We start from the raw sequence: 57,658 nt of genomic DNA on the forward strand, positions 1-57,658 counted from the left end.
TTTGATTGAGGACAGGTATCTTGTGTGATCGTGTCACGAATCTTTATCTATAAGACAATCTCACGAATCTTTATCTATGAGACGGGTTAACTTTACGATATTCTCAATAAAAATAATACTCTTTGCATAAAAAGTAATATTTTTCCATGAATGACCCAAATAAGAATATTTTTCATGAATGACCTAATAAGAGATTTGTTTCGCAAAATACGATTCGTGAGACCGTCTCACTAAAGTTTTTGCCATTGATTTTTGAACATGTGATTCTTATCAATATGATATTATTTCAATGGTTAAAACTCGAATAACAGAAAACTTTTCACTGAAAAAATTCCAAACCATTACTATAACTATATTCATCATCTCCAAGATCAAATACAAAAATTATCACAATAATAATACGAACAAAAAAACATGCATCATCAGAAAAAAGTTGACTGTTCATGCAGTACACCCAACTGAACCAGTATTCTGGCAGCCAAAGATTTTGCGATACCACTCCCCCTCTGAGTGATTTCCACTAGAAACATCTCTGCAGATTTCCCATACTTAGTTCTGAATTCGACGAGTTTAAATATCCGCTGTAATGCACCGAGTGCTTTTTCTTGCATACCCGAGCTAGACGAATCCAAAGTCTTGATTATTTTAGGTACAACGCCAGCTTCATCAAGAATCTTGGATCCTTTCTGCAGGTTTTCACCATCGACAACCAATGTTTAAAATCGCATCTAGGCAGATTCACGAGCGCGGTGTGCTGATTCATCCATTACGAGCAGAAGGGGTCCACAGCACGAGCCTCCAAAAGGCAGAATGATGATTCGATGGTACAAATCCCACCGTGTAAAGGACAGGTAGTTTCTGGAGACTTCAAACAACAACTGAAGAAAGGACTTTTTTTGTCCATGAAGGTCAACTTGCTTGTGTTTTTCCGACAACTGTTTCAGCGTGATAGCTACATTTTGTTTGGTACAAGAAGTTCCGGATTCAAGTAGTGACACCAGATCAGGGATGATTCCTGATTCTGCTACTTTTTTTTGGCATTCAAGATTCGAGGGAACCGTGAAACGACATAGGGATTCGGTAGCGTTTTTCTATGATCCCTTTCTTATCTGAAGCGGAGTGCTTCTGCAAGCGAGGCAATCAATGACGGCTTTTAGAGCTCAAGTTCAGAAAGATTCTGATATGTCTGAGGATCGTGTGGGAGACGAGAGATTATGCCACTGCAGCAGATAATTCTTCTCATTAGTGGGGACTCCTGAGTATAGTACCAAAGTACTAATGCATTCATTGTTTGTTATGCTCCGAGAACGTGAATGGCCACCATCTTGAATTAGATATAGAACAATTTTACAGAGTTTTCCTCAAAGAAGGTCTTCAAATTCCATAATTGGATCAGTACTTTGACGCACGATCTAGCAAATGGAAAAGCAAGAAAAAACGTATCATTAGGTGACTCTTTGAATCAAATATAACAAGATAACTTATATTTCAGGTATAAATGAAAGAAAACGAAGATTGGAAAGAGCTGATGTCACCTGTCCTCTCAGGTTAGTCCTTACAGCAAAACCGGAAGACGACTTACACAAAGCTTGGAACGTGAGAAGGAGTGTTTGTTGCATATCAGGTTCAGTTAATGAAATAAGAGAGAACAATTTAAAAACATCCTCCTCGCTTTCCAAAAGTGAAATCTGATCCTCAAACGCTTTTGTGTAGTCGTCGAAATGGCTAAGTGCATGATCGTTTTCGCGACATTTTCACGGAAGTCAGGGAACGACAAGTTGTGATTAAAGAGAAGCTCAAATAATGGATCTTTAGCACCTTCTTTAATTAGTTGCAGCCCATTCTGTGCCACTCCTGAGAGGTTCTGTAGAGCTTTAACGGCTGCTTTATTTACGTCTATATCACTATATGAAGCATATTAAGAAGTGGCTTTAACACCCCCTCTCTAGAAAGACAAAGCTTGTTATGATCAGTCAGTTCAATCTCGCCCAACGTCTCGGCCATAATCACTTGCATACTTGTAGGTCCTGAACAGACCTGTCAACTAGATTAAATTCAGCTTTTGAAGCCACCAACCACATATAAAGATTCAGTGATGAGAAAGTTAAATCGACTCTGAACATTGAGGGGACATCAAATTCATCACAATGATTTCGGTTTATGCGATAGTTGCTAGAGAAGCTTTGAAATAATTATTGACCCCCTAAATCAATCGGTCAAAACTAACCAAATATTACCATTATTCAATCACACAGTTTTGTATTGTGGGTATCAGATTATCATATGTAGGTAATTCGTAAAGTTCAAATGATACCAAGATGATGTTGAACATATACCTTCACAGAGACGCTGCAATAAAGGTTCAAAATATTTCGCCCGTGCCATCTGTATAACATTCTGATCAAGGTGTGCTAGGTTGTCCAAAATCTTCTTAGCGTGTTCCAAAGCTCGAGTATCATCACTGCTTGCTAAAGTGACAAGGAGAAGTATGCAACCACGCTCACTCCCAATTAGGTTAACAATCTACTTTTCGACAGTTCCAAAAGCAGTTGCAATGCTAGTATACTTTCATCAACCTTAGTGCAAGAGAGCGAACTATGTATTTGATGCAGTGGTTTACGTTACCAATCCTCTCCTGATAAATGATATCAACTAGGCATTATAATTTTAATTATATCAAATTTGATTCCAAAATATGTCCTTTGGTTTTTCAGGATCAAATACTGAAATAAATGAAAATAATTCAAAATTATAGATAAAGACATCTACCTTGTTATCATCTCCATCCTTTGCAAGGGAGTAAAGAATGGCCAAAGAATGCACTCTAAATTCACTACTTTTTAGAGAAAGAAGGCTGGCGAGAATTGGTATATAGTCCTCCATTACAATCCATTCCCTGTGCAGCTCACTCATTATGCAAATATCCGTGCAGTTTCTTGAGAGCATTTAGCTGTTCCATCTCATCACTTGACTGGATTTCAGATTTCATAGAAGCTATGCGGATCATGATATTTCGCTTTCTCCACTCTTCGATAGATTCTCGAAGTCTTCTGTTTGGTCGTAGGGATGATTTACTCAACGAAGTTTTTGTCAACGGGCAGAAGTGATTCCCTTCCTCCAACCATTTCTCGATTGCTTCTCTCTCGAACGTCTGCCAGAAAAAGTCTCCACAGGATCCACCATGACATCACCGGTTATCGGACAGTAAAATGACTGGAGAGGTTCCAATTGCTGCCTCCCTAACGAGTCGCGTTTTTGTAAAATACTTTATCTTCTTTTCTTTAGGGGTCGTGACTATATCAGCATTTCCTAGCAGTACAATGATCTGTTCCATCCATAAAGCCTCTGCCCTCGATTCGAGGCTGTCTATCTCATCCTTGAAATTTTTGAATACTATCTTTAGTTCCTCATTTTCGTTGAGATTCCTATATACCCACAGATACCATTCAGCAAATCACTCGCATAGGAACTATCAACATTCCGCTCTTCTATACCGGTTTCTATTTTCTGCAAGATTTCTTCCTCTATTGCTGGTACTTGATACTGGGTGTTCTCCATATCTTTGCACAGATTCAAAATCTGATCCTTTGTTTCAGATGAGACCTCCAAAGTTCCTAAACAGAATATGCTCATAACTCGACCAATATTGTTAGTACTTTTCTCTATTTCCTTTGCAATCCTCCTACAACTTAGGAGGAGATAGATTTTATTCCGCTTGCTGCATTCCGCAGAAAGATGCTTTGCAAATTTTATTTCTTGTTTAAGATTCGCAATAGCACTATCAAAGGAATCAAGATTTTGCACTTTGAACTCGGACAACTTTCGTAGAAAATTGCTGTTTTCTCCAAGAAAATTGAGTATTTCTTGAAATTCTCCTTCTGAATATGGACTTTTCCTGCAGCAACTACTGCTCCATATGTTGATTGAGCAATATCAAGAAGAATATCAGCTGGCACCGTCATTTCTTTCCATTTTAAGATACAATCTATCAAATCTCTAATCCATATATTTCCTCAATCATCCATTAACCTCTCAGTCTCATAATGATATCAATTGCCATAATGAACTACACTAGCTAGAGGACCTGTGCCATATTGATATCGATTTTCCCTGTATTTTTTCAAGCCCACATCAGATACATTACAGCAAGAGTGAATACTACGTATATAAATACAACAGAGGAGAAGAATAATTTTCTTCAAAGAATAGAAAGCTCAAAGCTCAAGGTCGGTCGAGATAGGTGGGCTTAGAATTATTATATGCATGTCTCCCACACGCATGTTAACTAGAGAAACAAATATACAGAATCATAAGCACCCGTTTACATGTATTGTGTCTTAATTTATTTACTTAAAAAATATTTTTACATAAAGTATTTGTGTGATAAATTATTTATTCCGATGTGTGTTGTGTTAAGTGTTACATCACCGCAAACAACATATATATCCGAAACATACAATTCTCTGTTATTTGGTACTTACATATTCAAACAATTTTTTCAAAGTGCTACGCATAGAGTGAAAACAACAGATGATCAATTCAAGAATCTAATGGAGAGAGGGAGTTTGGGAGGTCGCCGTCTCCGAAACGTGATTTCGGCACCATTTTCAGCTTTGCAGTTTAATTAGTTTATCCTTCACTCCAACTTCGCCCACTTAAATTCTGCCATGAACGTACATGAATATTTTGATTTTTGAAGCTATACAAATAAAGATGAACATATATAAACGATCAGTTATTACCTGTAATATATATGATTTCGATTCTTGTCTCTGAACTATGCTTGTAGCTCGGATTCCCAGCCTTCCTGAGAAAATTGAGGCATTGAATTCTCTTTGAGCGGCTTCCCCACGTATCCTTTTGGAAATTTAATGAAAACGTGGGTCGTTGATAAGTTTATGGAGTCAACGCCTGAGTAAACAGCGGGTTTCAAAGAAAAGCGATGTCTTTGTCGACAAACGACTTTCGCCAGGGGGGTGGTCTCATTTTCATTTTTTTTTTTCACCAAATATATATATATATATATTATTTGTATCGAATTTTTCACGACTTCCCAAAATACACAATAATCATAAAAGTCCACGAAGATTAATAAAAGAGTAGGTCTCATGTGAGACCGTCTCACGGATCTTAATCTGTGAGACGGGTCAACCCTATCCATATTCACAATAAGAAGTAATACTCTTAGCATAAAAAATTATACTTTTTCATGGATGACCCAAATAAGAGATCCGTCTCACAACTACGACCCGTGAGACCGTCTCACACAAAGTTTTTGCCTTAATAAAAAGCAGAAAAAATATAAAAAAATAAGCAAAACAAAATTCATTATATTAGTAGGAAAAAGACAAAAAATATCCAAACAAACTAAACATAAATTTTAAAAAATCAATAAAAAATCAATTAAACATATATTTGTTTTATATGAGTGAAGCATTTTATTACAGAAAACATGTATCCTGAATATAAAGCAACAATATTCTTCATCCCGTGTGTGGATTACAGGGAATATTTTGTTTAACGTAAAATGTAGAAGGTTTAAACGATCATGTGTATCAGATTTAAATGTTGTCTCAAAATGTTATAACATCTAATGACAACACGCAGCAAATATTGTGACACACAAATAAATAACTTAAAACAAATAACGTAGGATTAATTGAGCACAAGTATAAATATTTGCGCGGGTATCTCAGGACAAAATAATCAATAGAAAACAACATTCAGTTTACAAAAACCAATCACCGGTTGTTTTAAAAAAAAAATCAATTTTCTCAACTCTTTGAGAAAAATAAACTGCTTTTTAAAACAACTACCAACACTAAAATATATTCAAGAAAGCAAAAAGATGATTCCAAAACTGCAGGTAACATAACGTGATCTTCAGCCAACATTTCCATGCGTGTTGTCTGCATATGTCTTTAACAATCACGACAACACGTGAAACAACACTCTTCAAAACAGCAACGTCCTTGTGAATTATTTTCTCTGAGTTTCACAAACGTACAAAAGTGCAACTGCAAGCGGCCATGAAAACTTTCAGGCAAAGAGTCGAAAGCAGAAAAATCGAAGAAACTCTTTCCTTAGCGTACTTATCTTATTTATAGTTTCTTCATCTTCTAGGGTTTATCTTCAAAAAGAAGTCTGCAAGACATGGAAATCAAAAGTTCTATTAGAAACAATCTCCTTTTTAAACAATAATATCATATCATAAAAATCTTATCATAAATATCATCTCTAGAAAGGCAAAATATTTAATTCAATATTTCATAAAATCTTACAATAGAGAAATTATATTTAGGGAAAAATTATTTCAAGGAATAATTATATCTCGGAATCCAAGCTTATTTTTCTTTCAATCTCCCTCTTTTTGTTTTCTGGACAAAATCAACACAAACTTCATTTTTCATATTAATTTCATTTGGTCTCCCTCTGTATATAAGAATCCTTCTCCCCCTGAATGTGATGACATGTCTCTTCCTAAATTTGATCAAGTTAGCATACGTGTTGTCATAATTATTAACAACACATGAGACAACACAGGAGAGAAACAAACATTCACTGCACAACTTTCAGGTAGAGCATGAATACATAAAATCAAAACAAAATATCAAAAATAGAGAAAATTGGTCACAGAGCATTATGAATAATCACTGATCACTACCAGTGTCAGGAAGAGGACCAGTCTCATTAGTTTGTGCTCCAGTGTGATCTCTCTCTTTTTTTGTCCAGAATGGACAGCAACTACAACGCCAACATATAATATGCAACGAGATCTCATAGTAGGCCAGATCATCCTGGCTCGAACTATCTTTGCAAGAGCATGATCGATTTGGGCTTGGATGGCAGCAGTGGAAATCATCACATATCCCGTATGTGCAGTAGTATCCAGAGTGGCTTGAGGGATGTCAGAGACTGTAGATGCATCACGAGACTCGGACCAAGGTAGGTCTGTCTTTCGATTGCCTTTGAGAAGGGCAGGAGAAATCTTCAGTAGCTCACCTGCATTAGATATGTGTTCTTCAATGTCTTTAAAGAAACCTTGAGACTCAAGGATCTCGTAAATCAGTGAAGGGAATGGTAGCTTAGATATTTTGAGTCCTTCTTCGGCAAATTGACTGTCTTGAAGACAAGTTTGCCAAAATTGAAGGTACCAGGTGTACCAATGGCAAAAGGATTCAGTGCTTGCTGTCTGGTGACGATGGTGGAATTCGTGGAAGGGGTCCAGTTCCGAACAATAATCTTATGGATAACCGAGTAAAGAGATGTCAGATTTGAGGCAGACACCAATTTGGATGTGCCGGAAATTGATTGACGAGGCCTCCTGTAATTATTGAAGCTTCATGGATGTCCAGTTGGAGGCCTTCTTCTACATCTACAGGAGTGTGATAGAAGTTGTTGATCACACTTGGATTGAATTCATACATCTTGTTACAGACAAACACCTTCCCGTTTCCTAGACCTTTCATCAGCAACACTTTGTGACATATTTTTTTAAAATTCAAGCACTGGTTGCGGCAGTATGGCACCATAGCAGACACTGTTAAAAACAGCTAACGAATTTTGAGAAAGGTTACCAGTTTCTATCTAAAAAATGCATCTGTATCCACGTTCTTTTCGTCAAGAATCTCTCTGTTGGCATAGTGAGTCCATTGTGACAGAGCCTGCTCGGTATAGAACTTTGTACTGAAGGCTCTGTCCAAATCATAGTCACTGAATTCGGTGTTGTCCGGGATGTCTTCAACAGCTGGCACAACACTTGTACTATCAGAGGAAGCTTCTATGCCTTTCTTAATCATTTCATCAGTGCTTTTTGAGGAGGAATCGGTGGAACCTGTGGGGCAATTATCTTCAAATTATTGCATCATCTCAGGATCAGGCTCTTCATCAGAAATTTGAGGAGCTGATGCAAGGGCAGAGTGCTTGGCATCTTCAAATTATCTAGCACTTGAGCCAAAGAGACTTCGTCCTCATCAGATGAAATGGACGTCTTTGGATGAACTTGTGGTTCTTCATCAGTAGAACTTGAGGATTTCTCATCGGAGGAGGAGGATGAGAATGGGTTTTTCGCAGTTTTTGTTGTGGTCTTTTTACAGGCCACCAGTTCATGGTCTGAATCGTCTCCAGAAGTATCGTAAGGATCAGCAAGTGAGGGTCGAGCTGAGGGCTCACCCTTGTGGCAAAACCTTTTGTTGGGTGTGAGGTCTGGGTTGTTTCCATCCTGCCTCTTTGATCGTCTAGCAATGGGGGCCGATGGAAACACTTGGTTTATAGCAGCATAATCTGGGGGATTTTCCGCATCAAATTCATTCCCGCCTGGGGCTATTGTTTCAGTAGTTTTGCGGGAACATGAGCAACATCCTCCATATGTCTCATCTCGCTTCGGATGTCTAGTGGATTGTAATTGTGTCATGCCATTGTAGAATTCAGAGGTGATTGAACGAAAGAAAAATGTATTTAGAAAGAATTCAGAGGGAATAGCAGGCAATTTTGTCGGAAAATTTTTCAGAGAACGTAAGTAAGAATTTAGACGTTATGGGTTAAAATAATTCCACACACTCAGTACAATGGTAACAAAAATAAACACCCATCAAATCCTAACAAATTGCTCGATTAGTTTCCAACGGTAAAATTCTAACGTGTGAAAATCTTTCCGAAAATCTTGCTACGTGATTTCATCCAACATCGTTGTTTTCAAAATTAATTCCAGATTTAAACTCCTCATTAGTCAACCCACTAAATCATCAGAAAGCATATAAATTAGATTTCTAGCAAAATTGTGTTCTTTACCGAATTTTCTTTGTAAAAATACTTACACCCTCTTGACTCAACTGAATTTTCACTGATGTTGGCAACCTCTTCCGACAACACGTCCAATTCCTAAAACAATTTTGATTTTTCTACACACTCAGAGGCTTGTGAAGTTTCTGAATATAGAATTGATAGCTCCCACATTAGAGGAACGGGGTCTTCTTAGGACTCATCTAGGTAGCTTTTTTTATTTTCTTCTATTTGATTTTTGTATTTAATTTAGTGGTAGCTCTCACACTAAAATAACAATCTTCGTTGGACTCTTTTATGTATCTTTTTACATTCTTTTTCTTTTAATACAGAACATATTATACTATCTTTTATTTTTATAAACTTTTCAATTCACTTTTCACATGAGACAAGGGCATGAAGTACACGAACATCTCTCAATTTGTTGGGTGTAATAATTGTCCCTGCTTGGTAGAGCGATTGACCCGCGATGCTTGAGCTTCTGTGCAGTTTAAAAGATTTGAGTTGCACCATTACCATCAGATATAGCTTTTGGTAAAGCGGTAAGCCCCCGGTCCTATAATTGATATCAGAGCCAAGGTCACGGGTTTGATTTCTATTGATTGCAAGGAGTGCAATTATTGGGAGAGAGATTGTTGGGTGCAATAATTATCCCAGCATGGTAGAGTGATCGAACCGTGGTGCTTGAGCTACTGTGCGGTTTAAAATATTTGAGTTGCACCATTACCACCAGCTATAGCTTTTGGTTAAGCGGTAAGCACTCGGTCCTACACAATTACTTTGTGACCTAATCAGAATATATAATAACCAAATGTGTTGATGAAACTAAAGGTAAGGAATTGTCATCACATCAGAATATTATGTAACATAGTGAAAAAAACAACATATAACAGTATGCATGAAAATGTAGAATGTTTAAGTCCTAAGAATGCACATAAATATTAGGTGTTATCCGAGATGTTGTAACATCTAAGACAATATCCATGAATGGTGAGATTGCACACATGCTGGGAGATTTCTTAAGTTAGAGAATCTCTCAAAGTCTAATACTTTAGTGAATATGTCAGTCAGTTGATTATTTGTACCAACAAATTCCATGCGGATTAAACTTTTTTCTACTAGATCTCAAATAAAATGATGTCGTATGTCAACGTGTTTTGTTCGAGAGTGTTGTACTAGATTTTTTGAAATGTCAATTGCATTGGGATTGTCACGGTACACAAGTAAGGTTTCACTCTTAAATTCATAGTCATCTACCATTTGATTCATCCAACAGAGTTTGGAGCAACAACTTCCAGCGGCCACATATTCGGATTCATCATTTGAAAGATATGCACAATTTGGCTTCTGACTATGTTATTGCCAAGGTAGAAACATCCTACAGTTGTGCTCTTCCTAGCATCTAAATCTCCAACCCAATCGTCATCTGAAAAGCCTACCAGGTTGGTGATAGTTTCTTGGGTATACCATAGTTCTAAGTCTATAGTTCCACCTATGTAGCGTAGGATACGCTCCACAATTTTTAGATTTGAAATTTTAGGGTTTAATTGGTAACAAGCACACAAACAAAAGCTAAACATTATGTCAGGTTGACTAGCAGTCAAATACAATAGGCTTCCTATGATGCTGCGGTATAAGGTGTTGTCAACATTTTCGGCAACATCATCCTTGCACAATTTTTCAAAAGATCCTATAGGTGTACTGATTTTTTTAGTATTTTCATTTGCAAATTTCTTAATCAGATTCTTGGCACATTTACTTTAGCATAAAAAAATACCATCATGCATTTGTTTAATTTTCAAACCAAGAAAAAAAATTAATCACCAACCATGTTCATTTCGAAGATAGAGGACATACACTCAACGAAATTATCAGCATGTTTTTGAGAAGATTCACCAAAATGATGTAATCTACATAAACTTGACCGATAAGAATTTCACTTTTAAACTTTTGGGGAAAAAAATTATCTACTTCACCTCGTTTGAAGAAAATTTCGAGTAATTACTCAGTCAGTCTATCGTACCATGCACGAGGTGCTTGCGTCAATCTATAGAGAACCTTTTTTTACTTGTAAACGTGATCCAAGTGATGTGGATCTTCAAATTCTTTAGGTTGTCTAACATATACGGACTACATGAGCGAATCTCTCATGAAAGTCAACCTCCTCTACCTTTGTGTACCCTTGAGCAACTAGCCTTGTTTTGTTTCGAATGATGTTTTCTGACTCATCAGTTTTATTCTTAAAAATCTATTTTGTACTAATTTTGTTATCATTGTCAGGAGGTGGAACTAAATAACACACATCATTTTGAACAAACTTCTCAAGCTCATCATGCATCGCATTTGTTCAAAACTCATCTTTTAATGATTCATCGACATTTTTGGGTTCAAATTAAGATACAAAACATGAATTTCTAACCTTAGAGTACATGAGACTCATGCATAGTAACCTGACCATCTTGCGGTAATCAACCTTTTATTTCTTCTGGGTTCGTATATCTCCATACACATTTCCAATAATTTGAGATGATGAATGACTTTTCTTGATTTTTTTTTTTTGGAATATTTATTCCATCTTCGATTGCAACATAAGGGGCAACACCTGAATTTTCTAGTGAGATGGAAATTTCCAGAAGGTCATCTACGTCATCCTCGACAGTTTTCTTTTTCAGGTCTGCATGATCATAAAAAAACAATATTAATAGACTTCATAATAGTTCTAGTTCTAAGATTAAACATCTGATAAGCACGACTATTAATAACATATCTAAGGAATAAACATTTATCGCTTTTCAGGTCAAATTTTTTTAAGGTGATCTCTATCATTCAAAACATAGCACACACAACCGAAAACATGAAAATATTTAAGATTTGTTTTCTTTCCCATTATTATCTCATATGATGTCATTGTTGATATGCTTCTTAAATACACACGGTTTGTTATGTGACATGCAGTGTTTAGGGCCTCAGCCCAAAAACATTTTGAAATGTTCTTCGAGCTCAGCATTACCCTAACCATTTCTTGAAGTGTTATATTCTTGCGTTCAGCTATCTCGTTTTGTTGTGGAGTTTTTGAAGCAGATAATTCATGTGATATTCCTTTCCTATCACAAAAAGATAAGAATAAGAAGTTTTCAAATTTCTTACCATGATCAGTTCTGATTATCCCAACTTCAAATTATGGAGATTACTAATTCTTATGACTAAATGTTTAAATGCATCAAATGTGTTTGACTTTTCTCTGATTAAACATGCCCATGAAAATCGTGAAAAGTCATCTACATACACAAAAGAATATTTATTACCTCCAAAAATTTCAACTTCTATAGAACCAATGTGGGGACCCGGGCTCTAATTCTTTTTCTTGGGATTAAATGGATCGTTGTTATAAAACGTGGGTCAAATTTTCGCTTTTTACATTAAATCAAATGTAACTAAACAAACATAAGTTCTTAGTTTAATTTACAATATAAAACATAAAGTACATGTCTTGATCTATATACAACTAGTGTTCACTATCATCTAAACTCAAATGATAGTACAAGCCTAACAAAAGAACCACTAGTCCTCTGCTGCGCCCGAGATCACCACGCTATCATGATCATCGCTGTCTCGACCCAGATCATGCCCCACCTGTTGTTATGCACACATACAGACATAACAACAGCCGGAAAACCGGTGAGAACAAATCCCAGTATAAACATGTATACTTGCATTAAAACAATCTAAATACATGAAACATGCTAATATGAATATCATTCATATATAATCATGCAATGCGAATCTAATCATGTCTAGACTCGACTCGACTAGAACTCTAGGGATCCCGTTGTGAATAAGACGGCACTGTCTGTCACCTACCCTCCCAATCGAGGTGTTGTCTGTCTTATTCCTAGACTTCGGCCTGATCTGTATCCGCGTCTACAATAGGGGCGGTGATCTTCCCCTAAGCTGTGATATCGCCGAACGTCTAGTACTCTGCCTGATCTCCAGACTGTCCTATCTTAATGCATGAATACACAATCTGTAAACAAGCATAATCATTCTAATGCAATGCCACATGATCTGTAAACAAAGCATAGAAAGATTCGTATACAAGTTCTATAAACAAATCTATAAACAATCATAATCATATCTAGATATAAACAATAAAACAAGTATGTGATTTTGTTGGGAAACTCAAATGTGATCTCATTTGAGTCGTAATTCCCCAAACAAAACATGTACTATAGCTTTCGTCGCACAATCGCTGTCACGGTCGCCAAACTGAATCTGAAATGGAAATGTTGATATACAATCTATCAATCTCTAATCTAAATCAACACATATCCAAGTCACTACGTGATCTCGATACAATTTGACGGCATAACGACGTAATTCTCGATACCGGTCAATCCAATTCTTAACATATATCAACACTAACTCATTCTCAATCATTCTCATTCATAATCCAATACAATATCCATCTAAAACACAATAATTCTGCCCCAATAATTCATAAACCATACTGAAATTCATAGGAAATGCATATGATATCATTTCTTTGATCCGTTTACAAATATATCATGCTCAATACGTCAAGAACACAATATTACTATCATATTCTAATTTCCCAAACATCTGAATTTCGAAACCTGTTGAAATTACATAAAACTTACATCACTTTGTAGCCTTTGATGAGAGGAGTCCAAATCTATACTTAGATTTTAGTTTGGATAAGAAAATCTTGCACTAATTAACTTTGAATTGAAAGAACCTTTCTTCTCCCTTGAATCTCTCTCTCTCTCGGTTTGGCTTCTGAAATGGCAAGGAATAGAGACAACTCTATATATATCTTGCATGAAAACAAACACATGGCTTTTTCTTTGAATTACACGTCTCGCGCATATGCGCGGTCACTACTCGCGCATATGCGCGAGACCTACTGTCTCGGCACTTGGCAGAAAATAACACTCGCGCATATGCGCCACTTTATCTCGCGCATATGCGCCACAGCTACTGGAGGTGTCGCGCATATGCGCCGCTTCTTTCCGCGCATATGCGCCAATGCTACTGTAAATGTCGCGCATATGCGCCACTCTTTCCGCGCATATGCGCCAACTGTTCTGTCCAAATTTTAAGATTTTCTCCTCTTGTCCATGTATTTCTTATTCTCATCTCACTTAACACTCCTCATTATATATATACATACTCATATATTCCGAGTATTATGTCGATGAGAACTATTAATCTCGAGCCTTACAACCAATAAGGTCCATGTGTAACAAATCAAGACAATGTGTTGTCTCGAAATGTGGCAACACGGGATGTGACACGCGAATTTACTTACCCTTTTGGCAATCTCCACACACATATCATATACCAGATGACAAGTTAGGCATACCTATCATGGCATCATACTTACTCACATTCTTCAAGGTTTTGAAATTTGCATGCCCCTATTTTTTATACCAGAGGTCTGGTTCACTTACTTTTGCATGTTTGCAGACAAGTTTCCTCCTAATTGATAGCAGTTGTCAAGAGATCTCGTACCTATCATTACGCAAATATTAGCATCATCAAAAACTTCACATGTATGTTTATTAAACTTAACATGTAAATTGTAATCAGACAATTGTCTAATGCTTATTAAGTTCAAAGTTAATCTCTCGACATGTAGCATATTGTGGAGTTTCGACAGTCCTTCAACATTTAATGTTCCTTTTCCAACAATCTTTCCTTTTGCTCCCCTTCCACGGGTTACTCTACCGTCCTTTTGTTCAATGTAGTCCGTGAGATGTTCACATGAACCTATAATGTGGCGTGAGCTTCCACCATCATAGTACCAGTGACCTGCAGTGTTAGTTTTTAATGATGTATGCACAATATTACAGTGAATTTTTACCTTTGGTACCCAAACTTTCCTTACTGTAGGTCGATAGTTGGAGGTGTTGCAATAGATGTTGGGCAACACGTTGGACAATATCCGATTTGCTTTGTTGTTGATGCAGTCATCTCTAAGCTTAAAATAGTTTGGTCAAATATGACCAGACTTAAAGCAGTAGTGACAAGTATACTTGTGTTTCCTTGTCTTCAGCTTATGAGTAGCAGTTTGTCCCTTCGATGGAGATTTCGTCACAAGAGTTGTGACTTGAGGCCGTTTAGTTGTGTCAACTTTTTCTTTTACAAAAACAGTAGATTTAGACGATTCTCCAATTTCAAAGATACTGTTTTTGAAACCTAATCCATCTTTATCATCTTTTCCAATCATCAATATAGAATCCAGCTTAGATGTACTCGAGTTGAACTTGGTAAGAGTTTCAGTTGCCTTCTTAAGCTCTTCTTTGGTTTTGCACAATTCTAAATCCTTCTTGCTCAAAATCACCTCGAGTTTGGCAACTACAGACTCCAGCTATGAGTTCTCCTCTGTGAGAGTTGTGTTTAACTTATTTGTTTTAATCCAATCAGCATACAACACTTTATAAAGTTTTTGCACACTCTCCAGAGTTATTTCATCATAATCAACTTCGACATATTCATCTGTTATTACGGTTTCAGAAGTTATTGAGTTGAGGCAGAATGATTTTGGGCATATGTTGCGGCCAAGTATGGCAACACCCAAGGCAACACCTAATAGATTCACTTGTAACTAACGTTTTTCTTCCAGGAATGCAGTCAGGGATGTGTGATTATCTTCTTCATTGGATTCTTCCTCATCATTAGATTTCTCGTCACTCGGCGAAACATTAAGTCATTTGTTCTTACGGGATCTAATTGTACATTCGTTGGCATAGTATCCAAAGCAATGACACTCTCTGCATTGCACAGAGTCATATCTCTTTGGATTAAGCTGGCTCTTTTCTTCATTCTTTTGTCGAAATGTCCTTGGACTGCAAACTTCTGAGGTTTTTCTGGAGCAATGATGCTAGGGAATTTGGATGGCTATCCAGTCTTCTTTTTGTCTCTGATCCTCTTCAAATAGTATCCAAACCTCTTTGTAATTTATGAAAAGATCAAACTTATTTACTTCTTGTGACAATTGAAGAAGATCATTATAGGAGTCATTTGATACCTGGAAAGCAATAGTCTTACCCTTGTCATTCTTCTGCATATCCATGTTCATTTCGAAGGTACGAAGAGAGCTTATCAAATCTTCCAATGTAAGTTTAGTTGTGTCTTTTGCTTCATCAATTGCACAAATTTTAATATTGAATCGTTCGGGCAGTGATCTGAGAACTTTTCTGACCAACCTTTCACTTGAGATTAGATCATCTAGGCTGAAAGCTTCATTGGAAATCACTCTAAGACGTCAGTCATACTCGATGATAGTTTAAGTTTCTTCCATCCTCAGATTCTCGAATTTTGATGTCAGCATTTTTATTTTTGTTCTCCTCACACTTTCAGAACCTTCACAGTGCTTCTGAAGGATTTCCCAAGCATCCTTAGCTGATACATAGTTTGTAATCAGGCTGAACATATTAAGATCGACTGAGGTGAAAATATCATTTAAGGCCCAGAGTTCCACTCATTTTTAGGCTTTATCAAGGTATCACCATCTTCATCTATTCTTTTCGGTGCACTCCAGCCGCCTGACTACACGTTGCTACGCTCATTCATTTATGGATTTAATGTATATTCTGATCTTAACCTTCCATAGACTGTAGTTGGATTCATCCAGGACAGGTAGTAGAAGTGATGCGTTTGCAAGTGACGAGTCCATTAAAAAGCAAGTCTGTTAAACAAAATATTCAGGATCAACTCTTAGTATATCAAGAGACCGCTCTGATACCACTTGTGGGTTACAAGGAATATTTTAAGGTTTAAACGATAGTGTGTATCATATTTAAATTTTGTCTTAAATGTTATAACATTTTGACAAGACATAGATGAATATTGTAACACGCAAATAAATAACTTAAAACCAAATAACTCAGGATTTATTGTGCACAAGTATAAATACTTGCATGGTACCTCGGGACAAAATAATCACTAGAAAACAACTTTCAGTTTACGAAACCAATTACTTGTGATTTTAAAGAAAATCAATTTTCTCAATCCTTTGAGAAAAAAAAATTGCTTTCTAAAATAACTACCAACACTAAAACGTCAAGAAAACAAAAACACGATACAAAAAACTGCAGTAACGAAATGTGATCTTCAGTCAACACTTCCATGTGTGTTGTCTGCATATGTCTCCAACAATCACGGCAACACGTGAAACATCACTCTTCAAAATAACAACGTCCTTGTGAATTATTTTCTCTGAGTTTCACAACATGCAAAAGTGCAATAGTAAGCGGCGACGAAAACTTTCAAGCGAAGAGTCAAAAGCAAAATATTCGAAGAAGCCCTTTCCTTATCTTGTTTCTCTTATTTATGGTTTCCTCATCTTCTAGGGTTTATCTTCAAAAAGAAGTCTACAAGATATAGAAATCAAAGTTTTATTAGAAACAATCTCCTTTTTAAACAATAATACCATATCATAAAAAACTTATTATAATTATCATCCTAGAAAGGCAAAACCTTTAATTCCATATTTCATAAAATCTTATCAATAAGAAATTGTATTTAGAGAAAAATTATTTCAAAGAATAAATTATATCTTAGAATTCAGGATTTTTTTTTCGCCGTGGAAAGCTAGAAAGAGCAATTATTCCCTCAAATGATGAAAATTATACTTTTATATGAAATTTAATATCAAGTTTAAATATATATTTTGTTTCAGATATCATACTACCCAGTTTTCATATTGAAGTTGAAGCTTTAAACTGAAAAAAAAATATATATATATATATATATAATTTTGCATGATAAATTTCAGCATCATATGGCTAAGATATTGGTCAAAAATAAGGGGGGTGTATTCAACTTGAGAAATTTATTGACTTTTAATGACTTTTGTAGATTTTAAAAATCTGGAGGTATTCAATCAAGACTTTTGCATACTCTATAGAAGTCTAGTGGTATTCAAAATAGACTTTCATGGAGTTTTAAAAAGTCAAGTGGTATTCAACATTGACTTTTATAAACTCTATAAAAGTCTATAGGTATTCAATTTTTCCATGTACTTTTAATAACTCCATGGAATTCATTGACATACAAACATTAAAGCCTAAGGTACAACTACAAATTGTAAAAAATTGTATTTGGTTCACCCCAAAGATTTGAATGGATTTTTAAAATTTCTAACTCATACACAAGCTATTTATTTTTCTCCGTCGAATCACATCACATCTCTTCCTATCTTCTCTCCTCTCTATTTCTATCATTCTCTCAAATTTTCGAAGTTTATCTCTATATATATTTTCATCTTTCCTTTTCAAAATTTTCATTTTTGGCTGATTGTTCTCGGGAAATTTTGAATTATAGAATTGATTTTGTGATTTTTAATTTATGATTTATACAAATTAATGTAATATTCAATAATAATAAAAGATGATCAAAAAAATGTTGCTTAATTCTTAATAATTAAATACTCTGGTAACAACCATGATTTTTTAAATTCATTTTAGTATTTTCAATTAATATGTAAGCTATAATATTTTTATACAAAATTATATTCACACAATAATAAATAATATTATTTTCACATGTATTTTATCAATTTAAAGGTTACATGTTAATCAATTGATGTATTTTAAAAAATCTACAAACATGCATATAAACCCACATATATACACATGTAAGGATTAAACGATTTAACTTTTAAAAAAGTAAATTTATTTATTAATATAAATATTGAAAATAATTTCAAACTGAATATGTTATATATGTCAATTAATGATTGGTTCAAAGAAATCACATGTTATAGTTAAGTACAAAATTTATAAAATTTTATAAAAAAAAAAATCCACAAAAGTCTATAAAAATCTTGCAAAAAAGTCTACATAAATCTGTTTATAAATCTGTGAGATTCTATAAAAGTCAATAAAAATTTATCAAATCCATAAAAGTCTATCATTTAAAAAAGTCATTAAAAGTCATCAAAACTCTGAATTGAATACACCCCACTAAATTAACCAAAACTTTAAAACTTCAACATATAAAATTCGAAAATTTCATCTTTGCTAACATGGAAATATAAGCAGTCTTTCACTAGTACAAATAATATTATTTTTAAACTAATACTCATTTAAAGATAAAGAAGTTACTCATTTAAAAATATAAAGTATTCAATAACGTTAAACAAAGGTGCATCAAACATCCTCATCACAATCAATAACATTCATCAAATTAGCATACTATTTATCCCTATACACTTGAATTGAATCTTTAATTTTCGTTGGCAAACAAATAAAAACGTCAAATATAATTTGTAAATTTAATACTTAAATGTGGAAATATTAGAACGTCTCGGATAAGTACTCCCCACCACATACCGCACATTTTTGTCAGCTTATTACACATCAGTCTTTCTCAACTGCATCGATGAAAATTAGTGAGTTTAGAGGCTCATCAAGTAATTTTAGATATTAATAAAATACGACATGCACTAAATGTTTTCCTTAAAAATTTTGCATACAAAGTATATTTTTCCTCTCATCTTCATATAATAAAATAAGACATATATTATACATTTTCCTCAAAATTTCAACATATAAAAAGATATTTTCTTCACTTTTATTTATTTTTGAAATTAACTCAACACATTTTCTAAAGTATATATCATCAAACAGTCAACTTTTCTTCAAATATTTTTGCAAAATGTTGCTCATAACATGGTCATAAATCTTATAGCCTAACTCCTCATAATCATGAATCTTCATATTTTCTGGCTTAATCGCTAGAATAGATCTTAAATTTCTACCTTAACTTCACAGAATATATCGCAATTTTCTGGCTTAACTCCGTTGAACGGATCTTATTTTCTGGTTTAACTCCGTGAAACGGATCTTATTTTCTGGTTTAACTTCTCATAATAGATCTTAAAGTTTGGCTGGACACCCAACCCAGAGGAAGACATCTACACAATCGTAAAATTTATCATAGCTTCGCCACAAGTCATTAAAAATCCTTTCAGTTTTCTTGCTAAAAGTGTAGGTACATGGTGCTCAATTTTAAAATTTACTCATGCAGTCTCCTTTTAAAATAATTTATGCATGCTACTCAAAAACATTAAAATTTACACACGATACCTCAAATATCTAATTCACCTATATTTTTGAAAATAATATTTTCCTTTAAAATTCTACAAACGATTTCTTCTTTCACAAAAATTCAACTTAGTATCTCGAAAGTAATGCCCTCTTTTAGAAATGTTTTATTTATGAAAATTTATGCACTCAATAGTTTTCATTAGAAATAAAACTTTCCAGCGCGCCACGTTGGAGGGACGGAACCGTGACTTGACAGGAAGACGAGCTTGGCGCCTAGGGATGGCAATGGACCGGTGCAGGGGTGGGTTTGCCATTGGCCCATTACCATCCCCGTCCCCGAATTACATCCCCACCCCCATATCCGCCCCCAGGGGCGGAGCCAGAAATATCGCTCCGCTCGGGCTAAAATTTTATATTCTAGAATTTTTTAATATTTTATATTGATATACCCGGGCTAATATCATATTATTCTAAATTTTTACAAAATTTACCTATAATTTTTTTCAAAAAAAATTGGGCCACCCGGGCTAAAGCCCGGATACGAGCATACATAGCTCCGCCCCTGCCCGCCCCGATCCCCGCTTTTTCGGGTTCGGGGAATCCCCAAACCCGAAACTTCGGGGATCAACTTTCCATCCCCGTCCCCATCCCCGTTTCAAAAATATTAATATGGCAAGACGACGACGAATTCGGAGATTTTCTCAAACCAAAAGTTATTATTATCTATTATTATTAGAGACAATATTAATATTATATTTTAAAAAATAATATGATTATTATATTATTAATATTAATAATACTATTATTTTATTATTGATATTATTTTCGGGACGGGTTCGGGGATTTCGGGGATGGGGATAATAATCCCATACCCGTTCCGAATTACATAGGGGATTTTTATAAATCCCCGAACCCGAACCCAAACTCGAAAAAATCGGAGATCCCCATCTCCATTTGGGATTTTCCCCGCGGGGTCCCAAACTCGTGGGAAAAGTTGACATCCCTATTGGCGCCACGGGGGAACCACTTTCGCACGAGATGCACGCAGCAACTGCACACTTCGGTCGTGCCCACAACACCTCTGTCCGACCCTCCCCAACTCACGAGGTTGCCTCTTCCCTCCTGCGCACTGCCCCCTTGCGCGAGCCAGTACCTGTGCATCACTTCATCGTACATCAGTCATCAAAGAACCACGCAAACACACCCGAAAACTTTATGCACACACCCATACATATATACTCACATACAAAGAAATATGTATGCACCGGAGATGCTTCAAAACATAGATATAAACCCTTAATGATTCTCAAAGATCGTATATATCTTTTAAACAAAACACGATCCATCGAAACGTAATATGTTTCCATCGATGCGTCAAACAAACAGGGAAAACTTGTTTTTAGAACTTTAGTAGATGCCGAGGGATGATCCCGATGAGGAGACGATACCATGAACATGATCAAATGGTTCAAAATTGCTAAAAAGTTTACATGAAGGGGATTTTGGGGAGGTTTTCTATAATTTATTTTGTAGAATTAAAGAGCTAGTAATAATAATAAACTTTTAAACGTGTTGTTAAAATATTAAAAGCGTTAGCTCAAAAATATCTTAAAAATATCAATTTAATGGTCAACTTAATTAATTAATTAATATATGGCGGTCAAATAATTTTCATTTGAGACCGAGCTTTAGCTCTAATGGTCTCACCTTATTTCCTCCTCGTAAAGACTCAGGTTCGAGCTTTGCCACCCCATAGAAGTAGATTTAAAAAAAAAAAAATCATTCGATCTAGATGGACTTTTGAATTTTGGGACGTTACAATTAATGGAACGCCGTCAAGTAGCTGGGCTACGGAAAGATGGGATTAACTTGTAGTTCGATCAATATATAAAAACTCAAACCAAAAACACAAAACAAACCGGAGATGAAGAGTTTCTTCACCAAGATTAGTCAGACAAAACTTGGATACCTGAGTTATCAAAAACCCCGAAAAAACGCGAGTCTGAGTAAAAAAATTGCATGAAAATGAAACTCAAATGCAGATGAAATTAAATTGATTTTATGTTGTGCAGAGAAGCATACAAGAGTGATATTGATTCGGCTCATGGGATATCTCAAATGAAAGGGAATGGGATGAGCATATATGTGAGCCAGAAACAATATCACACCATGTTTACTTCTCTGAATGGATTGAATTAATTAAGACTGCTGCATTGTATCCTTATTTATAGGGAAAAAAGGGATAAGTACTTCTTCCATGCCAAATAAACGTAAAGGATATATTTTATTTTTTACATGTTAATTAATGATCTTTAATTAATTATCCTTTAATTTATTTATTATTTATACCAATTTTACACGCGCACATATGAATCACGATACATTTTTTAGTTACAAAGAAATTAAGGTCCTTCATTGGATATAAGTTTATTTTTTAGAATAGGTTATAGTAGTCTCATAGTTTAAACTCAAGTTAGTTTATATAAAATAATTTTACAAAGATCTAATATAGTAACAATTACAATTACAATTACAATTACATATATTGTTAATCAAATTTAATAAATGGTATTTTGGCTAAAGACGTTTTATGTGTAATAATTATCTCAAGAGCAACTGAAACATGACATTTAAAATATTGTACAATAAAAAATTTTGAGTTATATCATTAATACTATCCGTTATAACTTTAATAAAACAACAAGTATTTAATCCTAAAATAAATATTATTTTTTACTTTTCTAGTAGGAAAAAATAAGAAGTTTTGTGATAAAATAAATATTTTCAGGATATATAGTTAAAATTAAATTTTCTAAATGCCGACAGCTTGATTGGCTTAAAACTTTCCCTCACATAGGAAAGGCGTGGACCTATGTCAAACAAATTAGACATCCCGCCCCACCACAAGTTGTAATACAAAAAAATAAAAAATAAAAAAATCTAAATATTCCGTACGAAAATTTTCACATTTTTCTTCTCCACTGGTTGACATTGACAGAATTTGGTGGGTCGCACTTTGGAAGTTTTTCTATTTTAAATGGCATAAAAAAATTTTGTGAGATGGTCTCACGAGTCATTTTATGAAACATATATTTTATATGAGTCATCCACGAAATAGTATTACTTTTTATATCAAATGTATTACTTTTTATTGTAAATATGGATATGATTGATATGTCTCACGATCCGTCTTCTGAAAGACCTACTCTTTGTTAAGATTGGACTTGGACCTAACTCAACCTCAAAAGCTAGCTCAAGGGGGGAGGATTGTCGAAGCCAATATATACAACTCCCAAGTTATTTATTCAACCGATGTGAGACAATTAACACACCCCTCTGATGCCCAGGAATGAACATCTGGAGCGTGGACTTTACAAATGACCCAATTATGGGCAGAACGGGTGGCCTAATTATAGGCAGTACAACACATAACGGTGGAACCCGGGCTCTGATACCATGTTCAGATTGGACTTGGACCTAACTCAACCCCAGCGCCAAAGAGAGAGGATTGTCCAAGCCAATATATACAACTCCCAAGTTATTTATTCAACCGATGTGAGACAATTAACAGTCTTTAAGCCGATAATAATTTGGTGGTAAGCAAACTAGCATCGATTAATTATCTAATCCAGACATCGAGGAGCTGACCACTTCTGATTCATCTAGTGCCGAGAACCATAATCGGGGACGAAATATCAAACTCGAGACTCAAAATATAAGCTACACTTCTCAAACAAAAAAAAAAGAAAAAATCAAATCAAATTATTGAAGAAATATATAATCATGAACATAGTATGAAATATCAGATAAATCATCTTCTGACACATTTTATCCGAGTGATTAATTTTTTTAAAAAAATAAAAAAGCTTAAAAACTATTAACCTAAATTAACCTAAATAAAGAAGAATGAAAAAGAATGGACGTACAATTGGCACTTTAGCCTATAAATTGAAAAACAAGCATAGGTAAGAATATTTGCAAATTTGAGTATCATTAATCAGTGGTTATTGCATGCAGTCCCCCATGTGCCACTATTTTTACCCCATTACAGATTTATCGAATCCAATCAACGCACTATAATATATTAAAATAACACATAGGGTAAATCTTGTCACGTTATTTAAAGATGATCGCAATCTTCTTCCTCAAAAACATAAATTCCATTTCTTGTTTAAATATTTTTACTTTATCCCAACAGTACTGTAAATGGGACATATCTTTTGCAACAGTAAATAAAAGCTGTAATGGTCATATATTTTTAATGATTTTATGGAGTTTCAGTATAGACTTTTGTGTACTCTGTAAAAATTTACCGATATTCAATGTAAATTTTCGTAGAATTTTAAAAACACTAAAAAAAATTCATTGTAAAGTAACATAATAAAATGTCAAAAAATATATTTGATTTCACATAAAGATTTGGATTTGTATTTAATTGAGAAATCTCCCAAACTCACGTACTCGATACAAACATTAAAAAATAAATTTCATTCTTTTATCATTTATATAATTTTCTTTTTATTTGTATTTAAAAAAAAACATATTTTCTTATTGCTACCAATAGTTTAAAATCAAAATTATTAGCATAGTTCGTTTTATTTTTGAGTGACACATTTTAATTTTTTTATTAATTATTATATATCATTTGATGTTTAATTATTTTATATAATTTTAGTTAATTTATATCCTAATTTTGATTATAACTCAAAATTCTTGCACATGAAATTTTTTTATTAACTTGAATATCTATGTGTGAGTGTGATACGTTGTTCTAGAAGTTTTCAACACATATATATATATAAATAACTATAATAAATTAAATATATTAACATTTTATAAAATTACACTAATTACAAATATTTTAACATACTTCTTTTTATTTTCAGATACAAATAATTTTCTTGTTTATTTTTTATTAATATTGAAATTTTTTTGTGTATTTTTAAAAATATCAATTATTTAAATAAACATGCATGTTGAATTGACTTGAATAATTGAAGTTTAATTACAATAAATTTATTATTCTTATTTATTTTCCTTCGTAAAATCAATAAGTAAAAAATATTATATTGAGAGAGAAAAATATTTGAAATAAATAAAAATTATTCACGTTCAATTGTTAGTTCAAAAAAGTTTAAAAAATCATAATAATAAGTTACAAAATTCAAAGGGTTCTATGAAAAAGTACAAATATCAATAAGAGTTATGCAAAATAAATTTACAAGATTATGTGAAAATATTTAAAAATATGTGAAATTTTGCAGAAGTTGGTAGAAATCTATCAACTCTATAAAAGTTTGTTATTTAAAAAAATCAACAAATCTATGCAATGAATATGCCCCCTAAGTTTATTAGCTAAAGCTGATTTGTTTACTTAAATTTGATTCGAAACTTTGAACTAAAATTATAATTTTAAAAATGGTAAAATTGTAATTTTAGTCTTATATAGCTTTCGTTATCTGTTCTGACAATTTTTTTATTTTTGGCATTTTTAATCATTTTTTCATATGAGTGTTAATGTGATATTATATATATCAGTGTTACATCACCCTCATGTGGTAACTAAAATAGTAATAAGACAACATACTAAATTGAAACTTGATAATATAGAGAATCACAAATGAAAAAAAATAATAAATAAATAAAGACATTATCAAGATTGTAGATAAAAAAAATAGAATTCTAGCTATCACAAAATAATGTATTTTTGTTCTTGTCAAAAAGTGTTTTTGAGTGTTCGTGAATGTCAACTTCAGCTTCAACTTCTATAACTTTTATCCATAAGCTAGAAATAAAAATGTGAGTTTTTCTTGCTTCGGTCCATCTATATTATTAAAATATTTATCATATTACATTTATTTTTAAAATAATTTTTTGCATTTCCATGAATTTTTCTATACATATTTTGTGGATTTATACAAATTTTGTCATTTTTTTTATTAATCTTATTTTTTTTTTCAAACATTCATGTTATAAAAATTAAAGTAATTTGATACAATATTCATAATGTAATAATAATTATATAAAAATTTTCTCAAAAAACTCAAAACTTTTAGCCGACATTAGCTTTAAACTTCTATTTCCAAATATTCTCTATTTTAACTTCTCACCAAAGTCAAAATAATCTCTATAATTAATAACTTTTAAATAAATAAAAGCTCTCCAAAACACTACATTAATCCCACAATAACTAAATCATCTAGCTCACCGTGGGTTATTTTAGGTGGATAAAATTCAATCCAATATATTTTAATTAAACATATAATTAATTTAATTTTATAGGAGAAAAACAGCCACCATCCCTGCTTTTATTCCCCATCGGTCCGTTCTGAACTTAAATCCGTTCTTTCGAAGAGAAAGGAAAGCACAAACGTGTGGGAGATATATACGAGAAATTGCAAAAACTCACAGAGTCTGTTTCACAGTTGAGTTTTTTAGATGAATTTCATACCCGACCTAACTAATGAAAAAATATTATTTCTATATCAAAATATTATTTTTCGCTCTAAATATGGTTCAGACGGTCACTTATATAGATTCGTGAGATCATCTCAGAAGAGTCATATTCATAATAAATATTTGCCTTAGATAGAGAGAATATATATATGTCATGTTTATTGGTAATTCTTATGTCTCAATCAATTCACACATGAAACACAATTATTTTTTTATTTATGATTTTATGAGATGATTGGTTGCTTCGTGAATGGATCACGAATAATGTCTCATATCGGCTAATTGCAAACTGCATACTTCAGTCGATAATGTTTGTAATATAATAAATAGATTTTTTTATACAAAAATTACCAAATGCTAAAATATTTTAATGTATGTGAACGCATTGCGTGCCAAGTGATATATGTATAAATAAAACCAACATGAAAATTGCATACAATTTCTTTGTGAAATATAGCAATTTTTGCAACATTATTTTATGAAAAATGATCTAAGAAATAAATTAAAATACGACTTGGCTAAAAAAATTAAACAGAAAAGTAATATGATTTATACTAATTATATTTGTATTATATTAGAAAATATGATGAAAAAATATTTTGTATACAAAAAGAGGTTATAATTGTATTAATATTTTTATAGGGAGATTATAAGCATTTTTTTTTAAAAAAATATAGGAAATTAATCGCCTTTTTTATTTCACAGGGTTATTATTATTATTTTTTAATATTAAATTTCACAAGAAAGTAAATAAGTAGCACTTCACAATCAACTATCCAAAATGGGGTGCGAGAGGTGATGTTTTGTTAGTGTTTGAAATTCAATTAATTATACACCGTCGTTAGCTAATACAAAGAAAAATAAAACACGCGAAAGAAAGAAATATAAGGATCCTAGTATTTATTTGGTCGAGTAAACAAATCTGTGAACCCGTCTCACAGAAGACTTAATCAGTTATTGCAAACTTCACTTCAAATTTATAGTTGCGTTTGAGTTGATAGATTTTATTTGGAGTGTGAGATCTGATTTAATAGTAAATTTAAAACGATACTATCTTATATGAATTTGAAATCCACCATGTTTATTATTGAAATCGCATAAGTTAATATCAAAATGGATTTGAAATTCACTCCAATTTTTTACATCCAAGCAAGTCAAAAAAATTTAAATTGATTTGAAATTTATATTATCAAATACATAAATTCAAATATAACCTTAGGCATAGTTTGGTACATGTGATAAGAGAGTGATTGATAAATAATCCTTCTTATCCCATGTTTGGTACCTTTTTAAAAAGCTCATGATAATATCACGGGCCTTTGATAAATAATTTTTTAGAAGGATAAAATATCCCTAATAGAAGGTGTGATAATTTAATCAAATGATAAAATACACTACAAATGACTTAATTACCCTCAATTTATAAATGATTTTTTATAAATATATGCTAGTAGGTAGAAATTAAAATCAAATAAATATTTTATTTATTTTTTATATATTATATAATATGATAATTATATAAATGATTTCGAGATAATTATATAAATAATTTTTATAAATCTCAATAAAATTATTATTATCATTCGATTATCCTTAAAAATTGATATTTGACTTGACTCACAAAACCAAGGGTTCAATTATCATATTATATAATATATAAAATTATGTAAAAATAAATAAATCATGCAAGTACTATCGACACATAAACAAATAAAAAATATGAACTTTAGCAACAACTTTGAAATTATAAAATTTATTATGATAAGGTTAATTTTGTCATTACAATCTAATATATAAATTTAATCACTCTTATTAAAATCATACCAAACATTAAATATAATATCCTACACTTTATTTATCCTTAACTTATCCTTATATTATATATCACATATTTATCCTATCATGTGTACCAAACTATACCTTAGTGAAGTAACAAAATCAAATTCAAATTTAATTCAGACTTCATCAACCAGCCTTGGATTTGCATTTTGCTGGTAAAAGCCCAAACTACGAAACTTCTGGGCCAATATAATATGATTTATACGGGATGAAGTCGTGATTAAAGTCAATGCGCTTCTATGTTCTAATCTTCACACGACTATTGATCTACCCTACAGTGTTCTGCAGTTCCGTGCGATTTTCCGGCATGAGAATTTAGATCGAGGCGAAACGACTGAAATTTAGCTGTAGCTTTGTTTCACATATACGAGTAGGTTCTGCGTTGCATTCGTGTAAATAGCATGGAGGATACGGTACAGGAAGTTCTCTTCGAGACGCGCCGCCACGCTTCGAGACCGTTCTGTTCCAATTATCCTCCGCAGCAACAGGTACTATCTTTATACTGAATTATCCTGATTTCGATAAGATTATCTTCCAATTTAATCGGTTGAATTTTGATGGCTCAAGCTAAATGAAGATGGTAGCAGAGGGAGTTTACTTTCGTTCCTCCCATTTCGAGGTGAACTCCATTTTCTTCGGGTTCAAGAATATTTTGATTTGATCTATTATGATTTAGTTATGAAAAAATTCTGTGCCTGAATTGAATTTTGCAAGATTGACATGTTTTTTTATCTACACTATCAGACGTCATTGCATTTTAATATATCATAACGCTCAATTAAATACAGGCAGTTTGCAATCAGTTAAAAAGGGTCATTCAAATGTCAATTTAAACAATCCCAGCAGGAATAATAAAATCTAACAACTCGTCAGTGCTCGTCATGCAGAAAAAATGATGGCTTAGTTAAAATGTATGTCTGTGGAGTTTGACGACTGGCCTATGATTTTATTTCTTCTCCCGTTTCGATAATCTATTAAAGGTATTATTGTGGGGATGTGTTAAGTCCTAAGAAGTTGCTTTAAGTTATGGAGTTGTTTGAAGTCTGCCTCTGAATGTTAATCCTGATGGAAGACTTGTGGTTCAGCGTGAAAAGATGTTGGAAAATACATAAGTGAGTTGCTATTGCTGAGACAAGGATGAATATAGTATAAGTGAGTTATTCAAATGGGGGAGGGATGAATATGGTATAAATTTTTTCTGCCTTGTACAGATCTCAGCATCAAAATGTGTAGTTGTTCCAATGGACTTATTGTCATAGTCCTTGTCAACAGAACAAAGAGTTCTTAATGGTGCCTTTTCTTTGGACTGAATAAACTATTTGAGTATGACCGGGTGTGCTGAAGATGAATGAAAATCTGAAATAATAAAATCATGTAATCTTTTCCCATTTGGTTCATGTTCCCTTAACTGGTACACCCTTCAAGTGACGAAGATCCTTTACACATTGATTAGTTTCAATGTGTTTATCTGATCAGCTGTTGGACCACCTCTATTCTTCATTGTGCGATAGAAGTTGCATTATTTGTGTCTTTCCGGTGCGTTTTTTAGTCCTTATTCTGTTGCATTTATTTTCTTATATTTTCCTAAGGCATTACTCAACTTAAAGAGAAATGGAGTGACTATAAGCAACCGAGAAGACCAAGAAGATTAGCGTCCTTGTTTGTGTCTGAAGAAGGTGATTATGTTGCTGTAGCTTCCAGAAATCAAATTACAATTTTGCAGAAGGATGATGATTACCAGGAACCGGTGGGAATTTTCCATTGTAAGATATACTGGTCTCTTGAATAAATGTTGAATGGTTGTAATTTCACAATAAAAGTTCTAGATGTATGCCAGTTTTACACTTTTACTTCAATTTCTCTGTAAAAATAGAAAAAGTGTATTTTAGCTATTAGATGTATGCCAGTTTTACACTTTTACTTCAATTTCTCTTTAAAAATAGAAAAAGTGTATTTTAGCTATTATACCAAAACAGTATAGTACTTTTGTTCCATCTGAAAAGAACTTTAAAAATCCTTAATTTAGTATTTTTTTCAAACTAAATACCTTTATTTTGAACTAATCTTTTCAAACTAAATACCTTTTTATCCAAACTCACCCATAATATACAGTAGCGACTAGCAAGAGTGAGTGAAATCATGGAATTTAATGAGGTGTACTTGAAAAATCTTCAAATGGATTTACATCCATTGGAATGATTTCACCTCTTTTGTATATTTTGCATGCATCGTACTTTTGATGTTGAAAAGTAAAGTCCATAGAAGTTTAATCATTAGGATAGACTGGCTCCATCATTGTCTCCATGAAACAAAAAATTAAAATTTGAAAGGTGGGCATTTGCACACCACACGATAGACTGGCTCTATTATTGTCTCCATGAAATCATCGTAGGATGATCTTCGCAGACCTCCAATGGTTTTTTTTTTGTCTGGAAAATATTTCCTATGTGTGCTGGTTTTCCATATGCAGGTGGGAGTGCTGGCACATTTACGTGCGGAACTTGGTCTGAATCTCATGAATTACTAGGTGTCGTGGATGATATGAATACAATCTACATTATCAAACCAAATGGAGAGGAAATAACTAGAATTTCCAAGAGGCATTTGCATATCACCTTGCCTATTGTTGGTTTGATAGTGAAGGATGATACTTATGAGAAATCGTCCCCCTTGTGAGCTTATTTCACTGAATATCTTCTCATATTATTCATTACATTCAAATCTGCAACTTGCAACTGATAAACCTTTCCACGAGTTCTAGCATTTGAACAACATAATATTTTTCAGGTGCTCCTTTACTATTTTTCTTTTGGATGGTTCATTTCATGATATTGAGATCTCTAAGGATCCAAGTGCATCCATTTTCTCAGCACAGGCCTTGACCAACACATCCATGCTAAGGCGTCTTCAGGATGTCTACTGCTGCGATTGTTGCCCAAAACTGTCTTTGCTTGCGGTAGTCAGCAGCACTGGAGATATCCAATCTACATCTAACAAGAGCTCTGGTATATTTTTCACTCCTTTTCTCCACTCCATGTCCATATGACATCTCACAATTTTTATTTTCGTTTGTTTATTTCAATAAGATACTGGACTTTTGGCAAGCAATTGTTCAAGGTAGAACTGGAGAATTCTACACAATATCTCAAGGTTTCAGAAATTATTATGGCATTATTTTTATGATTGTTTCTAATAATAGACACTTAGCTGTTAGAGGAACTTTGAACCATCAGAAAGAGTTGCTCATAGTTTGTGTACCGTCAATGGCTTTGACATGGTAAAAAGCAAGGTTCTAAAATGCGTGAAGCGTGACGATCAAGCTTCAAGCTTTACAAGTTCAAGCGGATTTAGTACGAGGTCTAGTCAATTAATAGATTAAATAACATATAAACACAAATTTTAAGAATAAATGCATAAATTTTCATGTTAATCAAAATCATAAGTTTCAAAATCACGAAGTGTGGGAAGTAAAACATTTTCCGATCGTTTTTAGGTCAAGTATTGTCTCTTCATGGAAGGATTCAACACAAATTTTATTTCGATGTATATAGGGTTTTATTTAAAAAAATCAATATTACTAAATATTTATTATTTAAAAGAAGTTTAAAAGTTAAAATTGTGTTTTTTCACGCTTTATACGCTTAATTAATATGGTCAACAAAGGGGTTACTGTTTTTTTCACGCTTTTGTCCAAAGTGAAGCTTTTCCCAACTTTGCGCTGAATCACGCTTATTAGAACACCGGTAAAAAGTGACAGTCACTAGTTTTGTTTGTCTGGAAATAGGTTTAATACAATTTTTGAACCCTCAGAAATTCTTGGTTAAAGTGCTTGTGGAACTTAGGTACCATTCCCCTCCCATATCATGTGCTATTTCTTTGGAGAAAAAGCAATGTCGTTAATATTTTATATATATATATATATATATATATATATATAGATGTATTTAACTTTATCTCACCTTTTCTTTTAGGATTTTGCACTCTTTCTCTATGGCGAAGGAAAAAAATAAACAAATGGAGCCATTAGTGTTTTCGAATTTTGAAGGATCATATTCCATACCTGAAATATACCATGCTCAACTAACTTATCCAAAGATACTATTTTCACTGCACAGAAAATATGGTCAAACAAAGGGGTTACTGTTTTTTTCACGCTTTTGTCCAAAGTGAAGCTTTTCCCCCAACTTTGCGCTGAATCGCGCTTATTAGAACACCGGTAAAAAGTGACAGTCACTAGTTTTGTTTGTCTGGAAATAGGTTTAATACAATTTTTGAACCCTCAGAAATTCTTGGTTAAAGTGCTTGTGGAACTTAGGTATCATTCCCCTCCCATATCATGTGCTATTTCTTTGGAGAAAAAGCAATGTCGTTAATATTATATATATATATATATGTATTTAACTTTATCTCACCTTTTCTTTTAGGATCTTGCACTCTTTCTCTATGGCGAAGGGAAAAAAATAAACAAATGGAGCCATTAGTGTTTTCGAATTTTGAAGGATCATATTCCATACCTGAAATATACCATGCTCAACTAACTTATCCAAAGATACTATTTTCACCGCACAGAAAATTTGTTGCTACCCTGGACACGGAAGGATGCTTGTTTACTTTTAAATTTGATGAAAAAAGTTGTTCTCTATCAAAAATTTTTGTTGGTGAGAGCCACAACTTAAAGGTGATGACTGAAACATCAAGCAGCGGGGCAGAATTTTTTCCTGATGTTGCGGATTTTACCTGGTGGACTGATGATATAGTTATGGTTGCAAAAAGAAACGGCACCATTGCCATGGTTGGCATTCTCAGTTGTGTAACTGCATCAGAAGAGGATGCTGTATATTCAATGCCCATTTTAGAAAGAACAAAGCACTACCCTGGACTTGTTTTTCTTTTAGATATTACCTCGCGAGAAGATAGCTTTAGATCATCTGATGCAAAGGGTGCTAGCCTTTTTGAGAATGTCACACTTTTGAGGCCTAATCAATTTGATGTTTCCAAGCTAGAATGGAGCTTAGTGTCACTGGTAAAAAGATCTGTTTTCGAAATCTATGATAAGATGATTAATGACCACAAGTATCAATCTGCTATTGATTTTGCTGATAGTCATGGACTGGACAAAGATAAAGTGCTGAAGTCACAATGGTTATCTTCCATCCAAGGAGTACATGAGATAAATACCATATTGTCCACGATTAAGGACCAAGTTTTCATACTTTCTCAATGTATGGACAAAGTGGGACCAACAGAAGATGCAGTGAGGACTCTACTTTCCTTTGGACTCCGGATAACAGACTTCTACAGATTTTCTGAGTCAGAAGATAATGAGTGTAGGCAAACTTGGGAGTTTCGTCTTGTAAGGCTCAAGTTATTACAGTTCAGAGACAGGCTAGAGACATTTCTTGGGATAAACATGGGCAGGTGATAATATGTGGTCACAGATTACCTTTATCTTATGTTTTGTAATTCATTTGTATAATTTTTCATCTGTGGTGCGAGAAACTTCATTCCCTGTGTTAAGGTTTAGTTTTCTCAAGCAGGAGTTTGTTTTGCTTGTAATATGGCTTACATAATCTGTTTTCATGTATGCAAATGTAATTCAAAATCATTTTGTTAGGATTTTGTCATATCATTAGTGAATGGGGTCTAAATTTTCACATTGTCAGCTGAAACATATGGATAAATCCTGAGAATTTGGGGGAGTCTGACACAATCTCCTTATGACCCGTCAGATAATTCCCTTAATGTGAAAATGTGATTGTCATGGAGTAGCATTTAATTCTTGGGCTACTTGTCCTTTTCATCCTTTTTACTTGTCAATTGGCTTGGTTATGAAATGAACGAACCAGGTCTTGCATCATTGAAGTTTTCTTTTCAATTATTACATCGAGAATAAAGATGAACACGTTGCTGTTTTTCATCCACCGTTCATTCTATACGGTTTACAGCATTCTTGTGTTTTCACTGACTTGCAGCTTAATGACTTAGCTTTGCAGGTTCTCTATGCAGGAGTATGACAGATTCCGTGATTTGCCTATTAGTAAGGTTGCTTTAGTACTTGCAGAAAGTGGGAAGATTGGCGCCTTGAATCTTTTATTTAAGCGACATCTTTATTCTTTGATTCCCTCCATATTAGAAGTTTTAGCTGCTATACCTGAAACAATTCCAATTCAATCATATGCACAACTGCTTCCAGGAATTTCTGCTCCTTCAACTATTGTCCTCCGTGATGAGGATTGGGTTGAATGTGAGAAGATGGTATCATTTATCAACATTTCTCATAGTAAGCATGAGACTATCCAGATCATGACTGAACCCATTCTTATGAAATACGCAACATTTCAATGGCCGTCCATTTCTGAACTTTCTTCTTGGTACAAGAAAAGAGCTAGAGAAATTGACGAGTTCAGTGGTCAGATAGACAGTTGTATGCATTTGGTTGATTTTGCGATTGATAAGGGGATCCCTGAATTGCAGCAATTTCGTTGGGATATCTTTTACTTGCAGCAACTTATATACTCTGATGAAATTGAAGATGAAAGAAACTTTTCTATGAGCCTTGCTGCTTGGGAACAATTACCAGATTATGAAAAATTCAAGTTGATGCTAATGGGTGTCAGAGAAGATAATGTAATTTCTAGATTAGACAAAATGGCACTTCCATTTTTGCACAAGGTTCTCTCATTGAACACATTTTCTGAAGATGAAGGTCCATCTGGTTGTCTGGTGCTAGATAGGGATGTAGATTCATTTTTGGACAGATGGCTGAAGGAAATTGCTGCACAAAATAAATTAGAATTGTGCTTAATAATAGTCGAAGAAGCATGCAGGGGCTTTGTAAACAATCGGCTTTTCAAAAATGAGACACAATTGGTGGACTGTTCTCTCGAATGCATATATTTATGCACTGATGTAAATCGGTGGAGTACCATGTCTGCCATTCTGTCTAAACTTCCACAGATGCGAGGTAAATTTCTAAGGACAACACTCTTTAATGGTTAATCGCGTATAACATTTTACTTATAGTCTTGACCGGGTGTATGCATGTCAATCTCAAATATATGTGCCTTCCATGTGTGCATTTGAGTACTTCAGTGGGAATTACCAAGTACTTAAGATGACCCTAGGCTGGTATTGTGGTCAATTACTCCAACCCTTTTCTAGAATAAGTTATTTTGGACAATATCTTGAGACTTTATCTAAATGAAAAATAATGATATAACTTCTGGCAGGATGAGCTGTGACTTTCCTGGTTTTTCTTATTTCTTTAACACAATTAATCCCAAAGTTTACATAGAAAATCAAGTAAAGGTAAAAATGGTTAAAATTTAAGTTCACCAAATGAAGAAAGTAGAAGGTTTAGTTTAATCCTCTAGTTGATAGCAATGAGAAATTAAGGGGTGATGGAAGTAGAAAATCTTAGTTTGATCTGTGAAAATATATGGGAAATATAGTAACTCATTTGTTTGCAAAAAATTCTGAATCGGTAGTTTTGGATTGTCTTAATATAGTGCTATAATATCTAAGTTTTAATTGAAGTTGAAGTGCTGAATATCACTGAATGTGTTGACAAATCTTGCAGGTGAAGATATCAAGCAAAGACTCAAACTTGCGGAAGGCCATGTTGAAGCAGGGAGACTTTTGGCGTACTATCAAGTAGTTCTGTTGCTTGATGTCGATTAATTTTTTCTTGGTGTTTTTGTCTGTCGGTGTTAGTAATTTTTCCTCACTTTTTGATATTCTTTTTTTTTTGTGGATACTGAAAAAGGCCAATGTCATTTACATGTCTTATCTTGTCTGCACTCTTATATAGTGATGCCTTAAATGGATTCTCTCTTTCCAACCTGTAAAATAAATTGTTCTGCTTCATGAAGATATCAATCACCAAAGAAAAATATTGACATTTAATGGTATTGAAGGGAGCGATGGAACATGGAATGCCTTAGACGGCTTTTCTGTTACAACGAGGAAAATTTGAAGTGAAAAGAGGAATATACAGCTTGTCTTGAATCTGGTGCATATTTATTAGTTATCTTAATATCTTAATACAGGAAAACTGGACTACGAAGTGAGTTTTATGCTTCACTTGGTATTTTGAGATCTGCTCTTTCAGAAAATTTTTGCAATGTTCACCTTTATAAAGAGAATACCTTTGTAGATGTTCATGCCTGGGGACAATCAGTTTATTCATTTTTACATGTCATTATACCAAGTGCATGTTTTTAAAGATTTTTTTTATTCGTGATCAGGTTCCAAAGCCCATAAGTTTTTTCCTGGATGGATGCATAGATGAAAAGAGTGCAAAACAAATTATTCGGCTCGCACTTTCCAAATTTACTCGTTCACAGCCAGGTCGAACGGACCATGATTGGGCAAACATGTGGCGTGATTTACAATCCCTGCAAGAAAAGGCATTTCCTTTTCTAGACTTGGAGTACATGTTGGTCGAGTTCTGCAGGGCTTTGCTTAAAGCTGGAAAATTTTCACTAGCAAGGAATTATTTGAAAGGCACCAGTTCTGTTGCGTTGGGAACAGAGAAGGGAGAAAATCTAGTTATCCAAGCAGCGAGAGAGTATTTTTATTCAGCACCGAGCCTTTCTTGTCCTGAGGTAAGTCTTAATACTTCTTCCTATTAACTGGAAAGTACCACGGGATGGATTTAGTTGTAGATTATTTGCTAAACAATTTAACATTTTTGTGTAAATTAATTTCATTAGTCTTATCTGGAGTGAAATTCTTGTACGAGGCATAAAAGCAGCACACTTTATAGTGTCGGCTGGTGGCATCTTGTTGAGCACCTTCAACTGTTTATCATAAAACTTTACGAAATTATTGCAATAATCATGCTGTTCTGGGTTTCTCATACAGCTAATTAGCACGAAAATTCAACTTAAACCAATGTGTTCTTGCTAGTGCTGCTATTTGCTACTCTTCTGGCTGCTCCAGTCATGCATTATTTAGTTACTCTGAATTTTAAATTTACCATTTATTCCATGATACAACATTTCCTTTAAGACTCTTCTTTGCAACCTTCGAGAGTTAAAATTGCCTATATTGTCTATTCTGATCCCTGCTTTTAAAATAATTGACCGAATCTTCTGGAATTTATATCCAGATCTGGAAGGCCAAGGAGTGTCTTAATATTTTTCCTGGCAGCAGAATTGTCAGGGTAGAGGCTGATGTCATTGATGCTGTTACTGTAAGACTTCCAAATCTCGGAGTCAACCTTCTCCCAATGGCATTCAGGCAAATCAAAGACCCTATGGAAATCATTAAGTTGGCAGTCACAGGTAAAACTGGAGCTTATCTAAATGTTGATGACCTTATTGAAATTGCGAAACTTCTTGGACTGAGCGCACAGGAAGATATCTCAAATGTTCAAGAATTTATTGCAAGAGAAGCGGCATTTGCTGGAGATGTACAGCTGGCTTTTGATCTATGCCTTGTGCTGGCCAAAAAGGGTCATGGCTCCGTTTGGGATTTGTGTGCTGCAATTGCCAGAAGTCAAGTCCTTGAGAGTATGGATTCAAAATCCCAAAAACTGTTGTTAGGTTTTGCTTTGAGCCATTGTGATGAAGAATCGATAGGGGAGCTACTCCATGAGTGGAAAGATCTCGACATGCAGGATCGCTGTGAAACTTTGATTACATTAACTGGAAGAGAACCTTCGGAATTTTCGGAACAGGTTTCCTCCTATAGTGGTAGTTACTCGGGAACAGTTGATGTCAGTTTTGAGGATCAGGAAGCACAGTTTGCTAAGGTTAAGAATTTTATTTCAATGATGGCTGAAAATATTTTCTCAGAAAATGGAATGGATTGGGAGTCTTTTTTCAGAGAGAAAGGGAAACTTGTATCTTTTGCTGCATCATGGCTCCCATTTTTGCATGACTTGAGTGAGGAGGCAGAATTCGGGAAAAAAATTTCTTCAGATTCAGTTTCTTCGTACCAAAATGTTAGCACAAGGACAAGAGCAGTGGCGACTATTTTATCGTGGTTGACAAGGAATGATTTTACCCCGAGAGATGATTTGATTGCCTCACTGGCTAAATCAATCATGGAACCACCTGTTTCTGATGTGGATGATGTTATAGGGTGTTCTATTCTCTTAAATCTTATAGATGCCGTCCGTGGAGTTGAAATAATTGAGGAACAACTGAGTTTTAGGGGAAGCTATTATGAATTTTCCAGCCTAATGAACATGGGGATGATATATAGTTTGTTGCACAATTATGGCATGGAATGTGAGAATCCTTCTCAAAGGAGAGAGCTGCTGATTAGCAAGTTCAAAGAGAGACACAAATCACTCAATTCAGGTGATCTTAATGCCTATAAAACCGTGAAAGACTTTATTGTACAAGAATTTTATTGGTGATAAGTTTTCGTTTATCTTCTAAATACTTTCCTTTTGAAATTTATTATCATTAACCTCTCTTTATATCAAATACAGATGAATGGAATAATGTGCATGAAGCACAATCAACATTTTGGAATGAGTGGAGGGTCAAATTAGAACAACAGAAGCATCTAGCAGATGAATCGAGAGTCCTGGAGAAAAGTAATTCCTGGTGTGGAAACCTCTAGATTTTTTTCTGGAGACATGGATTATATACAGGGTTCTGTGTTCTCACTTATTGACTCGGTTAAACTGGAGAAGAAGCATATATTGAAGGATGCTTTAATTCTAGCTCATACCTATGGCTTGGATCACAACAAGGTTTGCTTATGTGCTGTGTAGTAAGTATAAGCAGTTAAAAACTTTAATATTTTGACATCTTGAATTTTTTTTTTTGTCATTGTTGATTTCAGATGCTTCTGTATTACCTGGGTAGTATACTTGTTTCTGAGGTTTGGAGTGTTGATGACATCATGGAGGAAGTTTCACATTTTAGGGAAGAAATACTTGCTTCTGCTGGAGAGGCCATTAAAGTTATTACATTGTCTGTCTACCCTGCATTGGATGGGCGCGACAAGCAGAGGCTTGCATTTATTTACGGTCTCCTCTCTGACTGCTATTTGCGGCTTCAAGAGTCGCTAGAATTACCTTCTGCAATCGAGCGAAATCAACCAAGTGCCTTTGGGCTTGCTCAGTTTTGTAAAATTGTTGAGAAGGAATGCACTAAGGTCTCTTTTATCAAGGACTTAAATTTTAAAAACATTGCTGGATTGCAAGATCTGAACTTGGGTTGCTTAAATAGTGAAGTTTGTTCTCAAATTGATGAAAATAACTTGGATGTATTAGCTACAATGGTTCAGAACCTTACTCATATATACGGTGATACAGCACCTGAGGGTCTTTTATCATGGAAATATGTCTACGTGCATTATATATCGAGCTCTTTGGCAACTCTAGAAGCTATAGCAGAGAGGGAAACTCATTTTCAGTCGTCTGAAGAATTGCTCATCTTCATAAATAAAATTGAGCTGACATATGATGCTTGTGGAAAGCATATTAGATTTGTGGAACATCCAGGTATCTTGGACATAGTGAAGCGCTTTTTTACTGCCATCTTCCCTGCCCATAAAAAAATCTGGAACTTTCCTTTCGACTCAACTGGGAAAGTGTGTCTTATTAAACTTATAAATTTCTGGCTCAGATTGATGAATGATATGGAGAAGTTGGCACCATCGGATATTTTAGGCCAAAGGTTTTGTTCTAAATGTTTGGCAATGTGTCTTGAAGTTTTCTTGAGTTTGCTGGACGAGGAGATGGTATCTCCTAATATCGGTTGGGCCACTGTGCTTAACTATGTGGGTTATGGTGTTATATGTAATGTTGCTGTTGAAATCTTTAACTTCTGCCGAGCAATGATTTTTGGAGGCTGCGAATTTGAATCCATCGATCGCTTGTTTACTGAAGTTGTATCACAACTCCCACCTGGATCAGAGTTGACAGAAACGGCTCCCAAAAGTTTTCTTAATGTTCGAGATCTTCCAAACCTGTATCTGAGTATATTGGAAACTATTTTGCAAGAACTAACCATTGGGTCCAGCGAAAATCGGAGTCTACATTACTTGCTATCGTCTCTTAGTAAACTCAAAGGAGACTTGGGCAACCTAAGGAACGTTAGGCTTGCAGTTTGGGATAGATTGTCGATTTTCTCCAACAACTTGCAGCTACCTAGTCATCTTCGAGTGCATGCCTTGGTGCTCATGCAATTTATCTCCGGTAGAAAAAAAAATCTGGAATTGCGGTCTTTCGAATGGCCAGCATATCTTTTGCCTTGGGAAGGATGGGATGATATGCAGGATCGAACTGCAAATCCTGAGAATTCTGCTGACGAACCAAACGCTAAAGACGTTTCGATTACCCTGGTGGCCCTTAAATCTTCACAGTTAGTTGCAACGATCTCGCCTAACCTGGATATAGTTCCAGAAGATATCCTTTCCGTGGATTCTGCTGTTTCCTGCTTCGTAAGAGTGTCAGAATCAGCCACTACTGCATTGCATGTAAACACATTGTTAGATGTGTTGGCCGAGTTGGATGGGCTCTTCACGACTCAAATAGATGAAGGTGCTTCTGCTGAGGTGGCTGATGCTGCAGATAACTGGAGCAACGATGACTGGGACGAAGGCTGGGAAAGCTTTCGAGATGAATCGACAGATAAAGAGACAGAGAGAAGCAACACTTTATCGATCCATCCCCTGCATATTTGTTGGTTGACGATTACAAGGAAAATGATTACATTGTCCAGTCATAACGACTTGTTGAGATTGCTCGATCAAAATTCAACAAAAAGTCATGTCATGTTACTGGATGAAGATGATACTCGTAATCTGACCGAAACTGCAAGAGAGGTGGATTGCATTCTGGCTCTTAAATTGGCGTTAATGCTTCCATACAGAGCAATACAACTGCAGTGCTTGGATGTCGTCGAGAACAAGCTCAAAGGAGGCATACCAGATAATTTTACTCGGGACCGTTTCTTCTTTGTTCTCGTATTATCTTCTGGAATTTTATCCACTATAATCACCAAAACCTCGTACGGTACCACCTTCTCTTTCCTTTGCTATTTGGTCGGCAACTTTTGTCATCGGTATCAGGAGACTCGATCATCAAGTAGCAGACATGATGGGATCATCTTAGGTGAGAAAAACAAAGAAAATTTCGATTCTCTGTTCGTGAAAATTCTCTTCCCATGGTTTTTATCCGAGCTTGTGAAGGCAGATCAGTCGTTTCTAGCAGGAATGATCATCACACGATTCATGAACACAAATGCTTCCCTTAGTTTAATCAACATTTCGGATGCCTGTCTTAGAACATATTTGGGAAGAGAACTCCAAGAACTCCAAGCATGGGAATCGACCTGGGAGCAAACGAGCTCCCAAGCATGGGAATCGACCTGGGAGCAAACGAGCTCATGTGATGCGTTGTCGAATACTATTGCCGGTTTGGGAAGCAAGTTGGGGAATTTGATCCAATCTGCACTTTCTTTACTTCCAACTTAGACTAGAACTAGATAAGCTTTGTGCATGTCACATTTTTTGACAAGTTCTGCCGAGAAAACGTCGCTATTTATTTACTTATGGTGTAGACCACGGGTCTTGTACAAAGATGAGTTTGTATTTTCATCGAACTTGAGGGGTATCAAATTCGGTGGTTAATTCAGACATTTAAGATTTTGTTTTTAAAATAACATAAAATTGGTTTTCCGTTCAATCTGGTTAACCGAGCTTTAAAAAACCGAACCTTGGTTAAAAAATTTAAAACCAAAAATCATCGGTTCATACTGAATTTTTTGTTTCGGGACGGTTAACCGATTAACACCCCATTATTAATCATTGCTTCATTATATAGTAAAATTCTTTTCTTAAAACGGACAACCAAATAAGATTTTATAAATACCTTGAAAAATTAATAATTCTTTGATCTTAAAACATCATCTAGCTAAAGAAAATAGGTTAATGTTCGCTAATATATGAGATTTTATCTTGTTTTATTTGAGAAGAAAATGATTTTATTTATTTTTAGATAAATTTTTTAAAAAAAGATTTTGTCCAACGATCCAGATATTTGTAATAAAGGGCTAAGATGGCGAGTAATGTACACTCATAATTTATATTTTCATGTTCAAAAATTAACCACCGCAATACCGCAAATAGATTGCTTCATTCCTCTGCCACTTCCAATTCTTTTAGAAACCAACGTAAAATAATCAAGAAATGGAGAGATTGCCAGCAGATCTTTGTATCAAGATTTTAAGTTTGCTGGATCATCAAAATCTCGCAACTGCTCAATTGGGTTAGTGTTATAATTCTCTCGTTTTTCTTGAACTGTTAACTTTTCCTTGTTCTTCTGGATTAATTTGGGGAAATTTTTTTACTTGAATTCTTGTTAAGATCTGATCTGGGTTTCTTGTCCCGTGCTTATTTTGTAACAGTTGATCATTTTGATTCTTGCGTTTGTTTTCGTGAATTGGAGTAACAGAATCTTTTGATCCAACTCACAGAGAGCTTAGATTCTTTGATAAAAATCAAAGTGGATAAAATCCTATTGATTTATGTGGAAAAACAGGTCCAATGGATTAATAGTTCCTGTACTTTTTTATATTAAATTTGTATGCTGAGCACACAATTCATGGCTTTTAAGGATAGAAAAAGTTTTGTTTCCCAGTTTTGTGGATTTGCTCCACTCATCAACCTGACTAAGAACTCCTCGAAAAGATAGTGAAATCCAACCAGTTAAATAATGTGTGTTATATACATGCATAAGTTTGTCAAAATCACTTGATTCTTGATACCTATAAAATAATTTTCTATCAATACAATGATTCAAGGAAGAAGTTTGGTTTGTGGTCTAAGTGTGCAGGAAATGGAGATACTTGTCTGTGGACGACAAGCTATGGTCTAACCTCTTTAAGGAAAGATGGGGGATTGATCGTGCCACATTTTATGAGCCCGTAGATTCAAAGTCTTGGAAAGATGTCTACATTGTCCAAGATCGTTGCGACCGAATAGGATTGTAAGCAAAGATTATAAGTCTGATTAGCTCATTTAGTTTGCGCACTAAACCGCACTTGCATCAGGGGATTAAAAATGTCTTGTTTTTTTCAGGGGATTGAAAATTACAAGGGAAGGAAACAATTATTTTTTAGTTCATCAAGGTGAAATTCAACGACATTTGGGTTCTAGACGGACAGGGTCACGGGAACTTGAATGGTTCGATCTGGAGGATGGCTATGGAGGACGAGAGGAGGAACCATGTTCAAGTATCTTGGACAGGATCCTTTTTTTCATTGGGGACTTGGAAGCTGCTTCAGTTGATTTAAAAAGAAGGCGGTTGATATAGAAATTGCTGATTTTGGTATGCTTCTTTTGTTCAAATTTGTATTGGTTATCTCTAAAATATGTAATGTTTTTAAAAATCCATCCCTAAATTACCACTTAATTACTCCTTTTACTACTGTAATTATCAATTATTCTATATGTTGAGTTTTGTTACAAATTGTTGATACCAGAGTCTGTATTTTAAGCTAGTGTGGTTGTTTTGGTATAATATTATGGTGCATTTGAATAGAGGGATTTGACACAGTACTTGAATTTTGCTTTAGTTGTGAGACTTAATTGCCCCAGCGACCATATCTCTTGGATTGAGTTAGGTTTTTTTTTTTTAATCCACAATGGTACTTTCGATGAATTTGCAGAGATTTAGAGAACTCCAACCTGTGTATATAAATCTGAAACACAATATTCAAAGAGGTATAGCTTTGATTTTTTTTTAAAAAAATATGGACGAAAAGTTACAAGAATCACCAAGAAAAGACCGTCCACCAACTTACAACCAAACCCGCAAGACAAACACAATCAGATATTATGTCAAATCAGCTACCGTGCGTAAGAAGATAAGATTGATCTTTTAAGACAAAAACACAAACATTAGAAATGTAATCAGCTAGAGGACATGATGGATAAATGGAAGGGGACGAAAAGAACCAAAAAACAGCCACCTAGCCCCCTCCTGTGGGTCTTCAAAGAGACTACAAAAGCAAGGAGACTTAAAATGCATATTTCTAATTACGTAATTTTGCCAAGATGAAAGTAATCTACAAGTTATCTAATGATACGATGAATCCAAAGCAACACTATGATCACATATCTGCTAATATGACAGCCATTAACCAACTTGTATATGTTGTCCCTTGCATAATCTACAATCAGACATCACTTGGCTAGTTTTAAATGGAACCAACGAATGCACCTAAAATTACAACTACGAAGATTCGTAATACAATTTGTGTTCTTGCACATTACAATCAATGAATAAATCTCATCCCAAGCTGAAAAATATATATGCAATTATGAATCCAAAAACCCGACTACATCTACGTTGTATTCAAATCGGAGTTCTCCCTCTCATTCATATACATGTCCAATTTCTCCATAGAAGCCTTCCTGCTACTCCTTGCCCTCAATAGTCCATACAGGTTCTTGATCTCCTTCATTGGATGTATACCATTTTGACCATCTTTTGCCACCACGCCGGAATCCAACAACTCCTCCGAATCCCTACCCGAGGCCGACCCGCTCAGTCGTCTCCCGACCCGACTCGCCAAGTTTCCCTGCAAAGCCGTGATAACTGTTTTCAAAGCACGGGTCGGTGAGCCTCGGTTCGAGACCATGATCTCTCCTATCTCAGCTGGGCTCAATGTCGCCCCAATCTGAAAATTTTCCTCCACTTGTGAGAACAATTTGTGATCTTTGAGCCCTAAATGGCTACTAGCCAAGGATTTAAATGCAGCGAAATCGCAGAGGGGGAAATGAATGTGAACGTCGATTCTGCCAGGCCGGAGAACGCTGGCGTCGATGTTTTCTTTGCTGTTCATCGTGAAAATCATGACCCTTTCTTCTCCACAGGAAGAAATGATCCCATCCATGAAGTTAAGGATCCCAGATAAGCTCAAGGCCGCCGATTTCTCGCCCAAATAACGGTCCAGATCCTCTACCACGAGCAGAGACTTGTTCGTTGTTTGCAGCAAGAGGTATTTTAGATCCGAATCGCTTGTGATTCTATGCAGATCGATTTCGTAGATATCGTAGCCCAAGAATTTGGCCATGGCGGCTACGAACGTGGATTTGCCCGTGCCCGCTGACCCGTAGAGTAGGTAGCTTCGCTTCCATACCTTGCCCGCACGATGATAATGCTGCTTGGATTTCAGGAAATTATCCAAATCAGACTTTATTCTTGTTTTCAGATCCGAATCCATCACGATCGTCTCCATGGTGGCGGGATGCGTGAAAGATATTGATCTCCACCGTCCGTTTCTGTGAACTTCGGTATCCACGTTGACGAACAATCTCACCTCTTTCCTCTTCTGCTCGATCTCATCGAACACTTGATGAATATGCTGGAAGTAAGGGACCAAAATCCTGCGCTTATCGTTCCTCCGCATCTTCAAATCGAGAGATTTCGAGCCACCTTTCTCGGAGTACCCCACTTTCCAGTAAACTCTGGCACCGAGGAAGTTGTCGGTGATTGTTTGATTATCGTCGAGAATCACACTGATTTCGGTGGATTTGGAACTCGAAAAAAGGTTGGCGTAATCGGAATCTTCAACAGCTGGGAGAGAATTCAGGTACGTGTACACCTTCCTGTACAACTGATTTTCCTGCATGTTCTCGTTGAATTTGGGCACCCTGTAGAACTGGTAAACATAGCACCTATCCTCCAAAATTCGCCACAGTTTCTTCAGGGCATAGATTAAGCTTGTTTTGAACAAGAATCTGAGACCCACGCCCAGTAAAATGATCGAAATCAACAAAATTCCAAGATTTGCGAGTAACATGGTTGCAAATTTGAATGAATAGATGGGGGAAAAACCCAGATTTTGGGTTAAATCAAGAAATTGGAGAGAATAATCCGAATCAAAATTTAATATGACGAGAATTGGTGGAAGATAATAAAATATATACTTGAAAGATTTGGAGGAAATTAGGTTGGAAAAATCTGGAGAATCAATATAGCCGGCCGGCAGGCAGTTGCTGTGGTCAATATATGTGAAAACGCGACCGCAGCTGCTTTTATACGACTAGGATCAGGATTTATTGGGGATACTACCAAGTCCTTTCTTTTTGCCAATTTATTCCGGCGGCCTACCCTACTCAGGCAAATATCTAAATAATGTATTCAATGATTCTAAATAAATAAAATATGTTTTCCGTGAGACAGTCTACCATATATTTATTAATGAGATGGATCAAATATACTCATATTTATAATGTAAAATAATTTTTTTAACATAAAAAATATTATTTTTTTATGTTGTTCTATATATTGCATCACATTAAAAAATAACGTACATTCACTTGTAATCATTTGATCAAATGTTAGGGCACTATTCTTTCAATAGCGCAGCATAAGCCATTTTCGGCCGAGTTAGGGGAAAAAAAAAAAAAAAAAAAAAGCTCGATCAAATATAAGACTCACTTTTTTTTTTGAAATTGTATGTGTGACAAGATCTTACCCGTTGAAATGAAGTGAAGGTAGTGCCAACACAGATAGGATCTCATCTACCCAAATACAGAAAAGATTCTCACGAATAAATTTTAAGATTTTTTCACGTAAATTACTCATAATCGTTTAATAAATAATTTTAATAGAAAACTAGGCACGGACATGAAACTACGCGTAAATGTAAGGGAAATGAGAGTTTACGTATTACATTTGAAAACAATTAGATGTCTCTTATTTCTTTATTTTATATTAATCTTGCAAAAAAAGTCGTTTTCTGAGTTAATTTATACGTATATTTAACTTAACTCTAAATATAACATAACGATGAAAACGGTCAAATCACCCCATAGACTGCATTTTTGCAACTATTGAGGTCTCCAAAGGTTAATTGGATAAAATTGATAGATAATATCATAATTTGTTGTCTTGCATTTTCTCCGTCGTTATATACATAATTGATTTTTCGGACGTCTATTTTGGACACTTATGTGAACATCGTTGAAAGTGACGTCTACATATTAGATGTGATGTGAGCACCACTAAGCTGACCTCTACATATTGAATGCAGTGAAATTGTACATCCAATACGGGAATGTCACTTCATTGATGCTCATATAGATACTCACAATGAACGTCAAGAAGATTAGTTGATGAATCGCTTAATATCTATAAAATTATTAATAATATATTTTTCAGTGTACAAAATATTTATTAATTTGTTGTTTATTATTTATTGCATAATAATATAGACAAGAAGAATTGACCTTTGAGGTTTCAAGTGGTCATAAATAATTAAATGGTATGTTGGTTGAATATCTTGAGCCATTATGGACCAACTTGTTCTATCTCAATAAATATTTTTCAAAGACAATTGGTCTATATTTTTTTGCATTTGTATATTTATTATAAGATAATATTTATGATGCGTATTTGTACGATTACAAGTCACCAGTTAGATATTTTCTCTGTATAATTTGTACGATATTATAATAATAATTTATTTTTTTTAAGTAGACAAAGTTTGCATAACTATGGGCTTAAGGTGAATTATTCAACTAGATTTTAAAATTATGCTATTAAATTTAAGCTATTATTATATGATCGTCCGAAAGTTCAAGAGCTCAACTATTTAATATTTTATTTCGATATATTAAATATACTAATAAATTAATTGTGCGAAGTACGTATTGTTGTTTTATATTATTAATTATTAAAATTAGTAAAATATGATCGTTTTAGTAATCATTTAAATTTATTTATATTTTTATTATGTGAAAATATATTTAAAATTTAAATATTATTATAAATAATTATTTTGTCAATAAAATTTATATCATTTGAGATAACAAAACTCGAAACTGAATATTTTAGAAAAAAATAGTGAGAATTTAGTATATAAAAGTAATAAAACTCAAACACGTAATCGAAATTAAATGAAATGATATAATGAATGTATATATTTAAATTTAGTTTATATTTCAAGAGAAATCAAATTCTAAATTTAAATTTTAAATAAGAAATCGAAAAGACTTCACATTTTATAACATATTTAGAACTTTTATTGCATATTTTCATTTTTTGTAAATTCTTACTAGTTTGTAAATACATAATCATGTCAGGAGTTCATATCTTCGATTTGTAGTATAAATTTTTTTATTTTAGCATACATTTTATTAGTAGATTAAAACCAACATTAATCAAAATTGAATATATTTTCGTTTGATTAGAAATTAAATTTTTATTATTTTTCAATCAAGTCAATACATATGCCAAACAAAATAATAATTTTATAATTATGTATTGTCAATATCGGTATATATGAAAACACTCTATGAAAAAGACTATATTCGAATACATTCATCTAAATACAACACAAGAGACTTAGAACTTGTTCGATGGTCTTTTTCAGAAAGTGTTCATATGTGTTGATATTAAAGTTTTGAGTAGGTCTCTTGTGAAATGATTTTACGAATTTTTATCTGTGAGACAGGTCAATCCTACTGATATTCACACTAAAAAAAAATAATCTTAACATAAAAAGTAACATTCTTAACATAAAAAGTAATATTTTTTCATGGATGACTTAAATAACCGATATTCACAATAAAAAGTAATACTCTTAGTATAAAAAATAAATTTTTTTTCACGGATGACTCAAATAAGAGATCTGTCTCACAAAATACGAACCGTGAGACCGTCTCACACAAGTTTTTGCATATAGTTTTAAATGCTTAAGGAATAAACAAAACACCTTTTTACTAATAAACAAAGGCTTGAGAGCTCGCATTATTGGACTGCCAAACCTAGCCTTTAAGTCAATCTTTCAAGTCCGTAAAAGCAATTAAAACTTATAAAATCCTTTTTGTTTTCTGCTTATTGGGATTGCGTTGGCTTTCGTCTTTCAGCTATTTCAACGGCCAATATTAGCCCCAATAGGACACATTATTGAAGTACCTTTTTACGGAAAAAGGAGTGTAATTTCATTGTACTAGTTTATATTCTACTCTCTTAGGTTTAAAATATCTAGAATATAATCTATAGATTTTTTCAAATGTCAAATTATATATTTGGTTATGTATATTTGTTTTATGGTAATTTTGGTATTTTATGTCAATGTTTTTATAAACAAAGTAGTAATTGGACTGATGTATTTTTAAAAGAGAAAAACTTGTGTGAGACGGTCTCACAGGTCGTATTTATGAGACAGATCTCTTATTTGGGTCATCATGAAAAAGTATTACTTTTTATGCTAAAAGTATTAATTTTTATTGTGAATATGGGTAGGGTTGACCCGTATCATATGTTATGATCCGTGAGACGGTCTCACATGAGACCCACTCTTTTTAAAAATGGTTCAACCGGTCGAACTGATTGTAGGGTTTAGAAACTTTAACAATCTTGATTTTGATGATAAAAATTTTTTTATTGTGGTCCTAACATATTTACTCGAGATGGAAACTAAAACTCGAATTTAGCCAAAATGAAAATTTGACGAGTTGCAGTTTTTTGCTGATATCTCACAGCTCGGTGATACAAATTACCAGCTGCCAGTATGACTAAACAAAAAGTTCAATTTGGGACAAGTCGTATTTCATGTTAGTTGAACTAAATCGGTGTTATCTAGACAAACTGATGAGCTAAGATTAGGATCTAAAAATAATCTTTACCCGAGCCTAGCTGATTCACCATATCACGATTAATTGGACTGATTTTAATTGATTCTGACTTGTTTGACTTTAATGCATTTAAAAACTTGGTTTGGACCGGATCTGTGATCTGTTCTCGATCTAATCGATCGACCTGGACTGATCGTAAAACAATGCTCCATGTTATCATGTTTTATTATTAATTTTGTATCTATCAATTTTTGACAATTTTAGTATTTTTTTTCATTAGAAGTGCTGATGTGAGATTACACATTTATGTCACATCAGCTTCGTATTGGTTCTTATCAACACAATGTCTGAAAAAATGCCTAAATTGTCAACAACAAAAAACAAAAACTAAAGATAGCGGACTAAGACTGAAATTTTGCGACGTAAAAAAACCAAAACCTTATTGATGCCCTATAAAGGCCCTGGTCATCCTCGGACTCTGGCAGGAAGGGATAACCAAAAGCAGGACCAGATTCCAAGTTGCTCTCGGAAAACTGAGTAGAGCCCGTGTAGAAGTTAGCCAGAGTTTAGATCACTAGACCACAGTTCATCTCGCCCGATCAGGGCCAGGGTTCTGTCACCAAACCAGAGTTCATCTCGCCCGACCAGTGCCAGGGTTCTGTCACCCGAGCAAGGTTCATCTCTCCCGATCAGGGCTAGGGTTCAGTCACCGACAAAGTTTCATCTCGCCCGATTAGGGCCATGGTTCTCTCACCTGACCATGGTTCATCTCGCTCGACCATGGCCATGGTTCTGTCACCCGCCAGGGCTTATCTCAATTAATCACCAGCAAAGATTTTTCTAGATCAGGTTGCTTCCCACTTAGGCCAATCAAAAGGACATGGACCCACGAGTATGAGTCAACATGCCTCAAAATCATTAGCATAACAATTAGCGCCCATGGCAATACCAAAAAAGTATGGGTCGCCATACTAATGAAAAAGGACATGGTATGTACATATGTCTAATCAAGAACAATGTTCAGACACTATAATCGATGTCATCTTTCTCCTATAAATACTTAGGCTTGCTAATTCTTTTAAAAAGGGATATTGCATTATACTCATTCAATAAATTCTCTTTTTACTTAGTGAACCAGGCCACGTCGGAAACCCTTCCAACGCCCCACTGACATTTTCTCATTGAGTGTGTGCAGATCATCTGACCCGAGCTCATCCTACCTATCAAGGGTACTCACAGGCCATACTAGGCTCATCCTACCATATCAGGCCAGGTCAGCCCCACCCGAGCTCATCCTATCAGGCCAGGCCAGACTCATCCCACCATGTCAGGACTTGCCAGGACACTCGGGTTCATCGCATCAGACTAGGCCAGACCAAGCCAACTGAGCTGATTCCATCATGTCAAAAATCTTCACAGAGAATAACGTCATCTATATTCGGTAGATTACCCACCCAACTCAGTCACTCTACCGGACATCATCAATCACATAGAATAAAAGGCAATTTTTCCTTTTTTAAAATGTTATTTATGTTGTGAAAAAGTAAAAATTTATGGTAAAAAGTAAAAATCTCAAACTCTCAAAATTTACCAAACTACACACTTTATAATATTTTTCTCTCTACTCAATTATAATTTTCTTCAAAAATGAGAGATATATTTATAGGAAATCTTTACAAATAATCCAAAAATAAAATACATCATTACCTACATCATCACACACTAATTTTCAATATTTACAATTCTTATTTTCAACATTCAAATATTCAATACACACATTTTAGATATTATTTTTCAACACTCCCCATTGTGATGATGATCATAATGATTGTCTTCATTACGTGTTTTTATACTGCCTCGTTAAAAACCTTACTAGGAAAAACCCATTGGGATAAAAATCATAGTAAGGGAAAAAGAGTGCAGTCACGTAAACTCCCCCTCATGTTGACACGAACAATTCTTCACAAATTTCGTAGATTGTGCATCCCAATATTATATATGTACTTTCTGAATATTGTCGTAGGAAGTGCATTTCTGAAGAGATCTGATGAGTTTTCACTTGATTGAATGTGACGAACATCAATACATTTATTCTTCTCAAGCTCCTTGGTGAATGCGAAGAACTTAGGAGGAATATGTTTAGTTCTGTCGCTTTTTATGTATCATTCTTTCATTTGAGCAATACATGCAACATTATCTTCATATAGCATCACAGGCTTCTCGTCGAATGCTAATCCGCATGAGATTTGGATATGTTGGGTCATTGATTTTAACCACACACATTCACGACTTGCTTCATGTAGTGCAATAATCTCGGCATGATTTGATGAAGTTGTTACGAGCGTTTGTTTATGTGAACGCCAAGAAATTGCAGTGCCTCCACGAGTAAATACGTATCCAGTTTGGGAACGTGCCTTGTGTGGATCATATAAGTATCCAGCATCGGCATAACCAATTATACTTGGATTAGCATCTTTTGAATACAAAAGTCCCAAGTCTGTTGTTCCTTGTAGATAACGGAATATATGTTTAATTCTGTTCTAGTGTCTCTATATTGGATATGTGCTAAATCTTGCCAACAAATTTACGGCAAAAGATATATCAGGCCTTGTACAATTTGTAAGATACATAAGGGCACCGATAGCACTTAGATATGGTACTTCTGGACCAAGAATATCTTCATCTTCTTCACATGGTCAGAATGGATCCTTTTTCTATGTTTAATGATCTAACAACCATTGGAGCACTTAAAAGATTTGATTTATCCATATTAAAACGTTTAAGGATCTTTTCTGTATAATTTGTCTGGTGAACAAACATTCCACATTCTTTTTGTTCAATTTGTAAACCCAGACAATACTTGGTTTTTCCAAGATCCTTCATTTCAAATTCTTCCTTCAAGTATGACACAACTTCTTGAATTTCTTTATTCGTTCCAATGATGTTTAAATCATCAACATATACAACAATAATTACGCATCCGGATGTTGTTTTCTTAATGAAAACACAAGGGCATATTGAATTATTTACATATCCCTTTTTAATCAAGTGACCACTTAGTCGATTATACCACATTCGACCGGATTGCTTTAACCCATATAATGATCTTTGTAATTTCACAGAATAACATTCTCTGGGTTTTGAACTTTGTGCTTCAGGCATCTTAAATCCTTCAGGGATTTTCATGTATATATTACTATCAAGTGATCCATATAAGTAAGCTGTAACAACATCCATAAGACGCATTTCTAAATTTTCAGATATCGCTAAGCTAATCAAATACCGAAACGTAATTGCATCCATCACTGGAGAATACGTTTCTTCATAATCAATTCCAGGCCTTTGAGAAAAACCTTGTGCAACAAGTCGAGCTTTATATCTTACTATTTCATTTTTCTCATTTAGCTTTCGAATAAAAACTCATTTGTATCCAACAGGTTTTACACCTTCAGGTGTAAGGACTATAGGTCTAAAGCCATTACGTTTATTTAGCGAATCCAATTCAACCTGGATGGCTTCTTTCCATTTTATCCAATCCTGCCGATTTTTACATTCACCAAAAGATTTTGGTTCATGATCTTCATTATCATTTATGATGTCGATTGCCACATTATAAGAAAATATATCATCGATTTCTTCTATATCTTCTCGGTTCCATATTTTTCCAGTATTAATATAATTGATAGAGATTTCATGATTCTTGTCAGTTTGAGGTTCTGACAGAATATTTTCATCATTATGTGTTTCTTCAGGAACACCATTCTCTATTTTGTGATCATCATGTGTTTCTTCAGGAACATCATTCTCTATTTTGTGATAATCGTGTTTCTCTATTAATTTTCTTTTTCGAGGATTTTTATCCTTGGAACCGACTGGCCTTCCACGCTTCAGGCGTTTTACGACATCATGACTTTGTTCAATTGTTTCTTTGGAATTTCAATTCGAGCAGGAGCATTTACAACATGTATATATGATTTAGTTACCCCTTTTGCATCTGTAAATGCATCTGGTATTTGATTTGCTATTCTTTGCAAGTGCACAATTTGCTGTACATCTTTTTAACATTGTTGTGTTCTTGGATCCAGATGTAACAATGATGATACATACCATGTAATTTCTTTTTGGTATGTTTCTGTTCTCCCCCTAACATTGGGAAGATTTTCTCATTAAAATGACAATCAGCGAAACGTGATGTGAACACGTCGCCTGTCTGAGGTTCAAGATATCGAATGATTGATGGACTATCATAACCGATATAAATTCCAACCTTTCTTTGAGGTCCCATTTTCTTTCGTTGTGGTGGTGCAATAGGCACATACACCATACATCCAAAAATTCTCAGATGAGAAATGTCTGGTTCTTTACCAAATGCAAACTGCAGTGGGGAGTATTAATGATATGCTCTTGGTCTGATGCAAATTAATGAAGCAACATGTAAAATTGCATGTCTCCATATAGAAATAGGGAGCGTTGTTTTCATAATCATTGGTCTAGCAATCATTTGCATACATTTAATCAATGATTCAGCCAATCCATTCTATGTATGTACATGAGCAACATTATGCTCAACAATGATTCCCATGGACATATAATAATCATTGAAAGTCTGGGAAGTAAATTCACCAGCATTATCAAGTCTAATTTTCTTGATTGTATAATCGGAAAATTGATTCCTCAATTTTATTATTTGAGCAAGTAATCTTACAAATGCAACATTTCGAGTTGACAATAAACATACATGTGACCATCTGCTGAAGGCATCAATCAATATCATAAAGTATCCGAATGGTCCACATGTGGATGAATTTGTCCACAAATATCACCCTGAATACGTTCAAGAAACATTGGTGATTCAGTTTGGATTTTGGCTGGTGATGGTCTTATAATAATTTTTCCAAGAGAACATGCTTTACATTGAAACTTATTATTCTAAAAGATCTTCTGGTCTTTCAGCGGATGACCATGTGTATTTTCTATGATTCTTCGCATCATTGTTGAACCAGGATGTCCCAATCGATCATGTCAATTGGTTAATATTGAAGAATTATCAACTACCATGTTTGATTCAATCGAACTTATATGTGTATAATGCAATCCAGTAGGGAGCATTGATAGTTTTTCAATCACATATTTCTTTCCTGATTTATATGTGATAAGACACATATATTTCTTATTGCCTTCATTCATTATTTGAGTATCATACCCATGGGAATATATATCATTAAAACTCAACAAATTTCTTTTCGATTGTGTGAATATAAAGCATCATTGATCAAAAAATTTGTACCATTAGGTAACAAAAATTGTGCTTTACCACATCCTTTAATCAAGTCTACAGGACCTGATATTGTATTCACCGTTGTTTTTGTTGGTTTTAGTTCCAAGAAACATCTTTTATCTCGGAGGATAGTGTGCGTTGTACCACTATCGGGTATGCAAACTTCAGTTTTGCTCATAGCAATTTCCATTTTTGAACTTCAAAAAAATATGCAATGAAATAAAATTACTGGAAATATATATTTAAATATAACACATGTCATAATTATACAATAAAACATTATTATATGAATACATGAAAATTAAATTATTGTACATTTATATTCTACCACTATAGTGTTCATTTTCAGAGAAATCATTGAGAAAATCTGTAGCATCAATATTGTTCATTTCTATCCTACCAACATATTGATCATTTCCAGATAAATCATTCCTAAAATCACCAGCATCAAATTGAGTTGAATCACTCAAACGGTCATTGCGTTCAGTGAAGTTGGTCTTCTTTTCTTTCCCTTTTAATGATTTTTTATAAAGTTTACAAAGATGCTCAGGGGTTCGACAAATACGGGACCAATGTCCTTGAGTACCACATCTGAAACAAGAAATATCATATCTTTTTGAGTGATTTTTCATTAACACTTGTATTCTCATGATTCTTTTTCAGTGAATGGTTTGGGACGCTCTTTTTAGATGAGTTATAAAAATAATTATCTCTATTGTTTTCAAAACCACGGCCTCAACCACGATCATGGCCAATTCCACGTCCACGTCCACGTCCATGACCTCGACCTCGACCTCGACCAAAATCTTGTCTTTGAATTTGATTTTGGTTTCGAGGTTTAAATTCATTTTTACTTACAGCATTTGCTTCTGGAAATGCTGTTGATCCAGTGAGTCGGGACTGATGATTTCTCATTAATAGCTCGTTGTTTTTTTCCGTCACAAAAAGACAGACGATGAGTTCAGAATATCTCGCAAATCCACGTACTCTATATTGTTGTTGTTGAGTAATATTTGATGCATGAAACGTGGAAAATGTTTTTTCAAGCATTTCCGATTCTGTGACCTCATGTCCACAAAATTTTAGCTGCGAGATTATTCGATACATCGCTGAATTATAATCACTGACTTTCTTAAAATCTTGGAATCTTAACATATTCCATTCATCACGGGCGGTCGAAAGTATAACTTCCTTATATGTTCAAATCTTTCTTTCAATCCTTTTCACAAACCATGTGATCTTTTTCAATTAAATATTCACATTTCAATCCCTCGTCGAGATGTCGACGCAAAAATATAATGGCTTTTGCCCTTTCTTGTGATGTCGATATGTCATTTTCTTTTATGGTCTCACTTAGACCTAATGACTCAAGATGCATTTCTACATCGAGAGTCCATGGCATATAATTTTTCCCCGTGATGTCGAGCGCAACAAATTCGAGATTTGTCAAATTTGACATGGTGGTACTAAAAAAATTACGATGTATTTTATTAGTTAATGAATATTACAATACAAAGTAATGGATAAACAACAAGTACAAGCATTTGTAAAAATAAAGAAAACACACGAGGATGATATTCTCCGATAAATAAAAGACCTGTGAGTATGATAACCAAAATAATTAAAAATAACCTTGAGAAATCCATCTTCTTCTTTCTTTGAAAATTTGATGAAAATAATTTTTAGAGAATATGAGAAAGTTGGAGTGATTGAAAGAGTTTGTGAGATCATATTTATAGGGTAAAAACTAGCCGTTTTGTTACTGTTATGGTCGTTGGTGTACAAAAAATTGTGATAATGTAGGGGTAATGATGTATTTTATTTTTGGATTATTTGTAAAGATTTCCTATAAATAGATCTCTCATTTGTGAGAAGAAAAATTACAATTGAGTAGAGAGAAAAATATTATAAAGTGTGTAGTTTGGTAAATTTTGAGAGTTTGGATTATTTTTACTTTTTACATAAATTTTTATTTTTCACAACACGTATCAGCACTGATACCCCATGGATGAGCCCATCACCCCTGGCCCATCCCAAGCCCAGGTGGAAGACAGGCCATCAAGGGCCCATTGTATTCTCCTATAAATACCAGGTTTGAGCGTATTTATGATATGAAATTCATATTGTTTTCGCAGCACCCTTAGCTGCTCCCCCCATATACCTCAGTCACTGACTTGAGCGGTGGAGGGGCTACGCCAGGACACCCTCTGGCCCCCTCTTAACGGTCTTTTCTTGATTTCAGGCTCAGGGTCATCTTAAAGCCCAGTCTGAACTAGTGACGCTCGTGGGATCGGACCCTAGATTTCCGTGAGTACAAGCACGAAGCTCTAAAAGTCCTCATACTTTCCAAGCTCCAAAACAGAAGAAAAAAGTAACAAATTAATAATATTATTTTACTGTATTATTATTGTGGATAGATTAATAGATAATGATTATAATAGAAATAAAAAAAATAATTTAAAAAATTGTTATAAATCCTGAGAGGATGTTAAGACGACATCCACATTCCTGTGAAGGGAACGACTAGTATAAAAGCCTATAAGATTTTTAAAACAAAATAAATGTATGACACTTATTGATATAATAGATATGATATACATAATTATTTAAACATGAGTAATATTATATTACACCATATTATTACCATAAATTACAAATACAACATTAT

General features: G+C 34.3%; 2 protein-coding genes, 1 long non-coding RNA gene and 1 pseudogene across 3 annotated transcripts; 2 read left to right on the forward strand and 2 right to left on the reverse strand.

Moving 5' to 3' along the window:
- Positions 1 to 341: 341 nt before the first annotated feature.
- LOC140822665 (U-box domain-containing protein 44-like) lies at positions 342 to 4,932 on the reverse strand (annotated as a pseudogene).
- Positions 4,933 to 28,398: 23,466 nt separating this feature from the next.
- LOC140822658 (MAG2-interacting protein 2) lies at positions 28,399 to 41,758 on the forward strand. The gene is given in 13 exon segments (XM_073183484.1): positions 28,399 to 28,639; positions 28,719 to 28,770; positions 29,741 to 29,914; positions 30,622 to 30,823; positions 30,939 to 31,156; positions 32,576 to 33,569; positions 34,145 to 35,115; positions 35,722 to 35,804; positions 36,398 to 36,757; positions 37,264 to 38,461; positions 38,596 to 38,699; positions 38,701 to 38,862; positions 38,955 to 41,758. Coding segments are annotated over 13 exon segments (7,245 nt in total). The 5' UTR covers positions 28,399 to 28,552; the 3' UTR covers positions 41,595 to 41,758.
- A 432-nt stretch (positions 41,759 to 42,190) lies between these two features.
- On the forward strand, positions 42,191 to 43,661 carry LOC140822661 (uncharacterized). Its single transcript, XR_012116013.1, has 3 exons — positions 42,191 to 42,387; positions 42,948 to 43,107; positions 43,200 to 43,661. It is a non-coding gene; the product is annotated as an uncharacterized lncRNA (long non-coding RNA).
- Positions 43,662 to 44,213: 552 nt separating this feature from the next.
- Positions 44,214 to 46,209, reverse strand: LOC140822662 (AAA-ATPase At2g46620-like). The gene has a single exon (XM_073183486.1). The coding sequence runs from the start codon at positions 45,926 to 45,928 to the stop codon at positions 44,468 to 44,470; it is 1,461 nt and encodes a 486-aa protein (XP_073039587.1). The 5' UTR covers positions 45,929 to 46,209; the 3' UTR covers positions 44,214 to 44,467.
- Between the last annotated feature and the right edge of the window lie 11,449 nt (positions 46,210 to 57,658).

Source organism: Primulina eburnea, unplaced genomic scaffold (genome assembly GCF_022965805.1).
Source record: "Primulina eburnea isolate SZY01 unplaced genomic scaffold, ASM2296580v1 ctg973_ERROPOS9739907, whole genome shotgun sequence".
Classification (NCBI taxonomy): domain Eukaryota; kingdom Viridiplantae; phylum Streptophyta; class Magnoliopsida; order Lamiales; family Gesneriaceae; genus Primulina; species Primulina eburnea.

Coding starts and splice junctions, on each gene's coding strand:
- LOC140822662 (XM_073183486.1), bottom strand. CDS start 45,928: ATGTTACTCGCAAATCTTGGAATTTTGTTGATTTCGATCATTTTACTG.